The sequence below is a fragment of the Helianthus annuus genome, chromosome 9 (genome assembly GCF_002127325.2).
Source record: "Helianthus annuus cultivar XRQ/B chromosome 9, HanXRQr2.0-SUNRISE, whole genome shotgun sequence".
Taxonomy (NCBI): Eukaryota; Viridiplantae; Streptophyta; class Magnoliopsida; order Asterales; family Asteraceae; genus Helianthus; species Helianthus annuus.
Genome location: NC_035441.2, coordinates 41,527,960 through 41,588,907, shown reverse-complemented (window position 1 = coordinate 41,588,907; position 60,948 = coordinate 41,527,960). Strand labels below are relative to the sequence as shown.

The 60,948-nt window shown below is 36.3% G+C and overlaps 4 protein-coding genes and 1 long non-coding RNA gene across 6 annotated transcripts; 1 reads left to right on the top strand and 4 right to left on the bottom strand.

The window, feature by feature from the left end:
• Positions 1 to 261: 261 nt before the first annotated feature.
• LOC110877494 (nucleoid-associated protein At4g30620, chloroplastic) lies at positions 262 to 5,072 on the top strand. The gene is made up of 8 exons (XM_022125644.2): positions 262 to 441; positions 1,737 to 1,882; positions 2,206 to 2,306; positions 2,420 to 2,459; positions 3,716 to 3,787; positions 3,930 to 3,986; positions 4,283 to 4,424; positions 4,819 to 5,072. The coding sequence occupies exons 1-7, from the start codon at positions 375 to 377 to the stop codon at positions 4,358 to 4,360; spliced, it is 561 nt and encodes a 186-aa protein (XP_021981336.1). The 5' UTR covers positions 262 to 374; the 3' UTR covers positions 4,361 to 4,424; positions 4,819 to 5,072.
• Positions 5,073 to 6,137: 1,065 nt separating this feature from the next.
• On the bottom strand, positions 6,138 to 7,162 carry LOC110877495. The gene is made up of 2 exons (XM_022125645.2): positions 6,443 to 7,162; positions 6,138 to 6,374 (listed from the first exon to the last, which is right to left on the bottom strand). The coding sequence occupies exons 1-2, from the start codon at positions 6,903 to 6,905 to the stop codon at positions 6,271 to 6,273; spliced, it is 567 nt and encodes a 188-aa protein (XP_021981337.1). The 5' UTR covers positions 6,906 to 7,162; the 3' UTR covers positions 6,138 to 6,270.
• Positions 7,163 to 14,148: 6,986 nt separating this feature from the next.
• LOC110877496 (probable WRKY transcription factor 32) lies at positions 14,149 to 21,218 on the bottom strand. The gene is made up of 5 exons (XM_022125646.2): positions 20,893 to 21,218; positions 20,450 to 20,508; positions 18,706 to 19,283; positions 17,481 to 17,639; positions 14,149 to 14,577 (listed from the first exon to the last, which is right to left on the bottom strand). The coding sequence occupies exons 1-5, from the start codon at positions 21,107 to 21,109 to the stop codon at positions 14,331 to 14,333; spliced, it is 1,260 nt and encodes a 419-aa protein (XP_021981338.1). The 5' UTR covers positions 21,110 to 21,218; the 3' UTR covers positions 14,149 to 14,330.
• A 4,663-nt stretch (positions 21,219 to 25,881) lies between these two features.
• On the bottom strand, positions 25,882 to 34,449 carry LOC110877497 (SART-1 family protein DOT2). 2 transcript variants are annotated; one of them, XR_002557073.2, is made up of 13 exons: positions 33,618 to 34,449; positions 32,660 to 32,801; positions 32,511 to 32,568; positions 32,257 to 32,370; positions 32,046 to 32,142; positions 30,816 to 30,882; positions 30,681 to 30,740; positions 29,381 to 29,984; positions 27,900 to 28,264; positions 26,692 to 26,912; positions 26,525 to 26,606; positions 26,232 to 26,380; positions 25,882 to 26,135 (listed from the first exon to the last, which is right to left on the bottom strand). XR_002557073.2 is itself a non-coding variant. In XM_022125647.2 (12 exons), the coding sequence occupies exons 1-12, from the start codon at positions 34,244 to 34,246 to the stop codon at positions 26,306 to 26,308; spliced, it is 2,514 nt and encodes an 837-aa protein (XP_021981339.1). In that variant the 5' UTR covers positions 34,247 to 34,449; the 3' UTR covers positions 25,884 to 26,305. The 2 variants fall into 2 exon arrangements, 1 of the variants encoding a protein (XP_021981339.1); XM_022125647.2 differs by having other exon boundaries at positions 25,884 to 26,380.
• Positions 34,450 to 47,435: 12,986 nt separating this feature from the next.
• Positions 47,436 to 48,710, bottom strand: LOC110874260. Its single transcript, XR_002555781.2, has 3 exons — positions 48,573 to 48,710; positions 47,980 to 48,033; positions 47,436 to 47,675 (listed from the first exon to the last, which is right to left on the bottom strand). It is a non-coding gene; the product is annotated as an uncharacterized LOC110874260 (long non-coding RNA).
• Positions 48,711 to 60,948: the final 12,238 nt, after the last annotated feature.

The window sequence follows — 60,948 nt, the reverse complement described above, 5'->3', positions numbered from 1 at the left end:
ACCTATGTGTATTGGTGGGTGGGTACACCCTTGAAAAAATGGTTGAACCCTCTCATACGCACCCCAGCAAATAATTTCTGAATCCGCCACTATAAAAACCAATTCAGCCCGAACTGAACCAAACCGGTAAGTTATTAAACATGCGGTTATAACATTCAGCTACGGTTCCGGTTCTTAGCGATTTGGTCCGCTTCTGAACCGCTTCCCTAAGGCCCACTACCCAACTAGTCTAACTGGTGTGTACTTTAACAAAAACGACCACCACAACCAAAAGATGAAGAAATAATAATAAAAAAGAAATCTTTTATTGTTGTTACCAAACCTCTATCTATCTATCCTCCGTCTGCTGCATCGTTGTCCTCCAAACCCCTAAAATGGCATCATCATCAGCCACTACTTTCACACCTCAGATTTCCAACTTTAATGGCTTGGCCTCTTTCCGTAAGCTCTCTTCCTTCCTTTTTAGACTTAAACCCTATGAATGAGGTGGATTATCTATCATCAAACAATTACTTTATTACCCTTTAATTAATTTAATTAAAGCTTTTTGCTTTATATAATTAGTCGCTACACATTCATTAGGGCTTGCTTTCTTATCTGAATTATCAACTATATTGTTTAATATTTGTGTGATTTTGTTAATAGTTTATGATGTATATGTTGTGAGAAGAAGCACAACAAAAAACAAATTATAACTTTCCAATCCTTAAAATTTCTTAACATAAGAAAATAGTTGAAATGCAACTTTTAATCCCCAAGTCTCTTGAAATATAAAATATAAAAAAAAAAACCTACGCGTAGTCTAGCGCTATCAAGGTTGTGTAGTAAAGGTGGTCATCGCAAGTGGTTGAGGGTTCTAGTCGATATTGGTGTAGATTCACAACTTGGTTTTAAAATGTGCGCGCATAATACGTGATGCGTTGATGAGAGCGCGTCGCCACAGCTGATGTGTTGCGTTTACATGATGCGAGAATATTGCGCGCATTTTGCATAATGCCCTCTGATGCACGCAACATTGTTTCTTATGTTTTTTTTTCCAGATTTTATGAACTGGGTTCGGTTTTTTTCAATAATTAATATCTTAGTATGCTTGATGTGAACCAAAAAGCACAACTCTTATATTCTTATTACATCATTTGTTTTTCTTTAAGTATGTTTTTTAAAGTTTTTTATGTGTAAATAATATTTTTATATAAAGAGCGCATCATGTGATGCGCTCGCATTGCGCATCACACATCAGATTGTTGGACCAAACATGTCGGAGACTCGGAGTGCATCACACAATTTAAAACCAAGATTCACAATTAGGTTTAAAGGGTGTATGAATGACCTGTTCTAAGAAAAAAATGTGTATTACCTACACGTGTGTAGGTAAATGGTTAATAAAATATCATATGAACAAATTAGTCTAATGATTTTTTACATACATAACATATGCATTTGTATTAAGAAGCAAAAAATTATGAAAATATGAACCATTGGTATACAAATTAAACGAGGTAGGTTTGTTCTCACAATAAGTTAGTGTTCTTATGCGTGATGCTTTTATTGTTTATTATATCATATAATAAACTCATGATGAAAATCTTTGTTAAATAAAATGTTCGCTTATTTCATTTTCAAGCTCACTAAGACAAAACTACGAGATGATGTACTTGTTTCAAGAACCTGCAGTCATGTGTTTACTCCATGCAAAATGTGAAATTTTTTTTTTTTTTTTTTTACTTATTTTGCAGAAAAACTATGTCTAAAACCAAATTCAGTTGGTATGAGGACCGCGTCTCAGCATGGTCATCTGAGGCTTGTTTATAATCGCCGATCCATTGGTGTGTTCGCCCTGTTCGGAGGAGGAAAGAAGGATAATGACAAGGATGATGGAAAGGTAAAATTTGGCATCTTTCTGCATGTTTTTTTTTTTTTTTTTTTTTTAATTTTAAATCAAGATTATATTATAGCAGTACTGATAAGTATCTCCACATATCAGTGTCTATCTTCCAAATTTGTGGGATTTTACTTCGGTTATGTTTTACTTTGTTAGTTAGTTAGTTAGTTATAATTGTGTTTCATGGATATCTTACTTATTGACTTTTGAGTTGCCAATGGCCAAATTCAAATTTACTATTACTTGAAATGCGCATAATCGGGTCAAATATATGCAACACGATTCAAAATTTAGAATTTATATCATGGTCATTTTGATTTTAGGCAGGAGTTTTCGGAAACATGCAAAATTTGTACGAGACGGTAAAGAAGGCGCAGATGGTTGTCCAAGTTGAGGCAGTGCGCGTGCAAAAAGAACTTGCTGCGTATGTATATTTCATGTTTTTGTGATAGTTAAAGGTTCATATTTTTTTATTATAATTTGTTTGTGCTCTTGGGTTTCCTGCTAGTAAGTTATGTCAGTTATTTTGCTTTGCAGAGCTGAGTTTGATGGTTATTGTGAAGGCGAGCTAGTGAAGGTATGTAGTTTACCGTTTTTTACTATTTTGTGTCAAATACGTATTAAATTGGATTATATAACTATAGGTTAGCTTTCGCTTTTAGTCTGTTGTCAATTTGGTCTGCATTTTGGTCCTTAAAGGAAAAAAATTTAATATCGTTTTAGTCCCTCAAATCATTACTTTCATATGAGAATCATCATAAGCCACATGTGCAAGCACTTTTAAGGGGTAAATTAACACATATCATCATGATCTCTAGTGATTTAATCAACGATCCATCATTTCATTCATCATATATCGCATTCAGGGGAGGAGCTTAGAGGAGGCCGGACCGGGCCTCGGCCCGTGCGGTTTTTTCGCCCAGCAGTGTTAAATTTCAGGTTTTCGAGAATTTTTTCAAATGTGTATTGGTTCGGCCCAGGCTGATTTTATCTCCAAAAAACATCGACCCATGCTGAGTTTTAGGTCAAGATCCGCCACTGATCGCATTGTGTACGATTATGATCATCCTAAGACAAATTACTATCGAGGAGCACTTTGGTCTTTCCAGTTTTTTTTTTCTAAGCCAGATTTAAGGTTTACATTTTTACATATACATCCAGTGGCGGAACTAGAAGAAAAATTCAGGGGTATCCTAAAAAAACTTTTACCTAGACCCGTCCCTGAGAATTCAATGGCCCCCAAAGGGCCCTGTGCGACTAATAAAAATGAGCTCTTTAAATTTTCTTTTACTTGGGGTCATATCTAAGAATTTTAAGGGCAGGTAAAATAAAAAATAAACAAAGTGAAGAAAAAAAACACAAATAAGTAATGTTTAGTGTCCAGTAAAACACTATTAGCCGGTAAAAAATGATGGAATACTAATTAAATTTGACTTCTAACATTTGCAGAATAGTACCGCCTTTTCATTTATTGTCCAAATGCCATATTATTATATTAACTTTAAATATAACTCTATCTTCTTCCTTCTTTAACAATGTGTGCCACCTGCAAGTTCCCAGAAATTTTCGTCTCCATCAAATGTCGAATTTCATTTCATTTTATTTTCACAAACACTTAAGGTATCCTAACATTTGTTTAGGGCTATCCTAGATAAATAAAACGGACATTAAAAGAAAAATTATACCTCGCCAATAAAGTTGAGCCGTAGCCCGTGCTACGGCTCATTATTGACTGGGTCCGCCCCTGTATACATCAACTTATTAATGATTGATTTTTATTAAGACTGTAACTTGTCATTAATAAAGAACTGTATTCATATCTTTAATTCTTAGGTAACACTCTCTGGGAATCAACAACCTGTACGCACAGAAATTACCGAGGCTGCAATGGAACTGGGTTCAGAAGTGAGTACATAATTTTAACTTTGTTATAAAACCGTGTCTTTATTAACATACAATATCTTAGTGACCGAGTGTTAATTAAACACTAAATTGTATAACTTTTTTTTGACATCTTATATAAATTATATTATTAATTGTCATGCAGAAACTTTCACTTCTGATTACTGAAGCATATAGGGATGCCCATCAAAAAAGTGTCCAGGTTCTTATAAATATAACCACTAGATTTCTCGTACATTTTTTTTGCATAATACCTCTGTAGCACGGGAATGGGACTGGGGTACGGTGAACGGCAAAACTCAAAAATCCAAGATACGGGTACGGCTAAAAAAATATAAAAATATATCAAACAAAGTCCAAGATACGGGTACGGAAATGTTTAGGGAACGTCCCCATGTCGTTTCCATCCCCAAAACGTCCCCGGGACGGGTACTCCATGCTTCTTGGCGTCCCCGTGTTTCATAGCATAATACTTGATGTCCGTTTTGGTAATTACAGGCGATGAAAGCACGGATGGGTGATCTTGCTCAGAGCTTAGGAATGCCACCTGGCCTCGGTGACCAGCTCAAGCAATAATCCATTCCTCTTTTGCAGTCATCCTCCAGAAAGCTGCAGTTTTGTAGACTAACTGTGTGAAAAGGTTTACTTTATCCCTTAACTTCAATAACTTGTAATAAATAATAATAGTGACATTTTGCACTAAATTTATTTATTCGTGAAATATTCAATCATTATGACTATGGGGGAAACCATATATTGTCATTCGTATTAGCTTTTAAGTAGAGGCGTGTCAGTTACGTAAAATAGTTGCCATGATGCTCCGATGATGTATAATAGCTGACATGGCGACCCAATATTAGTTGATAGCATGGGGTTGCATAAGTTGATACGGTGTGCTGATTGTATAAAATAGCTGACTTGGCATGCCAATCGTATAAAATTGATGACGTGGCATTCCATGTGGCATTTTACATCCTCGTCTTAGATGTAACATGACTAATATTTTTTTTGCCTTCGGGTCGGTTTCTTATCAGGTTTCCAGATAAGAATGAAGAAAACAGGGGCCAACCAAGAAATTTTCGATATTGTAAAGGAACAAAAAGCCGTTTGTCTTGCTCTTTCTTTGTTATTTATCTCTTTAGCCATTCGTCGTTTGAACAAAACGACGATCGTTCAAGGAAGTGTATGCGGCTTTAATTATGTTAATCGATGATCGAAACATGTGCTCATTTGTACTGCAACATACCGAAAGTTTCCTTTTATTTATCGATGATCCAGATATTTAGTACCTGCAGTCTTTTCGGAAAAAAGATTATATATCTTATATTCTTCATACGTGATGATCTGCTCACTGCTGCAATTATTAGTGACATAGTCGCATTATAAACGTTTTAATACTAATAAGGGTGCTACTATATGTACACCTGCAACCATCATACGGGCAATATAAAACGATGGAAAAGGTCATATGGGTCGTATGACCTTTGTCAATGGTGTGAGCTCTCATATAAGTTGTTTCTTTGTCACTCTTTACACATTGTACAACCTATGATTTGTAAGAACACCGACTCATACCGCATGTATATACATTATGGTTTGTATGATTGGTCACTATAACACTCATACGGCTTAGCCCCTAATACAGTCCGAATAATGTGTTAGTGGTATCTCGAAACAATAAGCACATATAATCAACAATCTCATAGTCTAGGGAGTGTACTTCACTTATCCAAAGTGATCGTAAAACATATATGCTGATAAGAAATGATGAAATCAACCAAATGGCGCGTGTAGGATAAAGTATCTATGGGGGAGGCCATAGATTGTATCTCCATGCTCGCATGTTGGCATAGACACGCGATATCTTGTGAAGCAAGGGAAAGTGACATGCCTCATCGGTTTATAAGACACTCCCCCGCTTTTACTATGCTTTCGTCTAGATGGCTTAGGAACGGACAAACGTCATCAATATTCGAAAGTCATTGGGCTTCAAGTAGTGGCGAAGCTTGACCCGAATGACCCGGGGGGGGGGGGGGTCGAAAACTTATATACCAAATATTTCTATAGAATCGGGGGGTCGAAAACGTATATACCCAAAAATTTCTATAACTACATATATAACACTACTGAGCGAAAAGTTCGAGGGGGTCGGGCGCACCTCCCTGCCCCTTCTATACTTCGCCAGTGCCTTCAAGTAAAAGATGATGTAGCATTGTTGTCTAAGAAATGAGACTGTTGCATTTAGTAAAATGAAAATAAATAAATAAATAGCTATCAACTAAATTTTTAGAACTTATGTAAATTAATAATTATTACTAAACATGTAAAAATTATATAAATAAATAACTGTAAATAATAGAGTTAACTTGTATTTTAAGTTTATGAAACACAAATGAGTTTATTTAACACCAATTGATTTTAAAATAAAATACATTCAATGAATAAATAATGTCAAATATGAAATAAATGAATAATTTAATTTTGCTTCAATCCTTGAAATCTGCTTGGTGACATGCAGGTTGACGTGCTGCACAAGCAACCACTTGTGCCCATTGCTTCAATCTTCTCTTCACCATTTCTGGATTCTCCCCTACAATTAATTTTTAGTAATAATTTTTTTTTTAAAAATTTATTTACTACTTAAAGCTAAAAACTCACCTGAATTGAATAGGGTGGCGGCCGCGGTAAGGCCGGTGGCAGGGCTACAAGGTTGTGGCGGCGAGTCCCCGTAATTCGAGGTGGTGGTAGAAGAACTCGCGCTTGGTGTTGGAGGCGATAACGTGGCGTAATAAAGATCAAGAGCGGGTAACGTTCTCGATAATTTGTTTGGTTCGCTCGCGAAATGAAAGCCGAGATCAACACACCCTTTGAGCTCATTGATATCTTCGGTGGTTATTACGCTCTTGCTCCGCCTATGGAGGTTGTGACGGTGGTGTTGGCGATGGTTGTCTTTTCGTCTTAGCCATGTCTCTTCACGATAAAAATCCGTAGACAAGGATTTTTGTTTGTCAAGTGGTGGTGGTGGCGGATAAAAATCTGTGGACAAGGATTTTTGTTTGTGAAGTGGTGGTGGCGGCTTTGACAACCGTGGTGGCGGGGATGTCGGGTTTGGATGTGACATCGTTGTCGATGACGGTGACAGCGACGGTTGTGGTACAACCGTCGTGGGTCCGGAGACCACTAGGTTGGAATATTTGGGAAAATGTGCACGAATGAAGGTCTAGTATTGGGTGGAGAAAGTGGATAGGATTGTGGTGGTTTTTATAGTTGTGGTGGTGGGAGGTGGCGGCGTGTGGTGATGGGTGGCGGGACCCGTACGGCAAAGATTAGTTGGTTATTGGGAAAGTGAGTTGTTTGTGATTAAAAAGGGTTGCTTAGGTTGGCTGATATTAGAAAGCATAAAGCTAAAACATTGGGGCAAGACCAAATTATAAATGCACGTTAGTGTGTTTAAATTCCTATTTTTTTAGTTTGTATTAATTAGTATTTTAATTTAATTTTATGCACTATTTTTTTTTTGTTGTGAAAGTTGTCATTTTTAATCTAGCAGTTATTTCAAATGTTAAATTGGTGTGAGTTCTGTTATTGTTTCTTTTATGAGATGGCAAATTCTAAAATGTTATTGGTCAGTATGATGTTAGGAGAATAAGTTAAGTTCTCGGACAAAGGCGATTAACAAGTCTAAGAAGTTAAACTGGAAACTATCGATGTCGTAAGCTCGGAAAGGGGTCAATAGATCGAGCATAAATGAATCGATTGGTTTTAAACAAACAAGTGAAAAACGGATAAAAATGGTTAAAGAACAAATAAAAATTGATCTATGCCTCCTTTGTTTGCTTGCCGACGAGTCAGCTAGCCTTCATTCAGTCAAGGCAAGTTCAATAGGATCTTCTTTTTCTCTCACTCTAAGTTTCAATACTCGTACATGAAAGGCATTGAAATACCATACCATTAAATAGAAAGATGATTGAATATCTCACTTTAATACCTATCTATCAATTATATACCTTCCATATCATACTTCTTCGAACAATTCTAATGCCATACCAATGTAATTCCTATCCAGTAGTAAACTTAACACGACCCGTATAACCCATTTATCCAAAGTCATCACACGGTTGACAAGTTGTAATCAAGTTGCAAATGGATTAAATTCTGTCATAAGTATATTGTTATATTGTAATTGTTAAACGGGTTAACCAGTCTACCCTGTAATAAGATATTATTTTTTAATTCTTATTGTCAAGGGGTGCATATAAGACCAAGGACGGAGTCCACCATGACTTTGGAATAAGATTTAGAGGGTGTTTGGGATTACGTTTTGTAGTGATTATTTGATTATTGCGTTTGTAAAACATAAATAATCTAAAAAAGTGTTTGGGTGAAAAAGTGATTATCTGCCTCCAAAACACAGTTTTGGAGAAGCATGTACCTACATGCTTTTTCAAAACGCAATTTTGAAAACGTAAAATCTATTTTGAAAACACATAATCTGTTTTGAAAACGCAACACCATACACCCCCTTCATGTCATTTAATTGGATTCCCTTGTCAGAACATAGTTTGAAAATTTCTCTTATTGTTTTCTTTTGTTCTTTGCCACAAAGTGATCAGTTCCAGCACTCATCATTTCTGAGGGAGTATTACACCAAAAATTGACTAAGTACTTAATTGTACGACTTAAACATGTATATTTAAAACACTTAATTAAATGGGTTAAACAACTCAACATAGACACGTCTAGTTTTTATAATGACTTAGACATGACAAACCAGAAGTGATTATCTTTGCACCAAGTTCATGTCGTATTTCGCATAAATGACAATATTTGGAACTAGCCCATTAACTCAGGGGTATCCCAATTTTTTTTACCGTGCAATCACACAATATAAAAAGACGATAATAAATAAATAAGGTAAAACAAATATCTAACTAATTGGGCCACAATTTCAATCATATTATTAATAGTTTGGGCAATTGGGCCACTGTTTCAATCAGGCTCATTTATTCTACAAGTTTGGGTCGGATAGGGTATCCTTGTATTATTTTAGGGGTATCCTTAATATAAAACCGAAAAAAATACACTATGAATACACACTTGAGGCTACGGCTGTAAAGCATTGGGTCCGCCCTCATTTTAACCATCAATCACTAACGGTTCAAAACTTTTAACTAAAATTAACATCATTTAAAACAGAGTAAACTGCCATTTTGGTCCCTGTGGTTTGGTCAGTTTTGCCACTTTAGTCCAAATCTCAAACTTATTACATCTGGGTCCCTGTGGTTTGCATTTTGTTGCCATTTTAGTCCAAAATCCAAAAACCCTATTTTTTGATTGTTGCAACCTCCTATTTTGTCCTGTAGTGCAGGGGCATTTTGGTCATTTTGCTTTTCATTTTACATTTTCTTAATTAACTTCATCCCCAAATAAATCATCATCATCATCATAAAACCCTAACAGACTCTCTCTTTTCTCTCTCTCTCTTCTCTCTCTAAATCGATCAGTTAAGTTGAGACCTAGATCGATCAACATAATCCCCAAATAAATCATCATCATCGTCCCACCTGAGCACCACTCCGGCGTCGTCCCTACCGAAACTCAGATCCACCATCGTCATCGTCATCGTCATCTCTGCGTTCCTCTCTCTCTCTCTCATGTTTCTCTCTCATTCGTGTGTATTGGAGAGAAAAGCTTTGAGTTTCAGATCTGAATCGAAATCAGAAATATTTTGATCTGATTGTTTGTGGGGGTTAGAGATCAGAGAGATTGGTGGTGGCGGTGGTTATGGTGGTGGCGGTGAAAGAATGAAGCAGAAGCTCCGGCGGCTGTGCGTCTTTTTTGGATGGTTTTAGCGAGAGGGCAGGTGGTGGGGCGGTGGCGGGTGGAGTGACGGTGGTGGCACTGCAGATCTGGATCGAAATGGCAGTTTACTCTATGAGGCAGAGAGGAGCAAGGGTTTCTGAGGGTGGTTGCCGCCTCTTTCCGCCAGTGATTTTGATTATCTTCAACAACCCTCCGTTATATATGTATATGTATTGAGAGAGAGAGAGAGAGAGACAGAGAGACAACTGTTCTTTCGTGGTGTGTGTTGTTACTTGTTCTGTTATGCTTGTTCACCATGAGGCTGTGATGATTTCACCTAATCCGAGTCAAAATCGGGTCAACATTTGAGATTTTCCGCAGCTTGGCGTGGCAGATTCGGAGGAGGGCAAGTGCGCTTGCAACCTCTGTTTGCAGCCATGGCGGTTTTACAAATCGGTTTTTGATTTTCTTGAAGATGATGTTCTTGATTTTCTGGATTTTCTAGGTTTTGATGATGATGTTTGATTATGTTCTTGAAGATACAGATCTGAGCCTCGTTTCTTTTTACAAATCGGTTTTTGTTTTGATTTGTTGTCTGTATTTTGATTTTTGTGATGGTTTCTGGTTTTGTTCTGGGTTCTTGATTTTCTTGAAGATGATGTTCTTGATTTTCTGGATTTTGATGATGAAGTTTGATGATGTTCTTGATTTTCTGGGTTTTGATGATGAAGTTTGATGATGTTCTTGAAGATAGATGTTATTAATTACTGAAATGTTATAATAAATTAACATGGACTAAAATGCCCCTGCACTACAGGACAAAATAGGAGGTTGCAACAGTCAAAAAAATAGGATTTTTGGATTTTGGACTAAAATGACAACAAAATGCAAACCATGGGGACCCAGATGTAATAAGTTTGAGATTTGGACTAAAGTGACAAAACTGGCCAAACCACAGAGACCAAAATGGCAGTTTACTCTTTAAAACATTAAACTCATCACTAATGTTTAAAACAATTCTTATGACCATCATCATCATCAAAAGTTACCCTGAAAACTAGTTGTAGTTTTAAAATTGAATGACTGACATAGCCATGATTTTAGTGATGGTGTGCACGTGCATGTGTAGATAGTTTTTTTTTTTTTTAATACGAAAATAAAAATGCTGTAATTTAGCAAACATCCTCCTAAATTTAATGGTATTCACTTATGTGTCAATTACCCACAAAACTCTTGTATCCATGTATTTCTCAACCCCTCATGTCTCCCCATTTTTTCTATCTTTTTCATCCTTCAATTGAACTTCATAACCACCTTGATCCATCAAAAGAAAACTTCAAGATATTCAAGAGGGAAAACACAAAATATATAAAGATGGTAAGATTTGGAAATATGAAGGGGATGGCACAAGTAGATAAGGCCGAGGCGATGTCTAAAGACCAGGTTCTCCAACAAACCGCAAAGCCACCAAAGTCACCCATTAGTAAGATGTTGGGTGGCTTAGTGATCATTGGGGGCCTTGCTTACTTTGTATTGTATGCTCATAAGAAACCCGAGGCTACCGCCTTGGATGTGGCCAAAGTTGCTACAGGTACAGCTACAACCGAAAACACACGTCCCCAAAAGTGACAAATGGTGCACTTACGATTGTTATGTACCAAGGCTCGTGGAAACACATGTGATCACGGTTGATTAGTTATTATTTTGATAGTCATTTGTTTGTATTATGATTCATGTAGAATGTACAAAAAGAAATAAGTTTGTAACATGATAATAAATGGCTAATTAACTCTTGTAGAATTCTTTTTAATACAAGTAGGCTAAGGCCCTCTTTGAGTCCATGGCTCTTAAGATTCTACTTTGCCACATCATATTCAATGCTTAATTTTCTTATGGCCTTATGGGTGTTTTTTTGATTCAATGTAAATAATGAGATTTTGTGAGTAAAAGTTGATATAACTAGTTCTATAAATCCGCACGTTGTGCCGGAAATCCTCGCGTTGCGCCGTGGGTGGGTATTAGTTCGTTTAACTTCGGTACTGACACTTGTTATAGCAACCAATAGAGAAAAAAAATCATGATATGACCAAAAATATACCAACACAGCGGGAATTTGATCGGTATTGCTTTGTTATGTTACGCCACCCACACTCGTTACAACAACCCATAGAGAAAAATCTTGATATGGCCAAAAAATACCGACACATGATTTACATGGATAAAAAACAAACGCAAGTTATATAAGATATATAAAAAACCACATAATACATATAAAAAACCACTAAACACATATAAGCTCTTAGATGAAGGTTCTTTTTTTTTTTTTTTTTTTTTTTTTTGGGGGGGGGGGGGGGGTAATGACGATAAGTCTAAAACAGCGTGGGTTGTTGGGAAAAAACTATTGGTCCGGTTGGGAAAGGGGGGCTCGGGTTGAGGTCACTCAAAGATATGAATACGAGTTTATTATTAAAGTGGTGGTGGCGTTTCAAATACGAGAAAGATTCGTTGTGGGGGAGAACTATCAATGCAATACATTTACATGTACATTCGGCGTCGTACATACCGATAAAGGAGGGCATATCGGGATCATGGAATAATATCGCTAGGATGGGAAACGAACTTGAAAAATACGATTTGAGTGTTGATAAAATGATAAAAGCCGAAGTGGGAAATGGGAAAGATGTATGTTTTTGGATGGACTGGTGGGTGGGGGATGGGCCGTTGAAGGTTTTGTTCCTGTAACTATTCAAATTAGAAAGACATAAAAGGGCGACAATTGAAGATCGGCTGACACAATTTGAGTGGAGAAGTAATCCAAGTGCAGGTACACAATACAATCAGTTGCAGCAGTTGGAGAGTATAATTCAAGTGGTTAGACTGGAGAACCGTGCGGACAAGTGGATATGGGTGACATCTAGAGATGGTGTGTTCTTGGTTACATAAACTCGAGCGATACTAAACAGATTTGCAGTTTCATATTACCCATACATGTGGGCTAAGTGGGTACCAAAAAAATTAATATTTTTGGGTGGCGAGGTATACAAGACTGTTTACCAACTTTGATTAGACTAAAAAGAAGAGGTATGCTCCTAGGAACACCGACTTGCAAATTATGTGAATAACATGAAGAAAATGCGGATCATCTCTTTACGGGCTGTTATATGACAACGATGATATGGCAGAAGGTTAGCTCATGGTGTAAAATACAAGCGATTAATACGGCATCTATGAAAGACTTGCTAGAATTCCATAAAAATGTGACGATCGATACTTCGAAAAGGAAATTTATCCAAACAATTATATTAGGAACTTGTTAGGGTTTATGGAAAGCACGAAACGGAAAAAATTTCGGCGGGAAACGGGTGAACATTGATGCAGTTTTTGGTGAGATGCAGGCAATTACATTCATGTGGATCAAAGGTAGGGCGAAAAGGGAAAATACGGAATGGAGAGATTGGGCGCAATTTGAAGTATCGAGATAAGTAGTATTTTATTGTTAAATTGTTTTTTTTTTTGTTTGTTTTTTAATCTACACTAGGGTGATGATGTAATAGGTGGTTGGCTTAGTAGCTTACTAACCATTTGTATTATGTACAATCTTTTAGTGTGGTATAAAAGTATTGTTTGCCGTTCAAAAAAAAAAAAAAAAAAAAACAAATAATTACTATTCATTTAGTTTGTCTATTAATAGTATAAAAAACAATAAAATATTGATTTGTAGTACAATGTAATGTTTTTATAATGAGGTATGATTAGTAAAGGCCCAAACTATCTACACACTTGGTGTGTAGATAGTCACTCTAAAAAGGTGTTTTTTGTCCTTATGTGCACACCCTGCAGTGTCGAACTGTGGCCAAAACGCGGCGTTTTGGTCCGGTTAACCAGACAAAGACTGACGGGTGTCTGACGGGTCTGTTGACTGGACCAAAACGCCGAGCTTTGGCTGCGTTTTGGTCCTGTCAACCAGACCGGGTGTCAGTCTTTTGTCTGGTTGACAGGACCAAAACGCGGCCAAAGCTCGGCGCTTTGGTCCGGTCAACAGACCCGTCAGAAACCCGTCAGTCTTTGTTAGGTTAACCGGACCAAAACGCCGCGTTTTGGCCACAGTTCGACACTACACGGTGTGCATACAAGGATAAAAAACATCTTTTAAGGTGTGTAGATAGGCAAATGGGTGTGCCAATAGGTACACCCTTAGTAAAAGGAGAGGATTTAGTATCACTCTTAAAAATCTGTATTTTCTCATGAAAGTTTAATCTAGAGTCTAGACTCTACATTGCATAATCGTCTGGTATGTATGTATAACCACTAACCCACGACAGGAACATTTTCTTTGTTCATGTTCGTACGTTTATTTATCTATGTTCATTTACATTTTTTTACACGTCTAAAAAAATTCAAACAAATGAATAATAAAATCCGTTTGTTTAAGTGTGCGTCCATCGCTTGTTCGGTTGAAGTTAAACGAACAAAAGTGAACAAACTCTGTTTGTGATTGTTTGGTTTATTCATTTGACTTTATGCATAACAACACTGGTCTGGTCTTTTTGTGCATCCAAGTGTTACCCTATACCAAATCGACCAAACTCGAGCTTACTCATAACAGTTTTTAAATTTTACAGTTCTCGAAAATTTTAAAACCTACACTCATTAAACAAAACCCACTAGATCTACCTAGAATTTTATTCTAATTAAAAAAAAATTGTTTGAACAAACAGGTAATTAAGTTAAGCTGCGAAAATCTTCAGGTTTTGATCTTGATAACGTTTGACGGGCTGCTTTCACCTTTGTTTGATTGTGAGTTGTTTTTCGAAGGTGACGCGACGGCTGTAAGACGAAGAACCGTAGGCGAAGCTTGGTCTTTTGCAGGCATGGGCATGTCATGGTCATGGATCCCTTTGTATGTTAGTATTGCTTCTGATGAACCGTCTGCCGCCAATTCAATGTGTTTCCTGACCGGACATCCAGCCGACGTGCACTTATAGTAGTTCCTGAAACAATATGGTCCAAATTTTGACTCGTTCTATTATAGCCAAAAATCATATTAGATCGCAAAATGGGTTACAAAGTCAAACCACATAGACCATCCGCGTACTTTTAGAAAATTGGGGACCAAATCCAAAATTTTGGAAAACCACAGGGACTATCCTTGTACTTTACTCTACTTTTTATTACCCATGACCTGTTAAGAGATATAAATAACCTAAACTAAACCATTAGGCCCATTTGACCTCTTTCCATATAAGACTTAAATTTGTAGTTTTGTATTTTAAATTTTTACCTCTTATAGATAAAACATAACCCAAATCGCCCCGTTTATAAGCAAATAGGTAGAATGTGTCACCTATGCTTTTACTTATTGGGTCTATATTAATCTTAGGGTTGCTTCTTTATCTTTTAACCATAAGACTTGAGTTTCATTCTAAATCTTCGTTAACGGTTTCTAACTTTGGTAAGTTTGAGTTTTCATCACTGGTTTTCTAGTTGATAAAAAATGGCCCGACTGCATTCCCAATTCCAATTTAACAAATTTCACAGCGGAATTTAATAGGAAAGATGGTTAAACTTAAAGTTCAAGGCATTATAAAGAATATAATGTCAGCAAATTTTCAAATTAATTTTTAATCATATGAAAAAACTCTCTAAGTTGCCAACCAAGTTGTAGGGATGTAAACGAGCCAATTCCGCTTGTTTTCTTCACCAATTTCGTAAATATTACAGCACATATTGGAAGAAAGGAATTAAGACCTCGATTCATGTTTCTAGTTTCAATTTGGCAACTAATTTGGGGAAAATGTTCTACAATCTCCACGAGGTCCAGGATAGGAGCTCATGGAGACGTAGGATTAAGGTCAAGGACTTTTAGGGGAGGGTATAGATGTAGGGCTGCAAACGAACTGAACTTTAAACGAACAGTTCATGAACCGTTTGGCGGAAAGTTCATTTGTGTTTGTTCGTTTATTAAATGAACGAACATCAACGAAAACTCCGTTCGTTCGTTTCTAAATGAACGAACATGAACAGAGACCGCATTCGTTCATTTATGTTCGTGAACGTTCGATAACGTGTTCGTTTGTGTCCGTTTGTGTTAATAATTAATATATATATATATATATATATATATATATATATATATATATATATATATATATATATATATATATATATATATATATATATATATTTATTTATTTTATTTTTTATTACCCAAATGATACATATATTCCTTTATTTCTATCAGAATTATGTTAAGTACTTAAGTATGTTTGGATAATTAGGTTGCCATATTTTGGGTGGATCTACTTAGTGTCTTTGATGCCGATCATATTCAGAATTTTAATACATGTTCGTTTGTGTTCGTTTATGTTCATGACTTGTTTGTGTTTGTGTGTGTTCGTGAACGCCCATTTGTGTTTGTGTGCGTTCATGAACATTCGTTTGTGTTCGGTACCTAAAATTAACAAACGAACACGAACAAGTTCATTTCCTTAATGAAAGAACACGAACATAAAATCTCGTTCGGTAAGCGGTAAGCGTTCGTGAACACATGTATATCCTTAACAAACGAACACGAACAATCGTTCGGTTCGTTTGCAGCCCTATATAGATGTTGTCTTTGGGGCTTAAAGTTTTTCCCTACATTTTAGGTGGACTTTACATGAGATCGTCTGCTTCTTCTTTTCTGTTGATATATTTGGCTCTTTTTATAATGTTGCTTGTTCACCATTCGGACTATACATCTTTAGCTATGTTTATTGGTATGTTGTTTGTTTTAGAGTCAAGGGTCTCTATGGAAGTAGCCTCGCTAACACCGCCGCCACCCCTCCACCGCCTCCGTCTCCAACACCATCATTGTCTCCATCTCCGCAACCATCGCCGTCACCTCCACCACGGCCGTCGTTGCCACATTCACTGTCTCAACTCCCCACCATAAATAAAATATAGTCGGTGAACCTATTTTGGTATAATTTTTTTTTCTAAAGCGACTCATTTCAACCTGATTCCATTTCCATTTTGGCCAAAACCCTTTATATGACCCAAACCAAATTTGATACTTTTTTATAACCATAGTTATTAAAGCGAGCGCCTAGGCGCAAATAAGGCACAGGGCGGGAAAACGCCGCTGCGGGTTCTGAGCCATTTAATGCGCGTGGGTGGTAAGTAATTATTATTCTTTTATTTTAAAGACTTCTATTTTAAAGATTTGTATTTCAACCTCTATCTATAAGAGACCTTTCAAACTCTCAACAAACATACGCAATCACTGGACCTCAACATCGATTCTCAACAACAACTGCCAATAATCTTCAGGTCGTTGTTTTGAAACTTTGATAACTATGGGTTAACGTTTTGAATGTTTTACTTTTATATGATGAATTTGTTACTTTGGTTTTGTTTTAAGATATTTTTTATATAATTATGTTACTTGCGCTTTTTTTCGGGCCCACGCTTTTTTGCGCTTCTCGCCTAAGCCACAGGCCCAACAAATCGCCATGAGTGCGCCTCGCGCCTTTAATAACTATGTTTATAACGGCCCCTTTTGACCCGAACCCACCCACCCAGTTTGGCAAGCTTAATATAGAGTATTTTTGGAGTTGCAGGTCTCCCTAGAACTCAGAAGCAACCTCTCTATCCTATAGGATAGAGATATGGTTCGCCTACCAATAACTATATTATTACGATACATATGTTATTAATAAAATAAAATAGGGATTGTATAAAATAAAACACACTTAGGGAGATTTTCAACATGTTCGACCCAGTTGACCCGTTTGCTTTTTAGCCAACCTTTTTTATTTCACCTATTAAAGATAACTGCATGTCGCCAAACTAAACAGAAATAAACCGCCAATATTAGCTTTTACTAAAAATGTAAAACGAACAAGACACGCACCTGGGTTGAGGAGTTCCCTTCACCATCTTTTGACCGTACTTCCTCCATCTATAACCATCGGCTGAGATTCCAACATCACTAGCTGCATGTATCACAAACTTCGGCTTTTTTTGAGGTTTCGGAATGGTTCCAGGACTTGCTGAGACGTTTTTCTTCACTCTGGTGACCCAAGAACATAACGTATAAGTGTGTCATGTATGTAACGAGCCATGGTCAAAGTTCTATTTAAGGTAACCCCCTTTTCGGTCAAAAAGGCATCGTGTTAAAGTAATCGCACACTGTAACCAACTTTTACAAACTTTGATTTAAGGTAATCCGTACTGGATACCTGGTCAAACATATGACGTAGACATAACTTTGACCATGTTGGCTTGTATCTTGATTGTGTATTTGTCACCTTTTAAGCTACGAAATTTTATAAAACACTTCAATGGAGATATAAAATTGTGAATTTGCAGACTCATATGATTTCAATTCAAATTTTGATACATTCTCACTGTTCTAACCAACATTCGTGTTCTGATTTGACCCTGGTTTCCTTAAAAGATCACCTTCAATCAAAATTCGAAACTAATGGTTTTTTCTGGCATAAAAATATTGGTTACCTAACATCAAAATTTTACCAAAGTTGTACCTTTTTAATGCATAGGGATCCAAACGAATCGAACGAACACGAACAAGACCTTGTTCGTGTTCGTTTGTTAAGGACGTAAGGAAATATATGTGTTCACGAACACTTACGTACCGAACGAGATTTTATGTTCATGTTCGTTCGTTAAGGAAATGAATGAACGTGTTCGTGTTCGTTTGTTAATTTTAGGTAACGAACGTTCACGAACACAAACTAAGGTTCATGAACACAGATGAACACAAACAAGCGTCCATGAACATAGTATATAATACACCGATACTTATTAAACAATTTATTTGTCGGAATTTTGAAGTACTTAAATATTATACAAAAATCGAAAACACAAATGAGCTATCGAACACAAACGAACACATTACCGAACGTTCACGAACATAAATGAACGAACGAACGTGACCTCTGTTCATGTTCGTTCATTTAACTAAATAAACAAATTTTCTTGTACGCGTTCGTTCATTTATTAAACGAACGAACACAAACAAACTTCCCGCCAAACGGTTCATCAATTGTTCGTTGAACGTTCAGTTCGTTTGCAGCCCTATGCAGCATATTGCCCAAATAAAACGTTTGACTTACTTTGGTTTCGGTGGTGGTGCATCAACCTCCTCAACTAAAATCATACCATTACTAACCGAGCTACTCGATTTACGCTCCTTCGATCCAAGTGCAGCGACCATTTTACGTTCTTGCACTGTAGAATTAACCGATAAACCCTTACCTCGCCTAGTATATACTTTTTTCGGTGGCTCATGTTTATGCTGACCTTTATAAATAATTTTCGTGACGGAACTGTACTGATCACACGCCTCGATCTTTTTAGCATCACAATTATTGTATGTGCACTTGAAATAGCTTCTAGAACCTTTAGGACTCTTCACTTGTTTCTGACCATATTTCCGCCAGTTGTACCCGTCTATAGGTGTTTTGACAGTGCGTGAAGTAGATACGGGTTTGGAATTGGAATTAATGTTCTGGTCACCTGTTGATGTTATGTCGGTTCGTGAACTTAATCTTGGAAGACTTGAAATCGTTGGCGATAATTCTGAGGTTGAAGATGGAACCCCGAGTGTTTGAATCGGGTTACCGGTTTGAGCTTCGGCGGCCTTAGCTATAACGATTGCTAAGGCTTGTTGGTGGCTTCCTTGAAGTTGATTCTGAGTGGCAAAATGGTAAATAAATAAAAATGCATTCGAACACAGAAAAAAATAAACAAATATTTGTAAAAAAAAAAAAAAAAAAAAAAAAAAAACTTATTTATAAGAAAACCAGAATGGTATCTCTTCTTCCCAAAAAATAGTTGGACTGATGAAGAGTAGTTTTCAAGTTTCAATTAGTGGCAGATTTTAAAGCGTTTTGGAAATCTTAACTAGATCAAAATTTGTGGCAAATGCTAAAAAATGTAGATTATATTATTATATTTATGAAACAATAATGCATTTGGATTACACATATACAACTTCAAAAATAAGTTGAGTTGACTAAAGAACATATACTTACCTATGACGATGGATAAAAGATTAATATCACATCAAAGGCATTATCATGTCAATTATATGATTATTTTCGTACAAAACTGTAAAGCATCAAGAACATAAAGGGTTGTAACGAACTGAACAAAACTTTGTTCATGTTCGTTGTTTAGTATTGCAGTTGTGCACGAATGGTTCATGAACACATAACTGAACGAAAATTCTTGTTTGTGTTTGTTCATTAAGGAATTGAACTTGTTCATGAACGGTTGACAAACACATAACACAAACGAACATATACGATATACCATTTCAAAAAAAAAAAAAAAAAAACATTCTTAATCCCGAGCATTAGACATAATCACCTTGTTAAGCACTTGGCATAGTTTTTTATAAACATAATTATCCAAAAACGAAGGCACAAGTTAGACATAATAAGCATAAACATAATAATTTTCAAATATCGAAATTTAAAATGACTAAGTTTTTCATAAGATACAAGCTTCAAACGACTAGCGTTTCTAGTTTAGTGTTAGGGCAAATGGGCAATAAACTAAAAGATTGAAAATATAAATATAAAATAACCTTTAATGACTGAACATAAACAAACGACCATGATCGGACGTAAAATGAACGAACATATTACCAAACGTTCACGAACACAATTGATTAACGTGACATATGTTCGTGTTTGTTCATTTAATTACTCGAACGAAATTTCCTTGTTCACGTTCGTTCATTTATAAAACGAAGGAACTTCCATCCGAACGGTTCATCACGGTTCGTTGAACGTTCTATATTCATTTACAGCAAAATGTAACCATGTAAGCTCAAGTCGGGTACTGGTTTACCTTCAAGCGCTCCAACTCATGGTCTTGCACCTCATACTGTACCGGCACCTCCGCCAAACCTAAACACAAAGTCACAAACTATTCAAATTACACACAAACCAGAGGTGTAAACAAGCAGAGCAAGAGCACTTATCGAGCATCGTTTAATAAACAAGCACAAGCATGAGCTTCACATATCGAGCTCGAGCTCGCTCATGAGCTTTTTATTTCTATAATTTTTATTTAATATATTAAGTATAGTGTTAGGATCATATACAAATAAGTTTTATTTTATCATACTAAAAGTTAATTTTCATCTTAACTAGAGTAACTATTATCACTCAATATGTAACAATTTTAAACTAAAGTAATTACTATTACGCTACAATTAGTAAGACGAACCCTAGCACAAACACATAAACAAAACAAAACTGAATTTACAAACAACTGATCGTACTACATACCAGAGGCTAGGGTTTCAGATCGAAAACTTGTAGAATTTTCCTGAATTTCCATAGGCGAAGTCTCCAAATCACTATCCTGATCAAGAGTGGCATCGTCATCGTCGAATTCGGAGGCGGAATCTTGTTGAACGTCGTCGTTTTGACCGTGGCGGTTCCGGTCTCTTGTAACGATTTCGAATTGAGTAGCTTCGGAGCTCCGATCACTGTCGTCATCCATGGCGGAATCTGGAGAATTGATTGAGTGAAGAAAGTGTGATTGGAGATTTTGTTGGATTTTTGTTTTTGTTGTTTTGGTCTTTGTTAAAGGGAAGAAATAGTAGTAGCAGTGTTCTTATTTTATTATGTGTACTTTTGTATACTTTTAAGTTTGGAGTAAATTTCGGTTTAGCTTATTCCTGTCATTCGTCATTTTAACGGTTTTGTTCCAAATCTTTAAAAATAGTCATTTTCCTTTAATAGTTTGCTATAGTTTTTTCATTTTACTTCCCGCCTCTAACTCCATCCAAGTTGTCTGTTTTTCCATTTTGCTCCCTGCATGGAGCAAAATAGAAAAACCATAGCAAACTAGTGGAGGAAAATGGCTATTTTTAAAGGTTTGGGGCAAAACCGTTAAAGTGACCAAACCACAGGGAGCGAAACGGAAGTTTACTCCTACGCGGTGTATTTGGGTCAACATTTTCACTACAATATTAACACTAAATAAGGTTTTGAAAAATGAAAAAAAAAAGGATGAAAACATCAGGAGGTTAAACAATCGCGACATTGAAGAGAAGGCTGATGCAGGTCAAAGGATCAAATTTTGAATTTTCACTTTATAACCTAATATATCATACCATCTTAATATTTTGTGTATTAAATTTCAAGCTTTCACTTTATAACCCAATAAATCGTATCGACCTAATATCTCATGTATTAACATCGTTTTCATATTACAACAACAACCATACCCAACAATATCCCACCGATAGCGAAGCTACTAGTAGGGTCTGAGAAGGGCGAGATGTAGGCAAACTTTATCCTTATCCCTAGGGATAGAGAGACTACTTCCACATAGACCCCAGACACAAAAAAACAAAGAGAGAGAGAGAGAGAGAGAGAGAGAGAGAGAGAGAGGGAGAGAGAGAGAGAGAGAGAGAGAGAGAGAGAGAGACTGTGACCAAATAACATACATAAGGTTATGTATGAGTAACATAAAGTAGGAACAAAATCAGTATCCCCTACAGGCGCAATCCTTAAACCCTGAAGTCACAATAAAGGTACTCAGTCTTAGAGCGACTAATCCTTAAAACCTTGCCCTCTAAAGCAGCTCGCCAGTCCTCTAACCTCACATTCAAGCTCTGTTTTAGTCTCCGCCACTAACACAATATCATCTGTGAAAAGCATGCACCATGGGACTGCCTCTTGAATCGATCTAGATAACTCATCCAACACTACCATAAAAAGAAACGGATTTAGCGCAGATCCTTGTTGGAGTCCTACCTCCACAGGGAAAAATCAGTATCCTTTACAGGCGCAAGAACACTAGTTTTAGTCCTAACATACATATCCCTAATTATGTCTATATACTTTCTAGGAACCCCTCTAGTCTCCAAGCTATCCCAAATTAGTCCACGTGGCATACTGTCATATGCCTTTTCAAAGTTAATGAACACCATATGTAGATCCCGATACTTTTCCATCTATATTCATAGGATGTGTATCGTTTCCGTAGTTGACCTCCCTGGCATGAAACCAAAGTGATTTTTATCGTAACCTGAGTTTCTCTTCTAATTATAGTCTCTATTACTCTCTCCCATAATTTCATGGTATGACTTAACAACTTAATCCCTGTGTAGTTTCCACAACATTGTGGATCTCCCTTGTTCTTATATATAGGCACTACGACACTAGTCCTCCATTGATCTGGCATATTTCCAGACTTAAAAATAAGATTAAACAAACTAGTTAGCCATTGAACTCCTTCAACTCCCAAACACTTCCACGCCTCTATCGGTATGTTGTCTAGACCAACTGTCTTAGCCTTTCCCATCTTCCTAAGTGCTACTTTCACTTCTCCCCGAGTGATACCCCGACAATAGCAGTTATTCCTCTGTCGGCTTTGGGCAATAGTGTTTTCGCTTTCTTGCAAGTAAGCTTTTTGGTCGTTGAAAAGATTGTGGGAGTAGGTTTGCCATCTCAACTTAATGCCATGCTCTTTAACCAAAACACGTCCATCCTCTCCCTTTATAAACATTACTACTTCTATATCTTATCTTCTACGCTCCCTAGCTTTAGCAATCTTGAACATGTCATGTTCCCCCTCCTTTGTTTCCAGGCGTTCATACATCCTCTTATAAGCTATGTTCTTGGCTCCCGTTACTGTCTTTTTTGCCTCCTTTCTTGACTTTTTGTATCTCTCTCTTTCAACCTCACTCTTTTCTTCTCGTATGTGCACCTCAAAAGATCCTTAAGACTCTCTTGCTTATCCCTTATTTTGGTCCTCACCTCCTCACTCCACCGCCATGAATCCTTACGCCTACTCGTGTTACCTGTTGTGACCCCTAGAGTCTCCTCTACCACTCAGGGTAACGGTAGTCGACATAGCCCCCCACATCCAGTTTGCATCCCCACCCAGTTGAGCCGATGTCGCATCTCCACCTAGTTGAGCCGATGTCGCCGAGATGACCTTATCCCTAAAGACTGTAATTTTGTCATCCTTCAAATTTCCCCATCGGATTCAAGGTTGAAATCTCCTTTCCCTCTTGATCAACTTTCTCCTCAGGCCAATATCTGCTACCAACAAATGGTGTTGAGCCACCGCAGTTTCCCCTAATATAACCTTGAAGTCTCTCCACCATCGTTTATCCTCTTGCCTCATCAATAGATAGTCGATTTGCGTGTTGCATCCCCCGCTACAGAAAGTGATCAGGTGTGATTCCTTTTTTTTTTTTCTGAAAAAAGAGTTTAGAATACCTAGGTCATGGGTAACCGCAAATTCTAAAAGATCTCTACCAGGCTCACTCCTATCACCCAACCCAAAACCACCATGTACCACCTGAAAGCCATCGCTATCCTTACGAATGTGACCATTAAAATCACCTCCTATAAAAATTCTCCTCCCTAGGTATGGCCCTAACTACTGCGTCTAGGCTATCCCAAAAAACCCTCTTTTCATGGGCTCCAAGTCCCACTTGTGGTGCGAAGCACAAATCACCGCTACTACTTCCTCGCCTAACACTAATCTTAGCACCATAATTCTATCATTGTGTCTTATCACCTCAATCACGTTCTTATACAAATCTATATCCATTAGAAAACCTACCACATTTTTGGTTTCATCAGACCCCAAATACAACAACTTGTACCCATTGCACTATCCCCTTCTATGCCCCTTCCACCTAGTCTCTTGGAGGCATACTATCTGGACTCTACGCCTCTTAAGTACAGCTACCACCTCCAACAATTTACCATTAAGGGTTCCTACATTCCAAGAAGCTACCCGCAAACTAAAATTCCTACCCTTTTCCCTTACCTGCACCCCTCGTCCTTGGGCACGATCTCATAGGAATGTCATACCCCCAGCGTCTATGATTGCAACGGATCACAAGCTAAGTCAAAGAGCACCCAAATGAGACACAAAGCAAACAAGAGCAACAAGCATACAATGGTTAAAATTGTATATAATGGGCAACGATGCACACACAAATAGCCACACTATATACTAAGAAAATGACAAAAGAATGAGCACACAATATTTATACCTTCTTTATATTGCGTCTTAATATATACATGTGATGAATCCAATAAATAATATTCGTCTATCTAGTAAAAAAGTTATACGGGCAATGAATCTAGTAAAGAGAAGAGTGTTTTTTTACTAGATTCATCACATGTATAACTTATTGTTAGATATATGAATATTATTTACTGGATTTATCACATATAAAACTATACCTGGTAAATAAATAACTGGTTACGTCATGTGTCACAATTATGTGAGTTCAAATTTCTTTTTTGTGCTTCTCTTATTTACGCAATTTTTTTTCGATTATGTTATTTCACCATTTCGTTTTGTAATTCATAAATCTTCATTAATAACTTTAATATTTCATTCATTCAAATTCAACCCACGTATGTATGAGCTTCTAACCTATTAGTTATAATATATATGTTTATTTAAGCTAACAAAGCTTGGATTGGGAAACAAAACATTCTTTTGGAAAGATAGGTGGAGTGGAAATGACTTTTTCTAAACCCTCATTTGTAGGCGTTTGAATATGAATAGGACTGTTTCAGGCGCTAGAGCAACTTAGCGGCCATCTACCTATTCACATCGCTATTCGCTATTGCGCATTTGCGCCCGCAATGGTCGCAATTGATAACTATGCCAGACACCAAGTCTGGTTGGCATGAAGAGCATCAATCTCAGCACGCATCACATCCCACCAAATAAAGTACTGTTGAGCATGTCAGAATGTAGTGGTGGGAGTAGTAGAGACAAGAAGAAGAATATAGTTAGGAAACTGACGCGGCTGCCTTCGTATGATCACCAAATCGTGTAATCATCGGGTTGGGAAACAAAACATTCTTTTGGAAAGATAGGTGGAGTGGAAATGACTTTTTCTAAACCCTCATTTATAGGCGTTTGAATATGAATAGGACTGTTTTAGAGTCTCACAAACAAATAGGACTGTTTTAGAGTCTCACAAACACAAACGGTCAATAGAATGGATCTGGTCGCACTACTAGATGATTCATTGGTGCCTAACAGCATATACAAATTGAGATGCACACTTACACAGGGTGATTTGGTGGATTGGAATAAGAGAAACATGTTGGTTTTTAGAAGGGACACAAGCTCTCCTTTGAAGACGTTAGAGGAAGTCAAACTCGTTTGTTTTAGAGGAAGTCAAACCGTCCCTGTGGTTTGGTGGAAAATGCCACTTCAGTCAAAAAAACATTTGCGCCCGGATCATTATAGATTATATTAATCGGATTTTTAAGTTTAAATATCATTTAAACACCACTCTCAGCTCTATAGAAAACATATTATCAACATGCTTTTATAAGTTGCATCTTGCACAAATGGATCCAACAATCGTGTCAAACATAAGAAAATTACTGTTACCGATGATGAGACTAAAGTCGAGATAGATCTATGTATCAATCCTTGTGTCTATTTTAGCCAACTCAAACCTTTCAAACCATCATCCACACAATTGAACCATTTGAGTGCATCCTTAGCTTCCTCCTGGTTTTTGAGTCTAAAAAAACAGAACAGGAAACAAAACCTGTTAAAACCAACCGAGATCTATAGTATATTATATCTAGTGCCGAATGATTCCAACAATTAGTTCAACCTTAACATCTTGACTACAACGCCAAGCAAAGATTTTGACATCTTCAGTTGATTTTTCAAGCAAACGCAGACGATTCAGGTTTTCGGCTTCTTTGGCGGGCCCATATCTCCAGGTTCAGATTTCCGTTTTATGCCCAAAAAGTGTTCAACCTGACAACAACAACAACAACAACAAAAAAAGTAGTGTTAGTCATCACAATTCAAACCAAATCCCCGAACCATAACCGAAATTCCAAAATAACCGAATCGAAGATATAATGAACCGATTAAATAAGTTAATAGATAACTTCTAACCTTTCTATCGCCAAGCATCGGTGTCAAGCTTCCTGGGAAATCCTCCATTGTAGCAAACCCACTTCTGGGATCACTTGTTTGCCTATAAAAGTTCATCGCATTAAAAACAAAAGTTAATCAAGCAATTAAATTAAAAAATTAAATAAATTAGTGAAAGCAAGTCGTACCCTGGTTTGACATGACCGCTAAGAACAAGATAAGGTGTTTTCATTTTAGATTGAGCTTCCCTCATTCTCTCAACCGACAATGATGGTGTGTCAGCGTTCCTCATTTGTTTTATTTTCAGCTCTTCGTGATATTGTCTCATACGTTTTTCTTGTTTCATTTTTCCGGGCCCCTTTCCATGGAACTTATGTGAAATCAGCCGAAAAGCCTCCTTAGGAGTCAACTGGTCAAACAAAAGAATATCAGTCATTTATAACGTAACCCTGATTTATTCATGTTGCAACTAAAACCACTAAGAGACCAAAAAAAGTATCCGAATAAATAAGAAAGTGAAGTATTATTTCAGGTTTAGCCAAATGTAATTGAGTTTAATACCAAAGTTCAACATATGCTACGACTGGTTGGGTAGCAAGTCAAAATGGGTTCGGGTTGAAAACAGGTTGTTTTTATCATACGTTGAAACGAGCCAGGTCATATTTCGTTAGGGCTGTAAACGAGTCGAGCCACGATGGGCTCGAAACTAAACGAGGCAGCTCGGCTCGAACTCATTTACATAATGAGCCGGCTCGGCTCAGGTTGTTTCCAATCGAGTTTTTAGCTAGCTTTTTTGAGCGAGCTACAAGCCAAGCTGCGAGTCACGAGCTTTTTGAACAGCCCATATTTCATTGACCCAAAAACACATTTTGCACATTTTTTTTCATAACTTGTGTTAATTATGAATTAAAAAAAAAAAAAGCAATATTCTTGCAAAATAATCTAAATCTTTAATTTCAAGTTTTAAACTAATAAAACTATTTGTGAAATTTGGATGGCCTCACCCAACTTGCACTATTTGACATGTTCTCTGTTTAACTGGTTGGCTAGACAATTTTTAAAAACAAAAAAAAAGGTTAACTAAACATAACTACCAACGACCTAAAAGTGGTTATCATCGATTCATCATTAACCATCAAATTCAGATTTTTAGATTCAAAAATGGTTTTAACCATCAACTACCAACCACCTAAGTAGTTATGAAAAAAAATAGTTGTTAACCTAATGGCTGTTAGGAGTTAGGACTCTGATGAGCAAGTATTTGACCCTTTTGAGATTAAAAAAATAATAACAAATCACCCCACCCATTTTTACGAGAACAGGTCAAATATATCACTATCAGATCAGGAAAAAATTAACAAAATATGAATGTTAAATGATGGTAATGAGTACTTACAATTCGTCCATATTCATCAGTCCTCTCAATCCGTATCTCTTTCTTATCATCATTCTCATTAACAATGCCGACAAGCTTGCTCTTCTTTTTGTCCATATTTCTACCACCCCATTCAACAGTATCCTTTAGGGTCCCACGGTCCTTAAGTAACCTAAGTGCACCAGACAGCCCTTTTCCAAGTGAACTCTCGTGAATTGTTTCATCAGGTTTCACGTCTTCTTCCACATCTGCCATTTTTTCGTCTTGGATAACGTCTTTCACCTCTGCCCAACCACCGCCGTTTTCTTTTTGTTCTTGTTCTGTTGGCGGTGATGCTGCTACATCTTCCTCCATGAAAACATCTTCAGCTTCAGGGTTATGAGATTCTGGAAACAAATAAAACGGAATCATAAATACGAGAACTTTCAACATCTTTTTCGGATGGATGGAACAGAACGAACAAGTAAAAGACATTTATGTGTGTTTGTCTGGTATGCATGAAAAATACATCTAAAATAACCTAGAATTCATTCAAACTGAGAAATCCCGTGCAGTTGCGTAACCAAACATTATATCTTCGATTGTCTAAGTCCAACAATATTTAATCAAATAGGAACTTGACTAAAATAAATTCAAACGTTATAAGTTACAAAGTGTGATTGTATACCTAGCAGTTGGGGCTGCAAACGAACGAACATTCAGTGAACAGTTCGTGAACCATTTGGCGAGAAGTTCGTTTGTGTTTGTTCCTTTAATAAATGAACAAACACGAACAAGAAATGTAGTTCTTTATTTAAATTTAACTGAATGAACATAAACAGAGGTCGTGTTTGGTCATTTATGTTTATGAACGTTCGGTAACGTGTTCGTTTGTGTTCGATAGTTCAGTAGTGTTTTTAGTTTTTATATTTTATCTAAAACCTCAAAATTCCGACAAATAAAATATTTAACAAGTATCAATGTATTATATATTTTGTTCATGAACGCTTGTTTGTGTTTGTTTGTTTCCATTTGTGTTCATGAACGTTCTTTTGAGTTTGTTACCTAAAGTTAACAAACACAAACAAACACGTTCATTTCCTTAACGAACGAACATGAACATAAAATCTCGTTCGGCAAGTGTTCATGAACACATATTTCCTTAACAAACGAACACAGACAAGGTCTTGTTGGTGTTCGTTCGGTTTGTGTGCAGCCCTACTAGCAGTGGCAATTTGGTTATGTTTTGTCATTAACGAGTAAACTGCGGTTAAGCTAAATGACTTGACCCAAACAGAACGGGTCAAACAGGATGAAGCTTATTGAGTTATCCATAGTGTCTTCATATGCTTGAAAATCTCCCAATTGCTTGGCAACATAGTTTTCTGAATCATGTTTAGCAACTTAATTATGTATTTAAATACAAAAGAAAAAAACCCACACCAATAAATTACCTTTTCTGGTCTCTATTATGCAAAACCAAAAAATATGCAGCCTAAAATAAGAAACACGTATAAACATACCTTCATCAAGCTGAAGACCCCATACAAACTCTTCCATCTCTGTAAAAACCACCTTATTATCTTGCGACTCCGCATTATCCGCATCCGCGTTCTTACTACTGGAAGAAGCAAGTAAAGCAACCGCGTGTGGCTCGGACTCGCCCCGCTCATCTTGCTTTTCAAGAGCAAGTTTTCTAGCCCTTTGTAATGACTTATGGAGATCAACGTCATCATCACCAAACACAAAACCATCGTCGTCCTCTTTCTCAACAGTAACCGTTTGCTCCAACCTTAGCGCTTTAGACGCTTCATCTGCTTTCAAATACGCAGTTTGAAACGCATCGTTTCTCTTTTCCGCTTCGGATCTCTCTTGTTGTTCCTTTTGGGCTTGTCTTTTACCGTCGGCCCGTGACCCACGGTCCCCCTCTCCTAACCCTGCAGATCGGGCTTCAGCCTCGAGGGCTTCGAGATCTAACTTGTCTTTTTTTCTTAACGATTTCTTTTTCTTGGGCTTTTTGAACTTCGTCATCTCTTCGCTAGTGTAATAGTCTGTTGAGATTTTTGCAGACGATGTAAGATCTTCAAAATGTGGAGTCACAGATGCACCTTCTATCCTTCTTCGAAGCTGCACGTTAAATCAAACTTATCAATCATCGTGCTTTCATTGTCGCACCAAACACAATGTTAGTTTGTCAAAACTATGTTTTTATTTTATTTTATGAGTTCTAAGCTTCTGATATCTGTGTTTCTGTGTGCTTTGTTCTCTCGGTGATCAAACACCAGTAAACCAACATTAACCAACCATTATCAAATTTAATTTTTCAAACCAAATCTGCTCATTAGTTTATATACGTATATCATAGTTATCAATAGCAAATAGCGAACGATGCTACGTAGCGATAGTGATGAAATAGCGGGTTCTATTTTATGTTTAGCGACACACTAACAGAAAATTTTAGAAATATTTTATACGTATATTATATCCAAATAAGCTGTTTTATATGTTTGCTTAACAAAAAAACTTACAATCCGGCAATTTTATACCTATAAATCTCACTATTTATATTAAAGCAGAAAAAAACCTAAAATCCAGCTATCCGCTATTTGCCCACTATGGAGGCGCCAAAATCAAATAGCAACACATGAGTGCTACGCTATTCGCTATAGCGCTCGCTATGAGCGCTACTAATAACTAACCGTGTGTTTTTGCACAAATCAGACCTAAGAAACATACTAAATTAAATCCTAAATCTAGAAACAAAAAAATTTTAGAAACATACTGACAATTAATAATCGCACAACAAAAATATGCAAAAATTACCTCCTGCAGTTTTTTTTCAGCTTCACCACCAAAGCGCCCTCTTTCATCAAGAGTTACACCCTGAAAAAAAAAGTATATTGTAAAAATCTAAATAATAATTGACATTTAAAAGATGAATCAAGTTGAAATATTCACCTCATTCACAACAGGATCATCATATTGTGGAAGCATTTTCTTTTCAAATCCAATATCTTCGTTAAACCTATATGAGAAAAAAAACCAGAAAACAAGATTAGTTTCTAAGCATTTTCTTTTCAAATCAAATATCTTCGTTAAACCAAAAAACCATAAATGACAAAATGGGCCACGTGTTTTGGGTTGGATAACGGGTCAGAAGAGATACTTGTTGACCCGGAACCCTTTTACTCCAAAACTTCTATCTTTTTATATAAAACTGTACGCCCAATACAATTAGAGAAACAATACAAACTAGTGGGTACCACCCGCGCTCCGCAATGGATTTGAAATGTAGAAAAAAATAAGCAAATCGTGACGAGACAGTCTATGTGAAGATAAAAAAGCACTTCACGGCAGTATTGGAAAGCCACGAAAAAGTTATCGGTTCAGCTTGTTACGGTAGTGATACGAAACCCAACAACCCAGGCCTGACTCCAGTTGTAATTCAGAACCCATAGTTTGACCCAAGCCCAATTAGCTATAGTTTAGGATTTGGATGTTAACCCATGTAGTCAAAAGTAGTGGGTGGACCTGTTGCCGCTATTTCTCGTAGTTAACTATCGGCGTGCCAGGTTTATTTCTTCAGATGATGTTTTTATATAAAATTAGGATTCTTAACCTTGTAGTTGGAGATCGCCCTTCTCGAATTGGGTTGTTTTGTTTATGTAATCGAATATTTCGTTTGAGTCAGATGCTCAGATCTAAACAGGTAGCGACACTCGTCTGAAATAACCTACTTCCGATGGTACATATAGAAAATTTAGAAAAACATAGTGTTGAGAAAAAAACTAAAAAGAACCGACCAAAATTAAGTAAAAGGAAAAAACTAAGAGTTTAGGGTCTAAATAGCAATCACAACTGAATGTAAAGAGCAAAACTAAAAGTTGTGGGTCTAAATAGTAATTATGAAGTGTTAGGGTAAATAATAAAAAAAAAATCTTATTAAAGTTGAGGGGCTAAATATGGCATTATTAAAATTGAAGAACCAAAGGTGTTTAATGTTGACAAAAAAGCTTTCTAGTATATATAATAATTCAATAACGCTCAAACTTCGTTCAACACTTTAGGCAACTTTCGACCCATTTCCTTGTTGGTATTTACCTAATATATTACCAGTTAGAAATAGAACATAACCCAGACCAACCCATTCACATAAAACTACAGCAATTTCAACTATTAAAAACTTACTTGTCATCATACACTCCAGTTGTCTTCTTAGCTGCCTTATAAGCCTCGTTTCTCCGCTTTTGCTCACCAATCTCCACATTCTCAAGCATATCGATCCCTGGTGTATACAATGTAAAGTCGCCTTAGGATATCTGGGTCCAGCAGAAAACCACTAAAAGATGACCAAAAAATTAAAGAAAACAGTTATGTAAAAACAGTAAAACGTACTTACCTTCATTAATGTCACCGTCAGCAAGTATGTTCTGATCTTTGAGTGTCAAAACAACTGCACCGCCTTCAATAACCTTGTCAAGGCCATCAAGAACTTTAAAACCGGCAAGATCACCTGCAACATAATTTCAATAAAGTTATGAAACTATCGCAATAGATATAGTAATGTAAGTGTGTGTCTATATACATACATACACACATACATATATATGTGTGTGTATATATATATATGTGCGTTAAGAGATAGAATCGTACGAGATGAATGCTGGGGAGCTGACTGTTCGTCTTCATCCTCTTCTTGATTCACATTGTCCTAAATAATTACAATTTGTAATAATCAGATGCATAATATAAAAAAATCAGTCTAATTCACAAATGGAAATATATAAAAAAAAACAACTAACCTGTTCCTCAAACACCTTTGAAAGATACAATGCTTTCTCCCTTTCAACGTTCCTTTTCTCCTCAAGTTTTCGGCTTTTTGAAACCCATGATAATACATCTGAAGCCTCTTCCGACTTTTTCTTCAATCGTTCTTCCTTCATTCTGAATATAATTTTAAATATCGAACTTAATCATATATCCATCTGGAACTGACAAAACAAAATAATACCAGTAGTCTAAACACGAAAACTAGAAATCAACTTTTTTGCCAAATAGTTTTAGAGATTATTTTATAAAAAAAGAGATAACATACTACTTGCTAGTATCTACACGTCTGCCTCAAACAGAAACAAAAACTAAATCAGCACCGGCGTTCACTAACTAAATGCAAATAACAGTGCACTGATAAAACTATCCCTCTCCCTCATCAAGCTACTACTATCTTTTTAAGTTTCATTAAGCATGCCTTTAGTTTTATATAGCGTGAGGCGCTCCAAGGCGATAGTGTTTCAAGCTGAGTCGCAAGGTGCACATGCTTCGTAGGCAAACTTTTTTTTATTTTCCTCATATGTTTCTATCATCTATCTTCTAGGATAGAGAAGCTTTAAACTCCATCCTACCCTCCCCATACCCTCTACCAATAGCTTATTTGTCCATACATTTTTATCATCACACATTCATGTACCCATAAGCTAGAGATTAACATGATCTATATACAAACAAATATATACTTTATATAGATATCCTACACGTACAGCATAAAAACCTAAATACAGCGTCCTGCGCCTCAAGCCCTTTTTGTTTGCACCTCAGATGTGCTTCCTATAATCGCAGCGCCTCCGGCAGTCAGAACATAAGCATTCAAATTCTAAATTCTAACATGTAAACAGCAAACCAGGAATACTTTCTACACACCCCTACTTGTCACATACAATGTAAATACAAAAACAAAAACATTTAGTGACAGATGTTTCTCACCTCATAATACGGTCTTGGATTTCAGATGCAGACTGCTGCAATCCTCCATTGTCACCCTCAACGTTACCTTCATCCTTATCAATACGAGACCTGCTACCAACCTTACTCACTTCCTTCACCTCACCGTCCTCCTCCGAATCCGATTTCAAAACCTCCTTCCCTAAATCCCTACCTTCATCCTTCTCATCATGCTGTTTCCTACTCACTTTTTCTCTTCCTCTCTCTCTATCTCTATTCCTCTCCTTCTCCTTCTCCTTCACCCTCTCTCTATCCCTATCCCTATCCTTATCCCGATCCTTATCACGAACCCTATCCTTATCACGAACCCTATCTTTTTCACGATCATACTCATCCTCCTTTCTTCGATCTTTAACAGATTTGGAATCCTTTTCTCTCTCCTTTGACCCGTCGCTGACCTTCGATTTCTCCCGGTCGCGAGTTCGGTGATCCTTCTCGTCTCTCCGGCGACTGCTGCTGCTGCTTTTGTCCTTGCTACGGTGCTTTGTGTCGCGTGAAGCGTCGTCTTCTACGTCGTCGTAACCGCCTTTCCACCGTTCGCCAGCGGTTGGTGGTGAATCGTGGTCTCTGGCTTCGACACTTCTACCGCGTCGTGTATCTGATCGATCCATGATTTGCAGTGGTTGAAGATGAGAATGAGAATGAGAAGAAACCCTAGGTTTTGTGCGTTTTGTGTCTATATTAGTGCGAACGAACGATTACATGAAAAGGAACGGCCTTTTAACCAGTCCTTCCTAAAACGGCTTAAGCACCGACTTACGTTCTCTTGTTTTTTGTTATTGATCCGGTGGGTCGAAGAACTCCAAAAGCCCAGCTCAAATAAATTAATGAAGTCTTGTGTATAATAACTTCTTGTTTCAAAATAACTAGTAACTAGAATTAAGACCCGCCGCAATGCGGCGGGGATTCTTTAGTGATAACTAAGTCGATTTAGTGCGTGCACGTTATGTTGAACCTATCAAACAGGAAAAAATAGACGATGTAAAAACGTTCACCCGCAAAATTTAGAACGAAACGTAAAAATGTTAAACAAAGACGCACGTTGTGGTGTGTTAAGTCACAAAATTTAGAACGAATGATAAAGCTAAAAAATTGCGGAAAATGAAAAATATAAAGGACCAAAGTTGAAAGTAAAAAAAGTTGCGAGGATAAATTGTAACAGATTAAAAGCTGCGTTAAAAGTAAAAAAAAAAAATAATAATTTTGGGTTAAAAGTAATTTATAAAATACTTTTGGGTGAAAAGTAAAAAAACATTTTTTTTGAAAAACCCCCAAAGACAAGGTTACAACAACCATATGCATAACCATTTTTTCTTTGAAAAACCCCCAAAGCCAATATTACAACACATAAGTAAAAAAATCAAAGTGGTTAAATCGCAAAAGATGGAAACTTTTGAATTAGAAGTGAAAAAATCAAATTAATGAAAGGGATTAAATTACCAAAGATTAAAACTTTAAACTTAAATTGTCAAAGATTAAAACTTTATGGTTAAAAAGGAAACAAAGATTAAAATTTTAAACTTAAATTGCCAAATATTAAAACTTTAGGGTAAATTGTCAAATATTAAAACCTTAGGGTTTAAAAGGAAACAAAAATTAAAACTTTAAACTTAAATTGTCAAAAAATTAAAAGTTTAGGGTTAGAAAGGAAAATTTCTATTTTTTTTTTGAAAGCCTCCCAAAGCTAAAGTTACAAAGTATATATGCACATATAAGTTGCTTCTTTATAAGGTTTTAATAAGAGTTGTGCGCTTTGCGGCGCAGGTACAACGGATTAGTCCAAGCGTTATGTGATGTGTTAACCATATGGAAACGCACGTTTTGACGTATCTGATTGAACTCAATGTATCCTATAGTTGCATTGCGATTGGATCAAAACGTAACGTAAATCGAATTTATATCGTACAATCATAACGTATTATACGCGACCCAACTAACTCGAATTTATATCGTCAAGACAAAAATTCTCGAGGGGGTCAAAGTGACATTTACAAAGGTAATAAATTAATAAAAAGTTAAGTGGTTAAAATTGCATTTTATAAACTTAAGGGGTAAGAAAGGGTAAAGATAAAATTTGATAAGGTTTTGGGGTAAGAAGGAGACTATAACAAAGTTGGGACTGAAAAGGAAACTACCACAAAGTTGGGGTGTCAAAAGCAAACTATTTGTAAAATAGATTAGTAGTTTAGGGACTAAATTTGTCATTTTATGAAACTTTGAAGATACCAAAGTCAAGGGGCTAATATTGAAACATCTGTGAAAGTATGGAAGGAGGAAGGCAAAGCCGGTGTCGTAAGACAAAAACTTCCGAGGGGGTGAAAGTGTCATTTACAAAGTTCATAAAAAGTTAAGTGGTTAAAAATTGCATTTTCTAAACCTAAGGGGTAAGAAAGGGTAAAGATAAAATTTGATAAAGTTTTGGGGTAAGAAGTAAACTATAACAAAGTCGGGGCTGAAAAGGGAATACCACAAAGTCGGGGTGGTAAAAGCAAACTATTTTTAAAATGGAGTAGTAATTTAGGGACTAAATTTGCTATTTTATGAAACTTTAAAAATACCAAAGTCAAAGGGCTAAAATTGCAACATCCGTAAAAGTTGAGGGGGAGGAAGACAAAGTCGGTGGGGTTTCCACCGATTTTGTCTTTTAAGATGTTGAATAATGTATGGTATGACGGTTTATTATTATTATTTTTTTAAGGCAGGCCCAAACCCAATTATTCTAAAGCTGGGGTTTTGGGTCTCTAAATTTTTAGGGTCTCGTCTGTTTAAAAAATATACAAGTTTCTAAATATTAAATATACTTTGATAATTATAATCATAAAGTCGGATTATATCTGGTGGTTGTAATCATGTTTTTGTTGTGCGTAGGCATGGGTTCGAATCGCATGTGTCTATAAATTCATATATTATTATATATATCAATATCAATTCCCATCGCTGGTTTGCGCCAGTGGTGAATTCGCTGCTTTACTTTAGCCACGAGCTTTTCAAGTTGTTCAATTTTGACCCTATTTAGTTTTGTCTTCATTCACATCTTTCTTACACCTATCATTTTTGCTTGAATAGAGAGAGAAAGGAACCAACAATAGAAAGGGAAGTTGGTGCATAGGACTGACTATACGTGGAAGAGAGATGGAAACTCCGATGACCGGCTATGCCCTAATCTGGTGCTTGTACAGTAGGTTGGGTGATGGTGATGCTTTTTGCGGTTTAAACAGACGTGATGGATAGGGTTTTCACCGTCATCCCTCATGTGCATCTTGGAAATGGGAGTTGATTTTTGGTTCTAGAGTTAGAACAGAGTACAAACGGAGAAGTCAAGTGGTTACCTTCTTATCCCCGGTCGGAGAAGACAAATGGTGACAGTGGGGTTAGATGGGGGTTGTGGTGGTGCCGGCTAGGTGATGGACCGGGAGAGACATCAATGTTTATGCAACCGATAGAGAAGATATAATTAATGTCAGGAGCCCAAGGAATGTTGCCGACGGGAAGCACGATGGCGACGTGGAATAGAACAAGAGTCAAAAGAAGATATTGATTACTGGTTGTTGTTGTGTGGTTTTACTGCTTTTGCCTTTGCTCAATACCAATTCTGTGGGTACAGGTAGGAATGCAAAATCATTTGCATTTGAATATTATCTATTTAAGTCATGTTAACCAGCAAATGACTATTAGGCTATGCGGGGCACCCTCGGTGACTCCCTTCGGGGACCAAAGTTGCCGAGCGGTGAGGTGCTGCCAACCAAGAGGGGAGGGAAATCGGGGGCCAAAATCGGTGGGGAGTCATCGAAGAAAGGAAGGAGAGAGGGAGGAGAGAGGGAACTGATGGACCAATGAATTTTTTTTTTTTGAATAAAAAAACAATTCCCCTAAGAGGGGTGCACCCCGTACGTTTTTGAACAAGAGGGAAGTTATAGAGGGGAAATGACATGGCAACGTATGATTGGGTTAAAAAAAGTTTTCCCTCACCTAATTAGGGGTGCTCCCTTCACCCTTATGAAAGTTTTCTTAGGTGGGGTGGAACCGGACCAGACAAACATTTAGGGATAAATTAACATATTCAAAATGATAATTAAAGAAAACACTATATTAGAATCTTTAATAGTTAAATATACATGACTTACATTTTTTATGCTACTTATATAAAATACTGAAAGAAAATAAATATTAATTAACTTAAGAAACAAATCCAATTCCCTATACATACAATTTCAAGACGCTTACGTCAGCCGGGAATAGTTCCGGCTCATTATTGGCCGGCATGGGCGGCAAAGGGCCACAGTGCCAGGTAGCTGTCTGGCACTCCCTTATTGGCCCACTTAATTTACGATTTTATCCCCGCTTTAAAATAACGCCTTTGCCATCAGCTCGAACTTACGCTTTTGCCCCCAACTAAAAATAAAAATACGCTTTTGCCCCAAGCCACAAATTACTATTTTGCCGTCAGTTCCAAATTACATCTTTGCCCCAACTTCAAAAAAAATTTTACACTTACCCCCGGCTAAAAATTACTATATAACTTTGCCCCGAATTCAAAAAAAAAAATTGATTTTGCCCCAAGCTAAAAATTTACGATTTTGCCCTTAGTTAAAAGAATATGATTTTGCCCCCGTTTCAAAAATTATGATTTCACCCTCAGCTTTTTAGTCGTTTTATTTTTTTTAATATCACAATATTGTGTTTTCTACACTCTTAATATACCATTGCAAGTTGTTTATCAAGTACTACGTTTCGTTATAAATTTTATTTAAAGCGGAGTCAGTCTATGTAATTTTATTGAAAGGTTTTTTTTTTCCTTCAAAAAAACCTGTAATTATCCCTTTTGATTATACGTGTCAGTTTTTTCTTTATACGCGTTATGTTTTCTATGTATAAGCCGGGTCATATATAATACATTATGACTATATGGTATAAATTTAACTTACTTTACAGTTTGATCCAATCACAATGTTTATATATGTTGCATTGAGTTCAGTCTAATACGTCAAAATGCACGTTTTCATATGGTTAACACATCACATAACGCTTGGATTAATTCATTCAATGTTTGCGATGAACCCGCGCCGCAACGCTCGCGAGCTTTATTACTAGTTAAACTATAATTTACAACGTATGGTACGTTCCATCTGTGAACAACAAGGCATATTTTTGTTTTTCTCATCTATTATCCAAGTTTTAGGGGTTTTGTTTTTTTTTTTTGGCTAACCTTGATGAGATGAACCAAGCAATATTCGCTGCACAACATCGGTATAGGTATTTGTTTGTATCATTTTTGTTTGGCGTAAAACACTTATCGATATGTTGTAACAAAATGAACCGGTACTGAAAGCCTGTCATAACGAATCAAACCAATAATGACCGATTTGAATCCCAATACATGTCGAACCGATATCGGTTACATTCCCGCCGCGAAGCGCGGGGATATACCACTAGTTTTAATAATTATGAGCATTTAAAGCCTATGTTTCATTAAAAAAAATTCCTTTTCTTAATTATTTTCCTAATTTTTGGGTTTATTATTTACCTTTCATTAAAAAAAATCCTTTTTCTTAATTATTTTTCCTAATTTTTGGGTTTATTATATATGTGGCCAATGTCGACTACTCGACCGCCGCCAACCCCTTGGCTCTCCCCAGATGCGCGGAAACCCGACCTCCATCGGTCCGAAGGCACGACAGTGGAATAATCAGTAAAACCTCGTCTCCCATCCAAGTCGAACCGGCGCCACCCGTATTCACTCTTCACCTGGATGTCACAGAAAACAATGAAGAGAGTGAGAATCGAACCTAAGTCACAAGGAACACCAATTATTTCCCCAACTACTCCACCACTAACTCATTGGTATGAGCGTTTATTTTTAATCACACGATTCTCATCATTATTTAACCTAAACTAGAACCTAATCGGGATGGTATATTACTAGGAGTGTGTATAGTATATGGGGAGTTATGTTTATTTTGCATGGAAATTTCTTTCTATATAGGTGACTAGGTTATAACCCCGTGTACTACACGTGGTTGAATAAATAAATTTTATATACTAAATAATAAAACAATATATTTTTAAAACCTCATTTATTGTACGGGTTGAATAAATATAATTTTATATATTAAATAATAAAAAGTTATATCTATAAGAACCATATTGTACAGGTTGAATAAATGTAATTTTATATACCAAATAAAAAAGTTATATTTTTAAAATCACGTGTATTACACGGGTTGAATAAATGAAATATTGTTTACCAAATAATAAAATAATACATCTTTAAAAAACCTCATTTATTAAACGGGTTGAATAAATGTAATTTTATATACCAAACAATAAAAAAAAATTACATCTTTAAAAATATGCGCATTATACGGTTTGAATAAATGTAATTTTCTGTACTAAATAATAAAAAATAAATATCCTTAAAAAAACCCCGTGTATTTGACGAATTGAATAAATCTAATTTTATATATCAAATAATAAAAATTTATATCTTAAAAAACCTCATGTGTTACATGGGTCGAGTAAATGTAATTTGTATAGTGAAAATAAAAATATTTAATATATTAATACAAAGTTTGGTTTTCGTGATAAAAATAGATTATTCTGTTGTTGCAAAATTTGTTAACGAATTCTCAATAAATTTAATCCTTTATTTAAAACTCCGTAAATGTATAAATGATAAATAATATAGTTAATTACATAGTTAGTCCCTGTGGTTTGCACAAAGTAACATATTTAGGTACTAATAGTTTAAAATCACATTATAGGGTATTAACTTTTCATTTTATAACGTTTGGAGGTATTAACGTTATTTGTAGGCTTAAAATCACATTCTATTAGTACCTAAGTATGTAATTTTGTGCAAACCACAAGGACTAACTATGTTAATACCTTAGAAGTTAATATCTCCAAACGTTACAAAATGAAAAGTTAATACCCTAGAATGTGATTTTAAACTATTAGTACCTAATTATGTTATTTTGTGCAAACCACAGGAACTAACTATGTAATTAACTCTAAATAATATTAGTTAATTTTATTTTAAGTTTCATAAAATTTATTTGATACCAAACTAAAAAAAAACGTTCAAATATAATTAATTCAAATAAATGATATTATAAATGAGAAGGAGATTAAACTAAATAATAATTATCCATAAGATGTTAGACTAATAATATTTAGTAGGAGAGTTATCTATAATATAAGATATTAAATTAAATAATATTTAACAGGAGAGTTATCTATAATTAATTAAAAATATTAAATTAAAAGAATAATTATCTATAATAGATGGCCTAATATGATGACAAGTGTCCTAAAGTGGTTTTTTTTATTATACAGTATAGATTAATATGACGACTATATGAGTAGATTAGAATTAGGAGCTGTTCTAAAAAATATATATATTTTTTTCATTCAGATGTTATTGCCAACATCTATTAGGAAAACATGATATAGGTCTACTAAAAATAAAACAAACTCATATAATTATGAATCCGGTCAATGATATGTTATGCTAATAGCTTAATCTTTTTATTGATACATTAGCAACTTTAAATATGTTAGAGCTTCTTCTAATAACCTATGCATTCTGTTATCATCTCTAATTGGACGATCCATTAATCCAATTAGTAGAGGACTATAATGGATCAGTTCTTTTTTTTTTTTTCTGTTGGAAATTAGGAATAGATGGACTGACTATAGGACTCGTTTTATTAATAGGCTTTATCACTATTTTGACGGCCTGGCCTATTACTTGGGATTCTCGATTATTCCATTTCTTGATGTTATATTATTTTAGTTAATGAAAATTTTCATCTATAAAATGCAAACAAACACTCTTATTAAATGCACAACACAATAAGTTTATTATTATTATTATTAATTTTCTATATAAAACAATAATGATGACATTGATTTTGGCATTAAAACTAAAATCCAATAAACTTTTATAACATTTTAATGAATTTATATATTTTGCATGCTCGACAACAAATTGGTGTCATAAAACCGATAACAAAAGCTTAATTTCATTGCAAAATTGGTAACATTTAGTTCTCACATACGGAAATCTACCAATCTACTATATAAATAAAAACGTGGGCCAATTAAACGGTGACATCTGTCACACCCCCAAAATACCACATGCGGAATCACCGCGGGATGTGTGACGTACCAGGATCCAAGCCACCAATCACATTGAACTACGCGTAATATTTAAATAAAACATTCCATTAATTGCAAAATATAAATCCAATGCATAAGTTAAATCAAAGTAGTTATTCAGCGGAAGCATAAAGTAAATAGTAAATCCATTGTTTTAAAACAAGTGTTCATAATCAACGAGCATATATCCAAGAGTCTCGACCCATGACCATTTCAGCACCCCCAGATAGCAAGTCCATGTCAAGAATCTAACGACCTGCAAGCATGCAGACAAGTGTGTCAAACGACGCTGGTGAGTTCAAAGTTTTATTAACGCGTTTAGTTACCAGATATGTGTATAAAACAGTTCAACGGTTTGTTTTGATGTTGTTATTAACTCGATTACCGCAAATGGCTACAAGATGTGTTTGCCCAACCCCAATGCATCTATCAAAGCATTGGTCAAGTGGTCAAGCTAATTAGTTCACGCCCGTCCTCCTCGGTATGGTGTGAGGGTGCCAATCCTAATAGCGCTATCAACTAATAACCTTGTTGCCTCCCCGGCAACTATTGGTAGATGTAAGGGGTCTTATATGATAAAAACTGAGTATAATAACAAACATCCCATTAACCAGACATTCTTCCCTGGAACGTTACCCGATATCCCTCCTCGGGATGCATGCTTGGAAAAGAGCAGTGAACTCACCTTGGTTTGCTCGGTAGAGTTAATTACTTGTTCACACTTAGACAGTCACACCCTAATGTATTCAAGCACTAGTAATCAGTTTACGTTCATGTACAGTCATAGTGTGCATACAAACTACCACAGCAGTTATACAACTCATATAATCCCACAATTCACGTATATGTTCCGAAACAATGCTTAACAGTTGTGTGTACCATACTAGGTGTTCGAACTAGATTATGTCACTTGATTATCAGTAAACATCATTAACAGTATTCAATAGATAGCATTAATAGTGGACAGTAGATATCATTAACAATATACATCGTGGTTTATTAACATATTCATAATTATCCATCATTAACAGTAGATACGGTAGCATATTCATTCACTATTATGCATGCAGTTTACTCAACCACCAAAACCTATTGTCCATGCAAACTGTCCCCGGCGAAACTCCCCATGCAACGAAACACTAAGGGTTTCGTCGAGTTACCATGTGACGAAACTTACCAGGTTTCGTCGAGTGGACATTGTGATGAAACTTACCAAGTTTCTTCGACCATCATAACAGTTACACAATCTCCGAAATACGCAGGGTTCCAATCATCCTCTAATCATTAACCCTAATCATCAGTTCATCGATTAAAACAACAATTCAACAATATTATCGTCTTTCATTTAGACTTAGGGATGACATTCGTAACAGTTTCCCATCACTTCCACATGACTCGATTCTGTATTTGTTTATCATTCTTGATCATGTAATTTATCCCAGAATATCACATCATACAAATCAATCACTAACATGTATTCATACAAGTCTATGCTACATATTACTCATCATCAGTAACTCATTCAAATCAGATTCTATCATGAAGAAACCCTAGGTGTATAACATAATTCACATCGGTTCTTGTTCATCATACGCAACACATCATGGTACATTAAATCACACTAAAGAAACCACATAATCACGCATAACAAATAGATCAATAGAACGTTTTGAGAGACATATGCTAACCTTAGCTAGACGGAATCAAAGGGTAATACGAGTCGAGAAAGTTTCGCCGCCAGTTTCGAATGAGGAGAGGAGAGATGATACGGAGTTTAGGGTTTGCTAAATGATAACTGCCGCACACACATAAGCAACACAAATAACACATATTGAATCGTGTGCGGGCTTTATTTGGGCCGACAGCCCAACTGGTGTTTCGCTGTGCAGTGTGACGACGAAACATCAAGGTTTCGCCGGAGCTTTCGTCGGACAAGGTGGAGGTTTCGCCGGACAAGGTGACGAAACCCAGTATTATGTCGAGTAGGGTTTCATGCAATAAGAACAGATCCCCAGGTTTATATATATCAATCATACACTAACTTAATTAATTATTCACATGATACACATAACAAATTACGAAACAGAATTGCAACTAGTAACGTGTCGGAAAAGACCTGTGAAAACTTGGGTTGTCATATCATGTCCAACTTGAAAGAAATTTCATCCCGAAATTTGATAAGCAACCCGAAAACCGCAAGACGTTAACTCAGGATGACTGCGGATTTTCCGTGGGTACCACATCATCCCCAACTTGAATGGGAATTTCGTCCCGAAATTCACTAGTTGTGCCAGACTTAGATTTGTCAGACTTAGACTTGTCATCTGGGAATAAATGTGTGTACTTGAGCTTCATCTGATCCTCACGTTCCCACGTGAACTCCGGTCCACGTCTTGAGTTCCGACGAACTCTCACGATTGGAATACGGCTGTGCTTACGGACTTTGACCTCCCGGTCCATAATTTCTATTGGTTCTTCTATAAATTGCAACTTATCGTCGATTTTCAGCTCTTGAAACGGTACGACCAGTGTTTCATCAGACAAACACTTCTTTAGTTGCGACACATGGAACACATCGTGGACATTACCTAACTCAGCAGGTAACTCTAACTTGTAGGCCACTTTACCGATTCGCTCCAGAATTTTAAATGGCCCCACATAACGAGGGTTAAGCTTCCCGCGTTTCCCAAACGCACCACACCCTTCCAGGGTGAGACTTTCAACATGTCGCGATCATTAACTTCGAATTCCAAAGGTTTCCTACGCTTATCAGCGTAGCTTTTCTGACGGTCGCGCGCTGCCGCCATACGATTCCTGATCTGAACGATCTTTTCTGAAGTTTCCAACACAAGTTCAGGGCCTGTGACCTGGCTGTCACCCACCTCAGCCCAGCAGAGAGGTGAACGACACTTTTGTCCGTACAGCGCTTCGAATGGAGCTGCCTGAATGCTGGTATGGTAGCTATTGTTGTAAGAAAACTCCACTAATGGCAAGTGTTTCTCCCAACCCTTGCCAAAATCGATATCACACGCCCGCAGCATGTCTTAAAGTGTCTGGATGGTTCGTTCACTCTGACCATCCGTCTGCGGGTGATAAGCAGTGCTCATGCTGAGCTGTGAGCCAAACGATTTGTGCAACGACTACCATAAATCTGAAATGAAACGCGGGTCACGGTCAGAGATAATAGAAGTTGGCACCCCGTGCCTAGAAACCACTTCCTTCAGATAGACGGCAGCTAACTGTGAGAACTTATCCGTTTCCTTGATTGCCAGAAAGTGCGTTGACTTCGTGAGACGATCAACAATCACCCAAATTGTGTCGTTTCCGTTTTGAGTTCTCGGTAGTCCAGTGACAAAATCCATTGCAATTTGCTCCCACTTCGACATGGGTATTTCTGGTTGTTGCAGCAATCCAGACAGTTTCTGATATTCCACTTTAACTTTCGAGCAGGTCAAACACTTACTCACATAAGTCACGATGTGAGCTTTCATCTTCGGCCACCAATACATGACTTTGAGATCCTGATACATCTTATCCGAACCTGGGTAAACGGAGTATCGAGACTTGTGTGCTTCATCCATCACAAGTTCTCTAAGGTTACCGAACACAGGAATCCATACACGCTCCATGAAGTAGAGAATACCATCCTCTCTCTACAAGTTGTTTTTCCATGCCCCTTAAGTATTCTACTACAACATTTTCTTCTTTTAGCGCTTCGGTTTGTGTAGAACGAATCTGATCAGGTAGGTTAGAGTGAATGGTGAGCTGCAAGGCGCGAACACGTTTGAGTTTCGATTCCTTTCTACTGAGAGCGTCGGCTACAACGTTGGCCTTACCCGGATGATACCTGATTGCACAATCATAATCGTTTAAAAGTTCAACCCAGCGTCGCTGTCGCATATTCAAATCCTTCTGATAAAAAATATGCTGAAGGCTCTTGTGGTCGATATAAATAGTGCATTTAGTACCGTATAGGTAATGCCTCTAGATTTTGAGCGCAAACACTACGGCTCCCAACTCCAAGTCGTGTGTCGTATAATTCTTCTCGTGAACCTTCAACTATCGAGAAGCATAAGCTATCACATTGTTGCGTTGCATCAACACGCATCCAAGACCCTGAATAGAAGCGTCACAACATACCACAAAATCTTCTGTACCATCTGGTAGGGAGAAAATCAGTGCACTGCAGAGTTTCTGTTTCAACAACTGGAAAACATCCTCCTATTACGTTCCCCAATAATACACAACACCTTTCTGTGTCAACGAGGTAAGAGGTTGAGCGATCTTCGAGAAATCCTTGATAAATCTGTGATAATACCCAGCGAGGCCAAGAAATTGTCACACCTCTGAAAGATTCTTTGGTGCCGCCCAATTCTTGACGACATCAATCTTAGCTGGATCCACGTGTATTCCTGATTCATTCACTATGCGTCCAAGGAAGTGTACCTCTTGTCAACCCCCCTATCTGTCCCGGGAACGGGCGGCTGCGAACTCAGTAGCGGTGGTATCAATATTAATTAATTATTTTGGCAGCGGAAATTTCATCAGGACCGTAGTTAAGAAATATTTTATCAGAGTAAAACCACCATATTTTATTTTAATAACCACATGGGTAAAACCCAAGTTTCTTGTTACAACATGTTTATAGGGATAACCCTTATTTTATTGAATTTAAAATATCGTCTTTTAGGTAACTTTTATAGCCACATTTTTCCAAGGCGTCAGTGCTCTTCAGCTGGCTTTTTACTAATTGGCTGTCACATTGTGTTACCTGAAACACGTGTTTAAAAATATTTATCAGTGGGAAATACTGGTGAGTGAATCTCAGTTTAATCAAGAAATATTAATTCAATTTAAACAGTATTGAGGGCGATTACAATGTTTATATCTACCCAATTACTCATTCAGTACTGTCAATCCTGACTTGTGGGTCATATTACACATTGGCTAACTCTTCGTCCAATGGTAACGTTACTCACATTTTGTATACAAAACCCCAACATACCGGCAATAACCGTAGAATTACAAAGACTCAATCACTGCTAAATTGCATTGTAAAAAGGTTAAGGTTTTGTAAAAACAGTTTACAAAAAGGAGATTACTCACATTGCTATTTTAGGTATTTCCTTTGTGGCTTCCTGGTTATAATCTAGTTAAATAAGCAATGCACACGCGTTAGTATAATAACCCATTTTAACATTAGTAATACCCTCCCCGAGACGGCATTCCAACGACTACGTCGGGCAGAACCACGACAGCCATTACGGAACCCTAGATCAATCGGGCAGAGTATCTATTACGTATCCAGGGGTTATGATACTTACAACGAGGCAGAGCTTCGCTAATTAGGGGGTATAATGCCCGTGTATAATGCCTACACTTTAGAATTGAGAGAAAGAAAATGATTTTTGAACGAATTCGAATGAAGATCCGATGACCTGCTTATATAGTGCTTCACCTGGGTTTTCTCGCGACCCGCGTAAAACAAGGCAGGGCCTTACTGTAACGTCCATAAATTTTTTTCTTAAATTTATTAAAGTAACAACATTCTTTTCTAACAAAATTTGGGCATGACCCGTTGGTAAACGAGCGATACCCTGTTTTTGATAAGCAAAATTTCAACCAAACTTTACATAAACATTCAAAAGACATAACCTACACAACATAAGATGACCTGTTTTCAGTTTCGAAACTATTAAGTTATGTACGCCCTTACGACAACCTTACAAAATACGACCTTGACCAACTAGTTTTAAGTACAAAGCATAAACATAAGTAACTAGGTAATTTGGCATTGACTTTATACAAAATGCGGAGCGCTTGACGGGCATGAGGTGTGTTCGATTCCGGGCAAGCTTGATAACTAGACATGGGATTTACCTACATGATCACAACATCAAAACATATTAGCACGAGAGTTCCTTCTTTACTCAAAAAAAATTACCTTACGGACTTGAAATAAACGAGACATACAAAACTTATGCTAAGCTACTTTCTTTCATACTTACACGGTAGTGAGTTCCAACGGAACTCCATACCAATCTCTCTAGTCTTACAATTTCATTATTCGACCCATTCAAGAGAAAGGGTCCATTCATATAACATAACCATGCTTGATACCATTTAGTACAAATATGGATAAACACATATCTAAAGTAAAACCCAAATTGTACAAGTAGCGTACCTCGGTCTTGATTCCCTTGCGGCTTCCCTTGACTTGAACTTTCTTCCTTAACGCCTACATATAACCATTCATTCTTTTAATTCATATTTCATGCTCATTTACACATATCAATTAAAACATCATACAACTTGCTCATACTCATAAACATGTTAAATTCATACAAGATTTATAGCTTATATGACTAGCATTTTCATTGAAGCATTTTGTCAAACACTTGATGTGCATGTTATCAACAAAGCACAAAGTACAAGTATTTATTGCATAACCCTACATATTCACATTCTAATCTAACAAGAATCAATCAAGTTTATGACTTTCTTTCATCCTACACATCTAGCTAATCTAAATTCCCTTTTTACAATCAGATTATGTATCAATTAACATTTCACAAACATATCATTATAAATCATCATTTTCATCTTCTTCCTACAACAAGTGGGTATGAACCCTAATCTTTCAAACAATCAAAATTATACAAAATCCTCAGTCTATTACGAATTCCTAACTCAAAATTACACAAGATTTTCACATGATTTCATGATTGGGTTAAAACCCACTTTCTACAAATCATCAATTCAGAATTTTCGACTTACCTTGAGTTGAACAAGCTTAGATAGTTAAAGATTAGAGCCCATGCATCAATTTAAGCCCTTAATTCCTTCCTAATCTTGTGAATTTCTGAAAATTAGGGTTTGTTCTTGGCTCCCCCTTCTTGATCGATCCCACAAACACACCAGTAGTGTGTTTTGTGTTTTCCATTTTCCTTTTATTTGTTTTAATTAAAACTTTTATTCTTTTTAACAAGTTTAGCCCCTTTACTTTCTTAGTTTGTTTATTTATCATTTAACTTCCTTCTAATAAGTTACTAACATGCTAGGTTAAATATAACATGACTAGGCTTTCAAGTAATATAAATAAATTACATATTTTGGGGTGTTACACTTACACGGCCCGCGTCAACTCCAGTCAATGCATAGCTGGGCTGAGTCACCGAGTAGGTTTGCCGGGTGTTGGGCCACGTGGCTGCACCGGGCTGCGCCACCTTTTGAACCTCTTGCGGCCCGCGTGAACTTGACGGGTAGCATACGCGGCCTGCCTAGACTTAAAACTCAAAGGAATCAGGTTTAACCTTTAAACTGCCCGCGTAAACTAAGGGTGAGGGTTGTCGCGGCCCGCCTAAACTTATATTTTCTTGTTTTTAATTATTTTTAATAATATATTGTATTTCGGGTTCGGTTTTCACATACGGGGTGTATTTTAGGAAGTGTAGGGTGTCAGGGGTGCTTTTAGGATATTTGGGGGGGGGGGTGTCTCAAATTTTTTAAAGAGGGTTGGTATATCTTGGGTATAACTCCTGAATTATTTAATAAAATATATAGTGCACTCACATTAAGTATAGTAACCCAATTCTACTTTATCCCTACGTCACGAGACAGAACCCCAACGAATTTAGACAGAGCCTTGACATACGTTACGGGGTCCTACGTCAGTCGGACAGGGTATCAGTTATCAAAGGTTAAAACACTTAAAATGAAGCAAGCCTTTATTATTATTATTGGTAAAATAAAATCAACAATAATAATTTAGAGGGAGAAAGTAGGCGAGAGTTGTAGAAAGGAAGGGTGAAAAATAATCGTTTTTTTTCCTACTGCTATATATATAGTGGAAGTTATACCTGATGCACACGGAAGTATGATTTCTTTTTGTTAGAATTGTACATTCTCATGTACACGTATACTTTTAATATCAAGCCACGTGTAGACTTGCATGTATTCATGCATTCCTTCATTTGTCATATTTGTCATATTTTGCTCTTAGGCATAATTGTCATATTTTCGTAAGTTTGATTATTATTATTATTATTATTTTATTAATTTATATATTTATAATTAATTTAGCTGTTTCAGTTATTTGGCAGTTTTAACTTCTAAAATATGACGTTTTATAAAACAATGAATATTTCATTAGGACGAGCATATTTTTATCTACATTTTGAACCAAGTTTCATTAAAAACGGAATAGGTTCAAATATAGTGTATTTTTATAATTTAATTATTAAATGGTTCTTACGCTTGCCCAAAATATCTTATATTTTCATTGGTCAAATTACCCATGATGTATCCTTTTAATAACATAAGTTTTTATATATTTTAAATAAAAATTTTGGGAATGTTACATCCTCCCCACCTTGTTTTAAATCTCGTCCTCGAGATTTCCTGAAATATGGATGAATATTTTTAGTTAGTTTAGTTTCTAGGTATATTCTGGTCTTTATTTTGAATTTCACTTTACTTTCACCAAAACCATTCTCTATGAGATTCTTATTCTTGACTAAAATATGTTTTGTATTTTAACACAACTTTTAGTCACAGGTTTCCTAATGCGTTAATAATTGCAAAGGAAATTCTTATATTTTTGATGGCGTTCAACTTAAAGAGTTCCTTTCGTTCATCTTGTCACACGAATTTCGAGACGGATGGTCAAACGAAATAGTGTTTGATATCGGAATTAGAGACGTATACGATAGATTCCTAATAAATAAGTCTAAAATTATCATTGACACACCTGTTCGTGATTTATCCCTAATTGTCAATCATTATGGTCTTTGGATTTCCTCATAGATATACATATCTATATAATCATATATTTCACATACTGTAGTATACACACCATTCATCAGGTCAATGTATTTAACAGATTCATATTTCCGAAAATAGGTCAGACATCAAGTCATGGTACTATTTAGGGAATTCCATTAACGTAACATATACCTCATCTTACCCGGTCTCGCCGGAGAGGTACCCCCATCTTACCCGGACAAGCTGGAGAGTCCACCAGTCTTGCCGGAGAGGTAATTATCATTGTGTTTCCCTTAAATAGAATTTTTTCTCAAATCGTGATTTTAAAAGTACATCATTTATTATGACTTATATCAAGAAACGAGAAAATTAGTATTCTCATGATAGATCATATTCTAGAACCGAGTAGTATTAATAAACAAGAAATAACAGTGGCCAAGTGTTATTGCTTATTTATCATACAAGCACTGTTCTAGTTATCATCCTCACGGAATACCAATAACCATCACACTTTATCTACGCAATTAATTGGCTTATCTCAAAGCTTTATACTAAGGTATTTTTCAAGTGTAAATATTGTCCTAACTCTTTTATTTAAGCATGGATATTATTATGGTTGTAGCTTTCTTTTGACAAAATATTACTGTCTTTGTTTATATTATGACTAGGTTCAATGTGATGGGTATGCTTACAGTTAACTTTATTTATGATTATATATTGTTAGATTCCGTCGCAAGGAATATTTTATTGAGACATATAGCAATTTAAAACATAATAGGTTTCATGATTTATTCTTATAATGGCTTCATGTCTTTATAAGAATTATCAGTGCTATTTTCTCTTATGTTTATCTTCAGAAGATATTTGATTATTATATTGTGTATACCATCAAGAGATTGTATATATATATATATATATATATATATATATATATATATATATTTATTATTTAGAAACAAACGAAATTTTCAAATCTCTAGTTTAATATTAAACTTACGGAATATACACACACATATATAAAATAATAACTATACATCCGATGGTACCAATCATCAAGCTTATTTCCATGACTTTATTTTATCTTTTTATAAAAGTAGTATATTGAAATAAATTTCTGTCAAATATAATAATTTGGAATTAAAAGTTTAGGGAAATAAATTACTCAAAATATAATTTTTCTGGACTTATAAGAACACATTCATTTTTAACTAATGGGTTAAACTATACCAGACTCACTATTTATATTATCTTAATAATTTCTCCTCAGGTAACCATCTATATATCTTTTCCAATTATAAGAATCAATTATAATATACATTTAAGATTGAGAGGCATTATTTAGAAGAATATGTGCATATGTGACCCATGACATTGTATTTATGGGTTACCAAGATATATATATATATATATATTATACATAAATTACTTTCTGTAATTGAAAACTTTAGTTATAATAATATAGCGCATATATAAGATTAAATATTAATATATAATATAAATTTAAAACACATAACATTTTTTTTCAAACCTTATGTAGCGTACTTCATCCCATACTATCAAAGTATGTTTATTTTATATTCATAATATATTAAGATTAATATTTTACTTCGTATATATTCGAGATCTATTTTTCAAGTATTTAATTAAATAGATCTTTTATAGATTCACGTAATCGACTTTACTTGTGTCATGGTTACATCACTGATATTTTATTACTACATTTATTTTATGAGAACCTCCATCTTTATTATTATTCTTTTAGTATTAAGTTTAACCAATCACAATTCAATCTCATTTCTTTTATTTTTATAATCTTCTTAAAGTATGAGAACTTCGAGACTACTTAAGGTAAATTTAACATTCAATTCATCAACTCAATCCATTTACGACTATAGTATTCTTTAGCTATTATACATCAGCTAGCTGACTTGTATACTTTTCTTTATAATTTAGAATACACAATCCCATAACTAATATGACTGGTTAATCTTATATTAACTATTTCCATATATAAGACCTATTCTGAACATATCCTAATATTAAAGATTTGTAAAAATGCTTTCAACGTTTAGTTAGGCCTTCTACGTAGTCCAACCAACTCAAATCTCAAAAAAATTTAAATGATTTTATTTAATCATGAATATCCATTATATTCATTTAACCATTTATTTTATCGCTAAGTATTTTAATAGAAATCTTTACAAGTAATCCCAACATCAGTTATTTCATGAAATTATGAAAGTATGAAGTCTTATGGCCAACTGGTTACTAACCAGAAGGGATAAAATGGAGTGGTAAATTGGTACACATGGGTTTCAAAATTTGCTTTGGCTAGATCCACTAAAGCAATCTTTTAAATTTTCATTGATTCTTAAAATCCTTTCGGTTAATTTAATAGCTTTGGTTTTATTTATTCAAATATAAATTATTTTGAAACAATATTATTAAAACCACGAAGTTTTAAAGTTTTATACCATATATTTCAATATGTATTTTAAACCAAAGTAAATGATTGGTTTCAAAAGATAGTCATGAACATGATTGCTTTGTTAATAACTATCTTAGTTTGATGTATATTATAATATTATTTGAGTAGGTGGTATTAATTATTACAAACAAATTTCTAGTATAATCATTTGGGTACAATCATAAAAATAGATTGATTAAAAACGGCGAACATTGTGACTTATATATATATACAAACTATAACTGGAATTCAAAATATACTAGTGATTATGCATCCATAACTTATTTTAATCTATCTAGGTTACAGGAGTATTATGCTCAACATGCTTTGATGTAAGGTTTATTCTATCTCCTGTCTCTACTAAGTTGTTATCTAATGGGCAAAGTTCCTTTAAAGTTTCTGGCTCATAGGTGGCATGGGTGCTGGTACTGGTTTGGCGGTTCAACTATTTAATATAAGTTAATATCTACTGCTGTAGTGGCTAACATATGGAGATTTACCCATTGTTCATCTAATTCATCTTCTCATGGTAGATTATTGCCTGTTTCCTGAGTTTGTGTATTTATTTCCTTATTAATTATCACTTCCTTTGGTTGTAACTTCTTTATTTTCTATTGACTTTTTCTAATAATTCTACTTCTCTTCTTAGTGGTAAAGTGTTTCTTAGACTGTGTCGCACGAATAAAAATTCTCTCCTCGGTATCTGCTGAGTATCCTGAGGGATTTGGTTGAAATGATGTTTCCTTATCTTTTGGTAAACTATCTAATTGACTATAGATGTCTGAAATTCTTTGCTTACCCATACTGTAGACTAACAAATAGGCAAATAATATAAAACACATAATCACATAAGTTATTTTCTAACACAGAATTTAAAACATAAGTGTCAGCAGAACACTTCTTTGGCTTGAATCAGTGGCATAGCTCTGATACCACCTTTTGTCACAACCCCGCCCCCTATCTGTCCCGGGAACGGGCGGCTGCGAACTCAGTAGCGGTGGTATCAATATTAATTAATTATTTTGGCAGCGGAAATTTCATCAGGACCGTAGTTAGGAAATATTTTGTCAGAGTAAAACCACCATATTTTATTTTAATAACCACATGGGTAAAACCCAAGTTTCTTGTTACAACATGTTTATAGGGATAACCCTTATTTTATTGAATTTAAAATATCGTCTTTTAGGTAACTTTTATAGCCACATTTTTCCAAGCCGTCAGTGCTCTTCAGCTGGCTTTTTACTAATTGGCTGTCACATTGTGTTACCTGAAACACGTGTTTAAAAACATTTGTCAGTGGGAAATACTGGTGAGTGAATCTCAGTTTAATCAAGAAATATTAATTCAATTTAAGCAGTATTGAGGGCGATTACAATGTTTATATCTACCCAATTACTCATTCAGTACTGTCAATCCTGACTTGTGGGTCATATTACACATTGGCTAACTCTTCGTCCAATGGTAACGTTACTCACATTTTGTATACAAAACCCCAACATACCGGCAGTAATCGTAGAATTACAAAGACTCAATCACTGCTAAATTGCATTGTAAAAAGGTTAAGGTTTTGTAAAAACAGTTTACAAAAAGGAGATTACTCACATTGCTATTTTAGGTATTTCCTTTGTGGCTTCCTGGTTATAATCTAGTTAAATAAGCAATGCACACGCGTTAGTATAATAACCCATTTTAACATTAGTAATACCCTCCCCGAGACGGCATTCCAACGACTACGTCGGGCAGAACCACGACAGCCGTTACGGAACCCTAGATCAATCGAGCAGAGTATCTATTACGTATCCAAGGGTAATGATACTTACAACGAGGCAGAGCTTCGCTAATTAGGGGGTATAATGCCCGTGTATAATGCCTACACTTTAGAATTGAGAGAAAGAAAATGATTTTTGAACGAATTCGAATGAAGATCCGATGACCTGCTTATATAGTGCTTCACCTGGGTTTTCTCGCGGCCCGCGTAAAACAAGGCAGGGCCTTACACGGCCCGCGTCAACTCCAGTCAACGCGTAGCTGGGCTGAGTTACCGAGTAGGTTTGCCGGGTGTTGGGCCACGTGGCCGCACCGGACTGCGCCACCTTTTGAACCTCTCGCGGCCCGCGTGAACTTAACGGGTAGCTTACGCGGCCCGCCTAGACTTAAAACTCAAAGGAATCATGTGTAACCTTTAAACTGCCCGCGTAAACTAAGGGTGAGGGTTGTCGCGGCCCGCCTAAACTTATATTTTCTTGTTTTTAATTATTTTTAATAATATATTGTATTTCGGGTTCGATTTTCACATACGGGGTGTATTTTAGGAAGTGTAGGGTGTCAGGGGTGCTTTTAGGATATTTGGGGTGGGGGGGGGTGTCTCATATATTTTAAAGAGGGTTGGTATATCTTGGGTATAACTCCTGAATTATTTAATAAAATATATAGTGCACTCACATTAAGTATAGTAACCCAATTCTACTTTATCCCTACGTCACGAGACAGAACCCCAACGAATTTAGACTGAGCCTTGACATACGTTACGGGGTCCTACGTCAGTCGGACATGGTATCAGTGATCAAAGGTTAAAACACTTAAAATGAAGCAAGCCTTTATTATTATTATTGGTAAAATAAAATTAACAATAATAATTTAGAGGGAGAAAGTAGGCGAGAGTTGTAGAAAGGAAGGGTGAAAAATAATCGTTTTTTTCTACTGCTATATATATAGTGGAAGTTATACTTGATGCACACGGAAGTATGATTTCTTTTTGTTAGAATTGTACATTCTCATGTACACGTATACTTTTAATATCAAGCCACGTGTAGAATTGCATGTATTCATGCATTCCTTCATTTGTCATATTTGTCATATTTTGCTTTTAGGCATAATTGTCATATTTTCGTAAGTTTGATTATTATTATTATTATTATTATTATTATTATTATTATTTTATTAATTTATATATTTATAATTAATTTAGCTGTTTCAGTTATTTGGCGGTTTTAACTTCTAAAATATAACGTTTTATAAAACAATGAATATGTCATTAGGACGAGCATATTTTTATCCACATTTTGAACCAAATTTCATTAAAAACAGAGTAGGTTCAAATATAATGTATTTTTATAATTTAATTATTAAATGGTTCTTACGCTTACCCAAAATATCTTATATTTTCATTGGTCAAATTACCCATGATGTATCCTTTTAATAACATAAGTTTTTATATATTTTAAATAAAAATTTTGGGAATGTTACACCTCTCGAATCCAGAAGTCACACTTAGATAATTTCGTGTAAAGCTGCTCCTTCCTCAGAAGTTCCAAAATAAGACGCAGGTGCCGCTCGTGGTCTTCCTTGCTCTTTGAATAGATGAGAATGTCGTCAATAAATACGATAACGAAGTCGTCGAGATACGGTTTGCATACACGGTTCATGAGATCCATGAAGACCGCCGGCGCGTTCGTCAACCCAAACGACATAACTAAAAACTCATAGTGCCCATAACGCATTCGAAAAGCCGTTTTAGGAACATCTTCCTCTCGGACTCTCATCTGGTGATAGCCCGACCTTAAGTCGATCTTCGAATAAAAACTTGACCCTTGCAACTGTTCAAACAAGTTGTCGATGTGTGGCAAAGGCTAACGGTTCTTGATAGTCACCTTGTTGAGTTCCCACTAATCAATACGCATGCGAAAGGACCCGCCTTTCTTCTTTACAAAGAAAACTGGGGCTCCCCAAGGCGAAGAACTGGGTAGAATAAAGCCTCTGTCCAATAACTCCTACAGTTGATTAGACAATTCCTGCAACTCTCCAGGTGCTAAACGATATGGAGCACGGGCTATCGGGGCTGCTCCGGGCGCATGATCAATTTGGAATTCTACTTGACGGTGAGGAGGTAAACCAGGAAGTTCCTCAGGAAATACATCGGCAAATTCACGTACAACTGGCAGATCCCCGATATTCCTTTCCTCTGACGGAGTGTCAGTAACAAGTGCCAAAATAGAAGGATACCCCTTTTATAGACAATTCTGCGCTTACATAGCTGAGATAATACCAACCATCGCACCACTACGATGCCCCTGAACCAACAATGGCTCCTCACCAGGGATAGGGATACGCACAATCTTTTCCCTACAGAGAATCTCAGCTTGGTGCTTAGACAGCCAATCCATACCAACTACTACATCAAAACTACCGAGGGTAACAGGAAGGAGATCAATATCAAACACTTGACCCACGAGATCTAGTTTACACCCAAAAAGGACATGCGAAGCTTCTATCGTTTTACCATCGGCTAATTTTACTACTTGCTTAACCTCTAAAGGTGTTGGAGTTAACCCTAATCGCTGACTAAACTATAGGGACACATAACTCCAGTCGGCACCGGAATCAAATAACACAGAAGCAATAAGATTGTTCATAGAAAACGTACCAGTCACGACATTGCCGTCGTTCCTAGCATCACCAGCACCGATCGTGAATACCCTTCCACGAGCACCGTTTCCCCCATTGTTTTCGTTGTTGTTGTTGTTTCCAGCATTGTTGTTGTTATTCTGGCGGTTGTTGTTGTCGTTAGCATTCTGATTCAACTGAGGGCAATCTCGCTTAAGTGGCCCTCATCCCCACACTTGAAACACCCTTTCTTGAAACCCTGATTCTGATGGGGTTGTTGGCTTTGCAGTCGCTGGTACCACGGATTGCTGCTGCTGCTGCTTTGGCTGCGGGGCTCTACAGTCTTTGGCCTCATGGCCCACTTTCTCGCACCTATGGCAAGCCCGGACACACTGCCCATAATGATGATAGCCACACTTGTTGCACTGTGGCTGTCACACCCCTTTCTAAGGCGGAAGCACGAGGTGTGATCATGACAGGTTCTCATTGCATACGAATGGTAAACATACTACATGCTCGTAAAAATAACTTCAAATGCCAATAACATTACGTAACTAAAACCATAGGTTAAGTTTGGAGTTTACATCACAACATAAAACATTGTCTGAAATGTTTACAACATTATTCAAAGATAAACATAAACAACATCCAAGAGCAAGAGTAAGACCGCGCACACATCCACTTTAGTTACCTGAAATACATGTGAGTTTTTGGAAAATCGTCAACATAATGTTGGTGTGAATTCATGCAGTTTTTGTATTGAATGTTTATATACTTGAATGAAAACATGGTATGTAATTTGTAAATGTACTTCTGTAAATGTAAGGAAATCGAGATCGCTAATGGTTTGCAATGCCATTAACATGTGACACGACATAGGAAGCCACCAAACCTAGGCATTTTTGTCGAGATTGACTGAGACACAAAAGCACTCGTTGGTAGAAGTAGGCCAAGAGTGAGGTTGCCTGAAAACCATTAGATCTAACCCTTGTTCCGCGGTCTGAATGTATACGTTGACTAATGGTGCTTATGGTACCCTATTCGTGACATGATCTAAAGTATCATTCCATAGTTTTTGTATCCAACATACCATAACACATGTATTTTCCCCAAGTTTAGAAAACAAGTAAAAGTTTGAAAGTGGGGACATGAACTCACAACTTTGCGTTTCCTGCGCCGTAAACTTCACCGGGTTTGTTTATATAGCGTCGTGACCTATATGTGTTTTATTAACGTTAGTCACTAGACTTGGATCGCACAAGTACAAGTCACCATCTTTTATGTATGTGTTCTTTGTGGTTAAAAATAACTTATATTTTTGCACCTTGGGATGAACTAGGAATGATTGGACACAAGATGTTAAAGATGACAAATGTGGAGGTTAATGGCAAATGGAGGAGGTCCTTCAAGATCCACAAGCTTCCAACTTCCTTAATCACCTTCTTGCACCTTGGGATGAACTAGGAATGATTGGACAATGTGAATGATGATGGTGGTGTGGTGGGGAGTTTTGGCCGAGAATGAGGGGAGGAGAGGAGAAGGTTGATGGTGTGAAGTGGGTGATGATAATGAGAGTTCTTATAACCATCTAATGGTTATATCCTTTGTGTAATATGTTCTCAAAAGTACATGCATATCCAAGATCACAATCTTCACAAGTCTTATAGAATCAAGTAGGATCTAGCAAGATCACACAAGATCAAGGGTGGGTCCACACCCTTTGTGACCGTGAACATGAGGGGGGGGTCTTTGTGATAACTGTGTTCTGTAGTCGTGGTTCAATATAAAACAATGTTGGTTATCAATAAAACAATGTGCTTTGGTGTTATTATATGTGTTTTTGTGTTATTATGTGTGTATTTGTGTTTGGTGATTTTTGCAATTCGATTCGATTTCGATTTCAAGCTCTAAATCGCTTTCTGGAAGGTTATATGCGCACGGATGCGTAAGTATAACCAGTTTAATGCAACAAACACTCCGTAATAGTGAAAGAGGCTTAACATACCTTAAATAACCTCCACATAACTTAGAAATAAGTTTTGGATGGTTTGGTGTGTTGAAATTAAGTTTGTTCGATCGCAGGGACTATTTGTGTCAAACTGAGAAACTATACCGATTTTTATGGTAACGAACATTCCGGAACTTGATCATAAGTTAAACATACCCTAAATAACCTTTACATAGCTTAGAAATAGGCTTTGAGGGGTTCGGTATGCTAAAACAAACTTTATTGATCAATAGGGACTAAAAGTGTCAAAAAGTGCATAAGTTTGCATTTTCGCGCATATTTTACGTTCTGAATACATCCAGACATCCAAAAATTTATGTAAGCATTAAAATATTTTGTTTTAGTGTTTGGCATAATAAAAATCCATTCGTTGCGCAATTTGGATCGTTTTTGCGTTAGTTACGACTCCCATCGTAATTAACTGAACAACGCAATCGTACGACCAAACGAGCCGACATCCGAGATATTTTTGAGCACATTTTAAGTTCCCTATACTTTAACTTCATTTTAGAGCCTTAAAATGGGGTTAACGGGGTTTAAACGTGCCAAAAATGCTTAAAAATCAAGTTTGTGGCTTCAGGGGTCTGTTCTGCCATTTTTCAAACTTGGCTGGTCTGCACAAGGCTTACGAACCGTAAGCACATCTTCATACGGTCCGTAAGGACCTCCCAGATCAGCAGAATGTGTTTTCCATCTTGTTCCAGCTATTACACACTTATGCTCATGGTTTTGGGCAATCTATGGGCTGGTTTGAAGGCTCCCACGGTATTCAAATCAGTGGGTATGATGTGTAGGGCTTGGATCGAAGCTCGGGTTTCAAGAAACGATCCTAACGGTTCTAGAAATCCTATAAATACCCCCCACCCCTTTGCTCAAAACCCACACTTGATTTTCTGAGATTTCTCTAAGTTGAAGTACTAGCCACTTCATACCTGAGAATACTTGGGAAATCAAAGCTTGCGGGGACCTTTTGTAAGTATTCTTTCGTTATTTTCATTCGTTTCTATCGTTAAAGTCAAACTGCGTTTGAGTTTCTGCTTTGCTCAGTTTATGGTCAACGCAAGGTTCATTTGAACTTCATAACGTGAGCGTAATCACGATGGTTATAGTCCCTAGTAACTATACCTACTGATTACCACGTTACCTAGGCTCAGTGACGAGTCGTAGTTTCGGCCAAAATGCGTTTTCTCGCGTATTGTGTAACTAAACTACTCTAGGATATCAAAACCGTTTGTTTTGATATCAAAAGCTGTTCTCTAACGTAACTAAACATGTTCTAGCATGTTTAGCTCGTCACTTTTAGTTTAGTGCTTGTGTAGAGTCGTAAGTCATTCAGACTAAACACCCGCTTAGACTTTCGAACACGACCCGTTTGGTCGATCATTAGGATCCGACCAAACATGTTTTGTGACCATAATAGCATAGGGAATAACCTTCCGAGGTTATACCTTATGGTCACCTAGTTTAGGTAGTTGTATGATAAATAGTTTATATGCCATAGGTAAATTACCAAAATGCCCTTTTCATACATA

Bases quoted from the DNA above. Each gene is read 5' to 3' on its own strand.
- LOC110877494 (XM_022125644.2), top strand. From the start codon at position 375: ATGGCATCATCATCAGCCACTACTTTCACACCTCAGATTTCCAACTTT. The intron at 2,307-2,419 runs GTATGTATATTT...TTTGCTTTGCAG, and splicing joins GTGCAAAAAGAACTTGCTGC to AGCTGAGTTTGATGGTTATT. The intron at 3,987-4,282 runs GTTCTTATAAAT...TGGTAATTACAG, and splicing joins CCCATCAAAAAAGTGTCCAG to GCGATGAAAGCACGGATGGG.
- LOC110877495 (XM_022125645.2), bottom strand. From the start codon at position 6,905: ATGTCACATCCAAACCCGACATCCCCGCCACCACGGTTGTCAAAGCCG. The intron at 6,375-6,442 runs GTGAGTTTTTAG...AATTAATTGTAG, and splicing joins CGCCACCCTATTCAATTCAG to GGGAGAATCCAGAAATGGTG.
- LOC110877496 (XM_022125646.2), bottom strand. From the start codon at position 21,109: ATGGATGACGACAGTGATCGGAGCTCCGAAGCTACTCAATTCGAAATC. The intron at 19,284-20,449 runs GTAAACCAGTAC...TTTGCCACTCAG, and splicing joins ATGAGTTGGAGCGCTTGAAG to AATCAACTTCAAGGAAGCCA. The intron at 17,640-18,705 runs GTAAGTCAAACG...TTGGGTCACCAG, and splicing joins GCACCACCACCGAAACCAAA to AGTGAAGAAAAACGTCTCAG.
- LOC110877497 (XM_022125647.2), bottom strand. From the start codon at position 34,246: ATGGATCGATCAGATACACGACGCGGTAGAAGTGTCGAAGCCAGAGAC. The intron at 32,371-32,510 runs GTACGATTCTAT...ATTATGTTGCAG, and splicing joins AGCTCCCCAGCATTCATCTC to GTGATCTTGCCGGTTTTAAA. The intron at 29,985-30,680 runs GTAATTTTTGCA...TTTAACGTGCAG, and splicing joins CTGAAAAAAAACTGCAGGAG to CTTCGAAGAAGGATAGAAGG.